Source organism: Euphorbia lathyris, chromosome 1 (genome assembly GCF_963576675.1).
Source record: "Euphorbia lathyris chromosome 1, ddEupLath1.1, whole genome shotgun sequence".
NCBI lineage: Eukaryota > Viridiplantae > Streptophyta > Magnoliopsida > Malpighiales > Euphorbiaceae > Euphorbia > Euphorbia lathyris.
The window spans coordinates 74543433-74615521 of NC_088910.1; the positions used below are offsets into that span (position 1 = coordinate 74543433).

At 38.2% G+C, this 72089-nt stretch overlaps 1 protein-coding gene across 2 annotated transcripts; it reads right to left on the minus strand.

Moving 5' to 3' along the window:
* Positions 1 to 27048: 27048 nt before the first annotated feature.
* Positions 27049 to 58397, minus strand: LOC136202253 (uncharacterized). Of its 2 annotated transcripts, XM_065992766.1 has the most exons (18): positions 58219 to 58396; positions 57956 to 58054; positions 56462 to 56649; positions 56252 to 56356; positions 48834 to 48934; positions 45445 to 45523; positions 43894 to 43905; positions 43737 to 43802; positions 39745 to 39813; positions 39589 to 39645; positions 34480 to 34557; positions 33683 to 33780; positions 33556 to 33601; positions 33296 to 33423; positions 31195 to 31303; positions 28930 to 28992; positions 27966 to 28031; positions 27049 to 27538 (listed from the first exon to the last, which is right to left on the minus strand). In XM_065992766.1, the coding sequence occupies exons 1-18, from the start codon at positions 58319 to 58321 to the stop codon at positions 27362 to 27364; spliced, it is 1644 nt and encodes a 547-aa protein (XP_065848838.1). In that variant the 5' UTR covers positions 58322 to 58396; the 3' UTR covers positions 27049 to 27361. The 2 variants fall into 2 exon arrangements, with proteins under 2 accessions (XP_065848838.1, XP_065848845.1); XM_065992773.1 differs by lacking the exons at positions 27049 to 27538; positions 27966 to 28031; positions 28930 to 28992 and adding an exon at positions 30496 to 30582 and having other exon boundaries at positions 58219 to 58397.
* Between the last annotated feature and the right edge of the window lie 13692 nt (positions 58398 to 72089).

The following is a 72089-nucleotide window of genomic DNA, read 5'->3' on the forward strand; positions in this document are numbered from 1 at the left end:
CAGGGCTGTGGCCATTCGCTGGTAGGTTGCCCCGGCATTTTTCAAACCAAACGGCATCACTCTGTAACAGTATGTTCCCCACTCTGTTGTGAACGAGGTTTTCGCTTTGTGCTTTTCGGCCATCTGAACTTGCATGTAGCCCATGAAACCATCCACATTTGTGTGCAAGACGCTTGATGCTGCACTGTCGATCAATACATCGATATGAGGCAAGGCGAACTCATCCTTGGGGCATGCCTTGTTAAGATCTCTGTAATCCACGCACATCCTCACTTTGCCATCCTTTTTCGCAATGGGCACTACATTTGCGACCCAAGGGGGATAGTCGATTACTTCGATGAATCCTGCTTCTAACTGCTTCTTCACCTCCTCTCTGATCTTATCTGCCCATTCGGGTCTCATACGTCGGAGCTTCTGCTTTACGGGCCTCGCCTCGGGATATGTTGGAATACGGTGAGTTACGATTGATTGATCGATTCCAGGCATGTCTTCGTATGTCCACGCGAATACAATTTCGTATTTTTTAATTATTCTCTCAAATTCTTTTCTCTCTTCAATAGTTAATTCTTGAGCAATTTGTATAAGTTTAGGATTTTCATCCGTACCAAGATTGAAAGTTGACATTTCTATTGTATTGATTTCAAATGTAGGCATGTTATATGAATGAGAATGCATGGAATGATCATGATCAACATCGAGCAAGTAAGCAAAATCAGAGTTCATTTCATTGATAGCGTGGGTGATTACATCATCAGACTCAAACAAAGCAGTAATACAATTTTCATCCTCAATATCTTCGGACTTCTCATATACTCTCGAGGTACTAGGCTCAATTTCAGCTCCTGTAGCTGCTTCAATGGTAATGACCTGCTCCTCGGCATTTGAATCCAGCATCATGATCTCCTCGACAAAGCAGCTTGCCTTTCCTTTGCCCCAGTCGGCGACATCATTGAAGATTTCAAACCCTGGCAGAATCTTTCCTTCCGTGCTAGTCCACGACTCGGACGTTCCCGAATATGGCCTTCCATGCCCCTCGCTTACAAAATGCTTCCTTAAGCCTATTTTTCCCTCTGCACTCATGTTGGATGGACTCCCCTGCTCATATCCCAAACCCCTCCGGGTTTTCTGACTCTTAAAATCCGGAAACTCCGACAACCCTTGATGGTGTGCTCCTAAGCCCATTCCCGGGATGAAACCTCCTTTCATCATCTTCACCAAATCGGTGGTCATGCTTGACTCGTAAATCACAGAGACTTGGAATCCGGAGAAAAGTTGAGGCTCAATTCCCAAAGCTGCCACCGAGCTCAGTTTTTCAGCTCTAATTGTAACTATCTCCTCCCCGAAGGGGAACTTAATCATTTGGTGGAGCGTGGAAGGCACACCTCCCAGCTTGTGGAACCAAGGGCGTCCCAATAACACAGCAAAAGTTACTGGGATATCCAACACTGTGAACTCAGTTTCTTCCTCGTGCGGCCCCACTTTCAACTTGGCCTTGAAAACTCCTTCAATATGCCTTCGGCTGTCATCGTATGCTCTGATCACTGTTTCAGAAGCTGTCAAATCTCCTCTCTCCACTCCTAACTTGGACAAGAGCTTCAAAGGACAAACATTAATGGCCGATCCATCGTCGACCATAACACAGCTAGTCTTCTTCCCGTTAATTTCCGCTCGGATATACAATGGCTTGTTGTGAGCCTTCCCCTCTTCTGGGAGATCCTCGTCGGTAAACGTAATCTCAATCTTCTTTCGGGCCATTATTGCCCCTACTAGCGCTACCGGTTCAGTGTCAGTGGAGATCACCAAATTCTGCAACTCCTTCATCAGGTTCTCACGATGGTACTTAGAATGGCATAAAACTTCCCAGACCGTAGACTTAGCTTGCGTCTTCTTCAACTGTTCAAGAACTTGGTCGTCGGGCTTAGGAGCCGAACCTTCTCCAATCTCAGTCTCTACCATCGGTGCCTTTCCCTCGGCTACACGACCTGATCTCGTCATCGCCGCAACTTCCGGCTCGTCATCCGACTCGTCCCAAATGTTGATGGGGATCTTCCGATTGGCATCCTCCTCGTCCGAGGAACTCGCCCAGATGTCTACGACCATTAAATCCATAACGTGAGGAACACTCGGATTCAGGAAAAAGGGATCCGCCGATCCATACAAGGCCCAACCTATCAACTCATCATAGTCACGGAGGGACACTCTACTCATCCTTCTTGCGGCCAATGGAATAGCGCCTCGTTGTATGCACATAAGCTGCACCTTATCGCTCATTGCCTCATTACACTACTCATAACGGTGCCTCCACCTTCTAGCATAATCTACAAAATGTTCCTCGGGGAATTGCCTAATCCTGTCCAGATCATCCAGGGATCCCGTCCATGGAATGTACATTTCGTATCTCGCCACAAAGGCATTTCGGAGCGATATCCAATGACACATCTCTTCCTCTGACAGACCCTGATGCCACAATAAGGCTTCACCCATCAAGGTTTTCGGAAAATGTTCATGCAACTCACACTGTGGGAATCCAGCGTTATACATATGATCGCGGAATATCCTCGCATGCTCTACAGGATCCCGGTATCCACCATACCTAGGCATTGCTAACACCGCATCAGGTGTTTGGTAAGATGGGGAATCAGGAGTTTGCTCTGCTAGCATCCATACCGTATATTCCTTGATAAATCTCTTCGTCATAGCTGCCCAATCGGTCTTAACATACATCGGCAGCGACATGTACCACATCAGTGGTTCACCCATCAATGAATTACAAAACAAGCTAGTGATCTCTTCCTCTTTGAAACTCAAGGCTGTCATAGCTGACAAATAGAAGTGAAGGTGCTCCATAGGGTCCTTATTGCCGTTATACTTGCTCACCCTTGTCAATGGACGCTTGATGGGTCCAATCTGCATTGCAAAGTGCTCTGCGGTTCTATCCTCAGCTCTCTGATACTTTTCAAGAAACAAATCCGACAACCGATCCCAATCGTGCTTGCAAGAGTCGGGCAATGAATGGAACCATTGCAAAGGCTCACCTACCAGTGAATGGTGGAACCACTGAGCAATTTCATCTACCCCGAAGGATTCAATAAACATGTCGTGCATATACTCACGCAAGTGCACTTCGGGATCCCTTCCTCCACTGAACAAACCCAAATTAGGCACGATAGTCCGAGACGACCCTTCTCCGGTCTCTTCGGCACTATCCTCGTCATATGGTACTCCACCATCTGATCCTTCCTCCATTGGTTCGTCCTCTTGTTCCTCACCCAAGAAGGACACATACAAACCATTTCCCACATTGCTTCTTTCGACGGAGTCCAACAACTCCTCTACATCTTCCTCAAAAGATTCCATCACTACAGTTTCCGTCAAACCAACTCCGATCACGCTCACCCTATGATTAGGCAATGGATTGCGCCTAACGGAAGGGTTTGCTGACGAAGGATCAGCTATCTTCTTCTCCTCAATCAAATCTTGGATTTCGTGTTTCAGCCTCTCGCAATTCTCAATCGTATGTCCATAACTGCTGTGGAATTCACAATACCCTCTAGCCTGAATCTGCGGAGTAGGTTGAGCTTTGTTATACGGGGTAAGGGCTTTCAACAACCCCTTCTTCTGCAGACGTTCAAAAACCTTTGCGTAAGTCTGATCGAATTTGGCGAACCGCCTCTTTTCGATAGCATTAAGATCAACCACTTTCACTGTCGCAGATTCCGCACTCGCGCTAGGCCCTCCGGCACTATATCCAGACTTTGTCCACTTGGTATAAGCTTTCTTCGGCTCCCCATCGCCTTCGACAGTCAAGGCACAACTATACATCTGATTGAAATCTGTGAACGGCATATATCTCAACTCATTCTTAATGTACGGCAACGTATTGCCAATCACCATTCGGATCTGATCTTGCTCAAGCGGCTTCTGTTTCATGACCGCGGCCTTAGCCCTCCATCTCTTCACGAAGTCTGAAAGGGATTCCCCCGTCTGCTGCTTAGTGCTCTCTAACTCTTTCAAAGTGACTTCCAACATGGTGTTAAAACTATACTGAGCGATGAATGACTTCGCTAACTCCTTCCAATCCTTCTTTGTCACCATTGGCAGCGCATGAAACCATGTGAGGGCAGCCCCCTCCAGGTAAGTGTTAAACAGCCCCAAGACTTGATCCTCGGTCAGGATCGTGTGCTTCATTACCGCAACGTACTGATTCATGTGAGCGGTGGGATCTCCCGTTCCATCGAACTTTTTCATGTCAGGGAGCCGGAATTTCAGAGGCAAAGCTGTTGCTGTCAAGCAATTCTTCAAGTTATAGAAATCCTGACTTCCGGAGCTTCCTCCGCGCAAGTCCTGCACTTCTTGTGTGATGTGTTGCCTCCACTCCTCTTCCTTAGCTTTCTCCTTCTCTAACTGTTTTCGGACATAATCCTGATAATCCTCCTCATTCCCAAAGCGAGGGCCATCGTTCACCTCATTCTCAGCACGCTTACTACTACTCTTGTTGTCCTTCAGTGCTAACTCAGCTAGCTGGGCCAAGATTGCGGCCAGCTGGTCGTTGATATTGTTCACAGAATTCTCTAATTCAGCCACCTTCTCATCGGTTGCAGACATACTGACGGAAGACTGAGTATACTCGGATGAAGATGATTCAGGAGCCACAACTACTGATTCGGAACTGTCTACTCGCAGCTGATCAAACTGTCTGACAAGCCGATTACTCTCGCGAAACCACAATCGCTTAATGATGACGTCTGCGCGAACGGTATCCATTAGTATGTATGCAGGATTTCATATGCATGATTCGTGGTGTGTGCGTTTATTTATTTACGATTATAAGATAAGAAGAACAAACGTTAGTTCTATTTACATGTATCACCACATCTCTCTTCCACCCTTATTCCTCCACGCACTCGTTGGTCCAGGTCTCTTTCCTAGGATTTTGGTTTTTTGGCTCACATAGCGGTCCAGGGGACGCGTGATGCCGTCGATTATTGCGGGAAAATAAATCATTCATCAGACAATACAGTTCGTTTTGACGTATCCACGTTCAATGACTAAGAAATCGACCACGTTGAATTGTTCTTTCAGAATAACTCGTCTGTCGTCCTTTCGTGAGACGCATTAATTCGGGTTTTGACTCCCTTTGAGCGCATCTCAGTTTTTAGACGTGGTTCGAGTTATTCTTCTAGTCCAATCGTTCGTTATTGTCAATGACTCGTTCCTTTTTATTCGCGTGGGTTCATGTCTCGATTTTTGGATTACAACGGGATCTTTTGGATCTATCGAGAGACGTAACCACGTGTTTATTTAGTGATGGAATCACTTTTGGATTTTATTTTAGGGAACGGACTCATCGCGTAACGTGTTTGTTCTTAGCGTCGAGGATCCGTTTGCTCATTTTGTTATGTGAAAAGACGGCGAGTCTTATTTTTAGCGCCCGATAATCTTTCGGCTAATTACAATTCGTTGCTTTTCCCAATCTACGGGATATATTATCTTAGTGTGGTTATAGAAAATCAACATTTCGTTGAATCGCATGCTTATTCAAAGCGAGGACATCACCGTTCTCTTTTCTTTAGGCACGATTTAAGCAAACACGTACATCGGGCCATATTTCTTGTAGTTTTGGTAACGGTCGAAATGATCGAGTCGTTAGTCAAAACCCGCAGTCTCGTCCATATGGCGCAATTATATGGTTTGGCTTAATTCGGCTTCGAGATTTTAAACGGGGTATACACTCGTTCGAGGCACGTATTCAACGGTATTGGTTTATTTTCTTTAACTACTCTCGGGATTGACATATATCGCAGATTCGGAATGATTTTGGTCTTTTAGTTCATTTTTCTTTTCTTAGTCACCTTTTGCGGACACGTCCATTTCTCTTAAGAATGACGCAAGGCATAACGTAAAAGCTCATCTTTTATTCGGAAGGGACGGGCTACTTGTGCGAAACTTTTCACGTTACAACAAGGTCGTTCGAAACAGAAATGTTCTTCGTTTTCGTTTCGTCGTGATCTCGTTTTATCCCAATTTATTTAAAGAATGTGAATAACGGCTACCGTTAATATAGTCTTTTGTATCGACATGTAACTATCATTAACACCGAACCGATTAATACTAATACGTGCTTACGTCATCACGTATTTCCTGAACACGTGCCTTCGTCGGGACACTGAAAGGGACAAGGCGGGTCGCACATGTTCATTCATATGAGATGACTAAGTCGTCTTTAGTTCAAATCGTTTCGATGTTTTAGGGTAATTAGTATGTCGATTCATGAGTATATATTAACGTATCGTCTCATTTTCTTTACATAGTTTAGGATTAGACACGTATCATGGCGGTTTGAAAACATGAACTGATTCATTTATCACATCAAAAATAGTAACGGGTAATCCTATGGAAACTTCTAAGGCTACTATATGCTGACACGGCTGACCGCGGGACCTCACAGGACCGCACAGATTCGCCCCTAACGAATGGATGGGGACCCTCTGGCGCCTTACTGTAAGGGGGAACTTACGCTATCCTCTTTCGAGCGACGAATGGACTCTCGCTAGAGGTTTCACGGAAATTACCCAAAGGGTTTGCAATAATGCTCGTGAATGCATACGAAAAGAAGTAAAACGATCCGTCCCCGTTAAGGGCTTAGTGCATGCCTTCCGGAATCAAATTTCTCGCTTCCCCAGCAGAGTCGCCACTTGTTAGACGAGGTGCCGCGGCCTAATTATAATAGTTAGAGAGTCCATTAAATAAGTGGGGAAAATAAATCACAAAAAAAGAGTTTTCAATTAAATTATTTAAGCTAATGAGCTTTCTTAGATTTCTAATGTAGATAAATAGAGTCATTTTTGTTGATATTTTAAATCGTCTTCAAAACACCACGCTTTAAAACCTTAGTCCGTTCCAACGACGGATTAAGCGAATATTATAATTAAAATCGTTTTCGTTGTAAATAAGGAGTTTTGAATCGTTTTCTTAAAGAATTTGTACAAAGTAAAATTGACTTGTATGTTTAACCATGTTCTCATTAAAAGGTTTTCATCTCAAACGTTTTCAAATACTCGAGTCGTTCCAACGGCGATTCGGGTAAACTTCATTAAACGGGGCTTTAAAACGCGCCTAAATCGTTCCAACGACGATTAAGGTGCGAACCATGTAAATAAATCCGTTTTGGGGAAGTAAGTTAGTGTAGAATAGACACACAACATAACCTTTAAATACGGTTGTAAATAAATCATTTCTTTCTTCCCCCTTTCTGTGTATGTATAAACATAAATGGGTGATTCTTTACTGATCTGGCTTTTCAATATCATATGCTCAAAACGGTTTCCAGAAAGAGAAAGAAAAGGGTTTCAAATGAATTTTAAACTTAAAGAAGTATACGATTAGTCCGTTATCGCCTAACATGCTGAGTAGGAGGCCGGTGGTTCATAACCGGGCGATGTCGGGGTGCCTAGTAGCCTTTCTCCGGAAAGGAGCTAGCCTTCTCGGCTCGTACCTAAGTTTCCCGAACCCACACCTGTCTCCCGCAAGGGATCGGTGTTCATTTTTCCATTCGTGGGTGGCGACTCTTCCATATCTCCGAGCTCCGGTCCTGCCGAGCAGCTTGATTCCATGATTGGTTGCTTTCGGCGCCAATCACCGCTTACGTCGCCATGAGGTTGTCCACCCCCCGCGTCGTCGCTGAAAGTCAACATTCTGTCGCTGAAAGGAAATTTATCGTCGATGAAAACAGAGTTCAAAGTATGCCTTTAGCAGGTGACACGGCGTGTCACAGAGGTGACACGGCGTGTCAACTGTCCAATTTCGGACAAAAGCTTCTATAGAGCCCGACAAGGCGTGTCACTGCTTGACACGGCGTGTTGGGCTGAAATGCCATATTTTCGGGGATTTCTTCGGTTTGGAGGTGTGTCGACGGCTTTGGTACAAGTGGGTTCCTTCCCTCGGCCCGTGTCGGAAATGCTCCGCATCAAATAATATATTTATACTTTAAATATATGAAAATGGTAGATGAAATTCATAAATAAGAGAATAGCATTTATCACTCAAAATAACTCTATTTGTCAATAATTAACATAACCCAAATATACTCCAAAACTATATATATATACATAACTAATATAATCTTAATGTCAAAAAAACTATATGTTTATTCCCTAATATCTATTAATTGTCTCACAAAATACCCAAGTAAATAACATTTAAAATAGATTTTAATGTGACTTAAATAAATAATGATAAAAGAGGGAGAAAATAATACATACATTTATAAAAATAAAATGAACACCACTCTTCTAAAATAATTATATATGTTAAAATTCTAAATCAATTTGAAAATCATATATTACATAATTATATATATATATATATATATACTAAGGATCAAAAGTCTAAAAGTTAAGAAAAGGGGACCGAAATGGCATTTTTTACATTTTGGCAGATTTACCGACGGAAAATCCGTCGGTAAACAGCCTTTAGTGACAGAATTGGCAAATTACAGCAGCACTCCAATATTTTCCAGATTTGTTCAAAAGCATTAAATTAAATCTAATTCAATCGTTTTGGACTTCCGAACTACCAAAGATGGATCATAGTTGAAAACGGAAATTCCTAAAACGATGTTTTTATTTTAAAACGTTATTTGGAAACCTCTTTTAAATAAAAAAACTTATAATTACAACATTTTCGATACCCGAACTACCTTTTTATCGGATCACGGTTCGTATTGGGATATCCAAAACGAGGTTTTTATTTTAAAACAAAACCGAACTTTCTTTAACACGAAACGAAAATTAAATAAATACGCTAACTAAATAAAACGTGACAAAATAAATAAATGACTAAAGGAATAAAAACTATAGCATAAAAAATAAATAGAAGGAGAGAAATAAATTAACTAAAATAAAGAGTCTAGTCCTCGGATAATACATTTGATTCGGTATCTGACAGTCGAAGCCGATTGATTCCACGAACCGCGAGCTCCCGATTTTAATAAAAATTTAGTAAAAATTGAACTTAGGAAATTTGGAATTTTTTTGAGAAAAAAATATTTTTCTCAAAAAAAAATCCACACTCTCTCTCTAAAAATGTTTAGAGTGAGAAAGTTTTTCCCCCAAAAAGGCCTCCTCCCTCACCTTGGGATCCGTGCCCTTATATAGGGAAACGGATCCCGGAACAATGGGCGACGCCCAAAAAAAATTGGGCGTCGCCCATTGTGGTTGGGCGGCCGCCCAACCTAGTGTTGGGCGGCCGCCCAACATGAGTTGGGCGGCCGCCCAACAATGTTGGGCGATCGCCCAACGGCGTTGGGCGAGCGCCCAACGCGAGGTTGGGCGCCCGCGCCCAAACCTCGTCGGGCGTCCGCCCGACGCGTTGGGCGCTCGCCCGACGCGTTGGGCGTTCGCCCGACGTGGTTGGGTGCCCGCCCGGCGACCCCCGGGGCGTGTCCCGCGCTGTCGAACGCGTGCACTCCGTGGCCGCCGAGCGCGCGTTCCGCGCAGCTAGACGCTCGCGCATCGCGGCCACCGAACGCGCGCGTCGCGGCCGCCGAACGCGCGCGTCGAGAGCGTGCCACTCGCGGTGCGTCCGACGGACGCCGCGCGCACGTCTCGAGCCGTCAAGCGGGCGTTCGACCATTGTCGTCCGCGTGCGGGATGCCGTTGCGTGCCCGCGCCGTGCCGTTAATTTTCCTCAGCTTATTATTCTTTATATATTTTTCAAAACTTCCGGAATCAATCGCTTCGACCGTCTTGTTTCAGGTTTTCGTCATAGGTCCTCCGACTCGATGTCTACAGCTGTCTGTGTTTCAACAATCTCTGCAGGTGAAGACTGGTCAGTGAAAACAATATTTGGTTCACTTTTACCTTTGGTCAGCCCTTGAGGGAATAACTCAGCGGCTGTATCTTGATCAGCGGGTGCTGAGTGTGGATCATCCTCGGTCAGCGGCTGGTATCTACCTGCAGGGTTAGCTTCGTCGAACTCAACATGTACTGACTCTTCTAAAACTTGAGTTCGTTTATTGAAAACTCTGTATGCTTTGCTCTGTTTGTTGAGTAGCCTAAAAAGATAGCTTCATCAGCTTTTGAGTCAAACTTAGCTAGGCTATCCTTAGTGTTTAAAATAAAACATCTACAGCCAAAGGCACGAAAGTATCCAATGTTGGGCTTTCGTCCTTTCCAAAGCTCATATGGGGTTTTCTTTAGTATAGGTCTAACAAGATCCCTATTAAGAATGTAGCACGCTGTGTTAACAGCTTCTCCCCAAAAGTACTTTGGAAGCCTATGCTCACTCAGCATTGTCCTGGCTATTTCAACCAATGTTCTGTTCTTCCTTTCAACAACCCCATTTTGTTGAGGCGTCCTAGGAGCAAAAAAGTTATGGTCAATGCCGCTGGCTTCACAGAATTCAACAAACTGTTGGTTTTTAAATTCTCCACCATTATCACTTCGGATGTGAGCCAATTTTAGGTCTTTATCATTTTCAAGTTTTCTAACCAAATTTGAAAATGTCTCAAAGGTCTCATCCTTGCTACTCAGCAAGATGACCCAAGTGTACCGAGAGAAGTCATCTACAATGACCAAGGAAAATCTTCTTCCACCCAGACTCAGCGGCTGGACTGGACCGAAGAGATCCAAGTGTAGTAATTCTAACGGTCGCTTAGTTGAGACAATGTTTTTGCTATGAAAAGATTGTTTAGTTTGTTTTCCAACTTGGCAAGCGTGGCATAATTGATCTTTTTCAAATCTAAGTTCAGGCAGTCCCTCAACCAATTGCTTTCTTGCTAATTTGGCCAGGAGGTCCATGCTTACATGACCAAGTCTCCTGTGCCATAGCCAGGAATTTTCTTCCTTTGAAACTAAGCATACAGTTTTTGAAAACTTTTTCTCTAAGTCTAGCATAAAGACATTATCAATCCGAGGGGCAGTTAAAATTAACTCATTTGTTTTTCCCTCGTATATTTTACATCCAGTAGCATCAAATATAACTTTTCTCCCATTGTCACATAGCTGAGCTACGCTGAGTAAGTTATATTTGAGTCCGCTGACTAGGGAGACTGACTCAATAGTAGGATTACCTCCGATGGTTCCTGACCCTACTATCTTACCCTTTTTGTTGTCTCCAAAACTTACACTTCCTCCTCGTTTACGCTCAAACGTGATGAACTGAGTTTCATCACCAGTCATGTGCCTCGAGCATGCGCTGTCAATATACCACATCTTTGACTTCTCAGCACACCTCAGGCTTACCTGCATTGTAACTAGTTACTTTTAGGTACCCAATTCTTTTTGGATCCTTGCTTGTTAGGTTCAACAGGTAAAACATCATATTTTATTTTATGGCGGCATACTTGGACAGTATGGCCATTCTTTCCACAGAAGTCACAGCTGACCTTCCGTTTAGGATTTTTCACTGACTGGTCAACACCCCAGTGCTGAGCATGCCAGCACACCTTTATGGTGTGTCCTTTCTTCCCACAGAAGTCACACTAGACATTCCACTGGGGATTCCATCTCTGCTGACCAGTACTTCGGTACTAAGCATTCAGAGGAATATTCCTTTTGTTTTGAACCTTTAGTTGGTTCTAGATATTTGTGATGTCCTTTCTCAGTTTCTTTGAATCTGATTGGACTTCAGAGACAGACTTATGTATGATCTCCATGTTATCATGCAAAGTTGAGTTGTCCTGAAGAAGGTATCTGAGGTCACTTAGCTTGACCTCTTCAACCTCATCACAGCGCTTGCTGAGTGCTCTAATTTTCTTATTACACTTTTTGACAAGTGTATAGAGATCACTCAGGGCATTACCCATTTCGTTTCTGAGCTGGGAGAGTGATATTACCTCATTTGATTGCTCCTCATCATCAGATGCAATGGAGGGGTCAGCATGCTCAGAGACGCATGGCTCAGCAAGTTCGTCAGCCATGAAGCATATCTTCGCTGACTCGGTGGCCTCAGCTTCTGTTGATGAAGACTCATCACTGTCGCTCCAGGTTGCCACCATTGCCTTTTTGCCGTTCTTCTTATCTTTCCTCAGCGTGGGGCAGCTTGACTTGATATGGCCAGTTTGATGACATTCAAAGCATGTAATGGGCTTTGAGTTGTCTTTCTTGTACTTATAAAACTTTCTGTAAGGCTTCTTAGAATATTTGTCATTCTTCCTGAACATCCTTTTCATCTTCCTTGTGAACATAGCCATCCCTTCATCATCTGTTGAGCTCCCATCAGTGGAGTCAGCTTTCATGACAAGAGACTTCTGCTTCTTGTCTTCAGACTTTTCCTTCACCTCGAAGTTTTTCATCGATATCTCATGGGTCAGCAACGATCCGATGAGTTCGTCATATTTGTAGGTGGTTAAGTCCTGAGCTTCCTCAACAGCGGTCTTCTTTGCTTGCCAGTCTTTAGGAAGACTCCTGAGTATCTTTTTGACTTGTTCTTCCTCAGTGAAGATCTTCCCAAATCTCTTGAGCTCATTGATGATGTTGGTAAACCTTGCATTCATGTCAGATATACCCTCATCATTGTTCATTTCGAACAGCTCGTACAGTCTCATCTGCTGGTTCACCTTGGACTCCTTTACTTTATTGGTTCCTTCGTAGGTGACCTCCAGCTTCTTCCAGATCTCTTGCGCTGACTCACAATCTGAGATTTTATTATATTCTGCAGCATCGAGCGCACAGTGAAGCATGTTTATAGCCGAAGCATGATTTTGTAGCTTCTTGAGATCATCCTCTGTCCATTTAGCCTCAACTTTAGCAACTGTTTGGCCAGCCACAACTTCGACAGGTACAAATGGGCCTTGGACTATGGATAGCCAGGCACTCATATTTGTAGCCTGAATGAAATTTTTCATCCTATTCTTCCAGAAGGTATAGTTAGACCCGAAGAATAGGGGAGGCCTAGTAATGGACAGCCCCTCAGGTAAGATCTGAGTTGTTTGGTTTCCTGGGAGAAACCGAGTGCTGTTTTCGCCCATAGTGGGGATCAGCTCAAGGTTGTTAAACCTTTTACAGTGAGCTTTTAAGCTCTGATACCACTTGTTGGTCCCTTATAACGTTACAAGTATAGTTCCAAGGGGGGGTTAGGAACTATTTAAAAAATTTAAGCTAGGGCAGACTTCTTTTTCGTGAGAAAAAAGTTTGGACAGCGGCGCTGAGTGAATAGCAAGATACTGGCTTAGTCAACTAGTGACTAGGTCAGTTTCTTTACTTGAGTCAGGAGATAGCACTTAGAGTCAATATATTCAATGCGCACAACTCAGCTTGACATCTTTACTTGGTCAGTTTTTGTTTAAGCAAGCAATAAATATATAAAGGAGTTTAAGGTTAGAAATATGTTACTCAGCAGATTTATCCAGGTTCGGCCTCCAAGCCTACGTCCTGTCCCCGGAACACGTTCCTAGATTTCGAATTCTCTACTGAGCTCTTTAACGGTAGAGCATCAAACCTTTTACAATCTTAGCAACTGAGTATAACAAGAGTACCTTCCTCTATACCTCTACTCAATCCTAATCTCTCGCTGAGTACTATAACCGAGTACTCAGCCTCTCCTTTATAATCTCTAGAAATGATAAGTGTTTGTCCTAAACAATGATTGCTAAGACACTTTAGATGATTGAATAATCACTCTAGACTTTTACACAAAAGATATGAAATTTAGTGTAAGATTGCTTTGCTTTTTCTTGCAGAACTTTGCGTAGTGATTTGGTCAGCGTAATGGCTTGATCAAGTTCTGTGTCGAATGAAGCAACTGATGGCACTATTTATAGAGACGTATGAGGCATCGGTCATTTCGAATTTCGAAATAACCGTTGGGGGGAAACGGCTTCCTGTCGTTGTCATCCTGACTTGCTCAGAGCTCTCGGCCAATCAGATTTGAGTATCTTCTGTCCTCGGTCAGCTTTTGGTCAGCTCGGCAGAATGTCTCTTCATTTATGGTAAGGTCAACTAGACAGCATTCTGTGTCGTCTGAACTTTACCCAAAGTGGAAACACTTTGTCTGGAAGTTGTTCTTAGCCAGCTGCTGTCTTGTACTGTTTGTCGAATTAACTCAGCAGCTTCGTCCCGAAGTTGTTCCATGAAGGTCTTCTAGATCCTTCTTCCGCTGAGTTGCGTTTTGTACATAACGACAGCGTTTTGACATACGCGGGCCGAGTTGCCTTAAACTGTTTGACTTGGGCTTTGACTTCCGTATTGGGCTTTGGGCCTTTTAATCTTTGTGTCTTATAAACAATTTAACTCAACATTGAACAAACCCATTAGTAGAATAAATCAAAGCATTTAAACTTAGTGTGTTTAGAATATGTTTTTAATTATACTTAAACAATTTTGTCAAATCAAAATTATGTGGAAAGGTGTTTCAACAGATAGCATGGCCGAAATTCTCAGTATAAGGGGGGTATATATATCCTCTTGTATCTAAACCCTAGTTAGATAGAATTAGGTTACTAAATAAGAGTTGTATTCGGAATAATACTCTTATTAATATTATCTATAATTATATCTAAATATAAAGATAATAATAACTTATTAATAGGATAATAATTAGAAGCTATTTAATCTCAATAAACCTCCTAACTTATTTATCCTATATTTAATTTAATTCATAATCATAATCTAATTATAATTGTCCGAAATTAAATTAATTCCTCATGTGTCCCTATATATGAAAATCGCCCCCCTCTATAATTGGGCCTTAGTGGACTCAGTTGGGCTTCCGTCAATTAATTAACATCTGTTTCTCTTTTGGGTTCCAAGTCTTATGTGTGACCCATTAGGTTCTTATTGCTTCTAGCCGTATACAACCATTAAATTAATTTCTCAAAATTACATTCAATCTTTGTATAACGGAATGAGTACGCGAACTGTGATTGGCAGATACGAAACATTCCCCCAGAGCTATAAGAAGACAGGTTGATTCCGTCCTTGATCTTTCTGTATTAGTTACAGTATATTTCAATCTTTTATCAACTACATCCTTGAACAGAATCTTATGATTATGGATTATGTCAAGTCACATATAGCGAGACGTTCATTTTACTTGTACAGACTGAGTTAACTCCAATTAAATAGGTTAAGTGAAATCTCCATTTCAAGTCTTAAGCTATCACCTTGCAAGGATTTAAAGTGAAGTCTTCCACAAGCGATCCTTGGACGTATCTCCCATTTATCAGGAGTGACAAATGCTTAATCCAATGTTAACTATCCTGCAATTACTTCTTATGATACCCAACGTCTGCCGTACACACCCCAGAGTCATCCCTGTTATGGATCGTGTTACAACAGGATCAAAGCATCACATTCCATAATCCAGAATCACTAATTAACATTCTTTTGAGTCTTAGGATTATTTATATCTATTAATACCAATGAGATGAACATGTGACAAGGATAAATCTACCCATCCTCTTATCTCAAGTCGGACCCCCAATCATAATGAACCCTTTCATTGGATCCATGTAACTGTCCAGATATCTACATATCTGAAGCTTGTGAGATCAGCTCTCTGTCTCGACAGAAAACATTGTTACATGCAAGTCTTAACAGTGTTATGTCAATCCATATTCAAAACATATCATTGGACTTGGGGTGGTTTTAAGTTTATTAGTTTATTATAATGTTTTGTCTCACTTCATGCTTGTATGAACACTTTATAATCACTTTAAATAAACTTAGGAATTTCTTTTTATTTAGACTTATTTAGTTCTTTAAAAGTGGTTGCCTTTATACAGTTATGAAACCATATCTTATTAAAACAAATGACATAAAGAACAATTCATTTACAGTAGGTTTATATCCTGGAATAATTGTCTATAAAACACTAAAACCCAACAATTATTGCCTTTATTCATATAACACATATACAATGTATTCAAACAATATACAAAATATCTAATACATATAGCAGGACCAATGCCTACGAACTAGGGCACACCAACACTACCGTCATTCTAGGTATTCACCATTTTAAGCTTCATTCGCCCTTCTAGGGTTTCAGCACTCTGGGCACTTGCCTTTCTTAGCCTTTATTCATTTTCCAAAGTGTCTTTAGTTTGTTTTTATGAAAATTTCATTTTCCATTCGTCATTCCATTTTGCATGTTTTTAAGTTTCTAGATAGGTGGTCAACCCTATATCCATATTTATTGCTTTTAGCATATGTTTGTATTCTTTTTGCAAAAAAAAAAAAATCAAAGTAAAGTGTTTCTACTTAGAATATTTGTCATTCTTCCTGAACAGCCTTTTCATCTTCCTTGTGAACATAGCCATCTCTTCATCATCTGTTGAGCTCCCATCAGTGGAGTCAGCTTTCATGACAAGAGACTTCTGCTTCTTGTCTTCAGACTTTTCCTTCACCTCGAAGTTTTTCATCGATATCTCATGGGTCAGCAGCGATCCGATGAGTTCGTCATATTTGTAGGTGGTTAAGTCCTGAGCTTCCTCAACAGCGGTCTTCTTTGCTTGCCAGTCTTTAGGAAGACTCCTGAGTATCTTTTTGACTTGTTCTTCCTCAGTGAAGATCTTCCCAAGTCTCTTGAGCTCATTGATGATGTTGGTAAACCTTGCATTCATGTCAGATATACCCTCATCATTGTTCATTTCGAACAGCTCGTACAGTCTCATCTGCTGGTTCACCTTGGACTCCTTTACTTTATTGGTTCCTTCGTAGGTGACCTCCAGCTTCTTCCAGATCTCTTGCGCCGACTCACAACCTGAGATTTTATTATATTCTGCAGCATCGAGCGCACAGTGAAGCATGTTTATAGCCGAAGTATGATTTTGTAGCTTCTTGAGATCATCCTCTGTCCATTTAGCCTCAACTTTAGCAACTGTTTGGCCAGCCACAACTTCGACAGGTACAAATGGGCCTTGGACTATGGATAGCCAGGCACTCATATTTGTAGCCTGAATGAAATTTTTCATCCTATTCTTCTAGAAGGTATAGTTAGACCCGAAGAATAGGGGAGGCCTAGTAATGGACAGCCCCTCAGGTAAGATCTGAGTTGTTTGGTTTCCTGGGAGAAACCGAGTGCTGTTTTCGCCCATAGTGGGGATCAGCTCAAGGTTGTTAAACCTTTTACAGTGAGCTTTTAAGCTCTGATACCACTTGTTGGTCCCTTATAACGTTACAAGTATAGTTCCAAGGGGGGGTTAGGAACTATTTAAAAAATTTAAGCTAGGGCAGACTTCTTTTTCGTGAGAAAAAGGTTTGGACAGCGGCGCTGAGTGAATAGAAAGATACTGGCTTAGTCAACTAGTGACTAGGTCAGTTTCTTTACTTGAGTCAGGAGATAGCACTTAGAGTCTATTCCTGAGCTCAGATATTCAATGCGCACAACTCAGCTTGACCTCTTTACTTGGTCAGTTTTTGTTTAAGCAAGCAATAAATATATAAAGGAGTTTAAGGTTAGAAACATGTTACTCAGCAGATTTATCCAGGTTCGGCCTCCAAGCCTACGTCCTGTCCCCGGAACACGTTCCTAGATTTCGAATTCTCTACTGAGCTCTTTAACGGTAGAGCATCAAACCTTTTACAATCTTAGCAACTGAGTATAACAAGAGTACCTTCCTCTATACCTCTACTCAATCCTAATCTCTCGCTGAGTACTATAACCGAGTACTCAGCCTCTCCTTTATAATCTCTAGAAATGATAAGTGTTTGTCCTAAACAATGATTGCTAAGACACTTTAGATGATTGAATAATCACTCTAGACTTTTACACAAAAGATATGAAATTTAGTGTAAGATTGCTTTGCTTTTTCTTGCAGAACTTTGCGTAGTGATTTGGTCAGCGTAATGGCTTGATCAAGTTCTGTGTCGAATGAAGCAACTGATGGCACTATTTATAGAGACGTCTGAGGCATCGGTCATTTCGAATTTCGAAATAACCGTTGGGGGGAAACGGCTTCCTGTCGTTGTCATCCTGACTTGCTCAAAGCTCTCGGCCAATCAGATTTGAGTATCTTCTGTCCTCGGTCAGCTTTTGGTCAGCTCAGCAGAATGTCTCTTCATTTATGGTAAGGTCAACTAGACAGCATTCTGTGTCGTCTGAACTTTACCCAAAGTGGAAACACTTTGTCTGGAAGTTGTTCTTAGCCAGCTGCTGTCTTGTACTGTTTGTCGAATCAACTCAGCAGCTTCGTCCCGAAGTTGTTCCACGAAGGTCTTCTAGATCCTTCTTCCGCTGAGTTGCGTTTTGTACATAACGACAACGTTTTGACATACGCGGGCCGAGTTGCCTTAAACTGTTTGACTTGGGCTTTGACTTCCGTATTGGGCTTTGGGCCTTTTAATCTTTGTGTCTTATAAACAATTTAACTCAACATTAAACAAACCCATTAGTAGAATAAATCAAAGCATTTAAACTTAGTGTGTTTAGAATATGTTTTTAATTATACTTAAACAATTTTGTTAAATCAAAATTATGTGGAAAGGTGTTTCAACAGATAGCATGGCCGAAATTCTCAGTATAAGGGGGGTATATATATCCTCTTGTATCTAAACCCTAGTTAGATAGAATTAGGTTACTAAATAAGAGTTGTATTCGGAATAATACTCTTATTAATATTATCTATAATTATATCTAAATATAAAGATAATAATAACTTATTAATAGGATAATAATTAGAAGCAATTTAATCTCAATAAACCGCCTAACTTATTTATCCTATAATTAATTTAATTCATAATCATAATCTAATTATAATTGTCTGAAATTAAATTAATTCCTCATGTGTCCCTACATATGAAAATCGCCCCCCTCTATAATTGGGCCTTAGTGGACTCAGTTGGGCTTCCGTCAATTAATTAACATCTGTTTCTCTTTTGGGTTCCAAGTCTTATGTGTGACCCATTAGGTTCTTATTGCTTCTAGCCGTATACAACCATTAAATTAATTTCTCAAAATTACATTCAATCTTTGTATAACGGAATGAGTACGCGAACTGTGATTGGCAGATACGAAACATTCCCCCAGAGCTATAAGAAGACAGGTTGATTCCGTCGTTGATCTTTCCGTATTAGTTACAGTATATTTCAATCTTTTATCAACTACATCCTTGAACAGAATCTTATGATTATGGATTATGTCAAGTCACATATAGCGAGACGTTCATTTTACTTGTACAGACTGAGTTAACTCCAATTAGATAGGTTAAGTGAAATCTCCATTTCAAGTCTTAAGCTATCACCTTGCAAGGATTTAGAGTGAAGTCTTCCACAAGCGATCCTTGGACGTATCTCCCATTTATCAGGAGTGACAAATGCTTAATCCAATGTTAACTATCCTGCAATTACTTCTTATGATACCCAACGTCTGCCGTACACACCCCAGAGTCATCCCTGTTATGGATCGTGTTACAACAGGATCAAAGCATCACATTCCATAATCCAGAATCACTAATTAACATTCTTTTGAGTCTTAGGATTATTTATACCTATTAATACCAATGAGATGAACATGTGACAAGGATAAATCTACCCATCCTCTTATCTCAAGTCGGACCCCCAATCATAATGAACCCTTTCATTGGATCCATGTAACTGTCCAGATATCTACATATCTGAAGCTTGTGAGATCAGCTCTCTGTCTCGACAGAAAACATTGTTACATGCAAGTCTTAACAGTGTTATGTCAATCCATATTCAAAACATATCATTTGACTTGGGGTGGTTTTAAGTTTATTAGTTTATTATAATGTTTTGTCTCACTTCATGCTTATATGAACACTTTATAATCACTTTAAATAAACTTAGGGATTTCTTTTTATTTAGACTTATTTAGTTCTTTAAAAGTGGTTGCCTTTATACAGTTATGAAACCATATCTTATTAAAACAAATGACATAAAGAACAATTCATTTATAGTAGGTTTATATCCTGGAATAATTGTCTATAAGACACTAAAACCCAACAATTATTGCCTTTATTCATATAACACATATACAATGTATTCAAACAATATACAAAATATCTAATACATATAGCAGGACCAATGCCTACGAACTAGGGCACACCAACACTACCGTCATTCTAGGCATTCACCATTTTAAGCTTCATTCGCCCTTCTAGGGTTTCAGCACTCTGGGCACTTGCCTTTCTTAGCCTTTATTCATTTTCCAAAGTGTCTTTAGTTTGTTTTTATGAAAATTTCATTTTCCATTCGTCATTCCATTTTGCATGTTTTTAAGTTTCTAGATAGGTGGTCAACCCTATATCCATATTTATTGCTTTTAGCATATGTTTGTATTCTTTTTGCAAAAAAATAAAAAAAAATCAAAGTAAAGTGTTTCTACTTTGTTTTTGTGAAGGTGAGGCTTCATTCTTTCTATAAAGGCTTCATTCTTTTCATAAAGGCGAGGCTTCATTCTTTCTATGAAGGCGTGGCTTCATTCTTTCTAAAAAGGCGAGGCTTCCTTCTTTCTATGAAGGCGAGGCTCCATTCAATCTATAAAGGCGAGGCTTCATTATTTCTATGAAGGCACGAATTCATTCTTTTTATGAAGGTGACGCTTCATTGTTTCTATGAAGGCAAGGCTTCATTCTTTTTATGAAGGCATAGCTTCATTATTTCTATGAAGGTGAGGTTTCATTCTTTCTATGAAAATGAGGTTCATTATTTCTATAAAGGTAAGGCTTCATTCTTTCTATAAAGGCGAGGCTTCATGTGGTTGGATTTGTCCCTTGATGATGTAGTAGAGGCTTTGAAGCTGGTGTAATATTAGTGGAAATCCACAATGTGCCCTTTGGTGGAGTTTAATGGGCATTTAAGTTGGTCCTTCACCCTTCTAATGTGGCAAGGTAGGGGGTTTGAACCTTCTATCCTTTTCATAGATTCGGATCCCGTGAGAAAATGGCGAATCCTTCTTAAATGAAACTTGCTTATTAGTCTGATATCCATATTTTTGCCATCTGCTTTGCATGCACCAGTTCAATGTCCATATTCATTATGTCTTTGACTCTCTCCACTACTAGATGTGATCTAGTCACGGTTTCAATGATAGGTATTGTTGCACTTCTAGAGGGATCCACTAGTGTCGGCGATGGTTGCATTATTAGTGATTCCTTTGTACTTATGGGTAAGTATTGAAATCACTCCAAAAGTGGGGCATACTATGTCCATCATTAAAAGATTATAGTAAGGGATAAAAGTTATGTTTACTTACCCTAGGGATCGACGACTAGATCCATGGAACAGACTTTCTGGTGGAAGACTTTGTTTGCACTGGCAACGTTGGCAAATAAATCGGTGGTGCCACTGGATTACTCGCGTTTGTTGAATTGTAATGATTCTTTATAGAATTTTCAGTTAATCTTGTAAACAACTTAGCAATTCCTTCACATCAGTCCCCAACTCTAGAATGAGCTTAGCCAAAGGATAAAGCCAAGTAAATATTATATGTCAAAATAATCCACAATAGAACTAGTTGTGCTATTTCAATAATACGACATCTAACGTTCATAACCATAAAGATTTATACTACTCATAAATATTATTTACATGATGAATTTTTAATAATGAATAACCATAATGATAATGACTCAAAAACAATATCTTTTTGCATTTTAATGCACATTATTACTCAAGATAATATATTTATTTTAAACATCATAAAAATTATGATCTTCAATATTGGGTAAGATATCTTACATAGTTACTATTGTGCATTGTTATCGTCATATTACATAAAGTCTAGAGTATAATTTAAGCCTCATTTATATGCTTTTCTAGCCTTAAACCCCTAGTTTATAGTGTCTTCTGCCTATTATTTGTTTAATAAGTATTTTGAATTATTTTAGGAACAATCGGGCATGAATCGAAGCAAAAAGGGTAAAATTAGACAAGGAGCTCGATGAGCTACACACAGCTCCTTGGCGAGCTACATCATCCACTAAACAAGAAGTTATCAATGAGTAGTGACAAAGTCAACAGAGGAAAATCGTGAAAAGTAGAGGCTGCTCGGTGAGCTGACCTAGGCTACTCGGTAAGCTGCGACTAAAAGACAGACATATTCCTAACGCGTCTCTACTTTGATAGTTCTAATCCTATTCAATCTTAATCATTCTATTCCGACTTTGAAGAGGCTAGAAGACATAATTAGACCAGGGAGGTGACCTAAGCACTATAAATAGATGCTTAAACTATGTAATCAACATTCAGTACACTTCAGTTTAGTTTTAGTTTGTTTTTACTTGCGTTCTTCATTCAGTTCAGTATACATTCGGTTATTATACTTTTATCCAAGATATTTTCGTTCCTTTAATCAAGAAGTAATTATCAGTTTGTCTTTCATCCCTATTTATCTTGTTTTGTTGTTATATTCAAGTTTATTCCGTCATCTCATTTCTATTCATCTATAACTTTGAACAAACATCCTGATTCGATAAACATAGGCTCAATACCACTCCATCTTACCCTCCCTCTATCCTTTAGCTCGAACATGAGCTAAACCACCTTTGGCTGGGATGGAGGCAAACCGTGTTTAATGAATATGGACCATTAATATGTGTTTATGTGTGTTGTAAGAAATAACGAGAGAATTAGTTGATAATTTATTACTCATCTCAAACTAAGAAACCTAATCAAGTAAGTGGTAAAAGAGGTTGAATTGTGAAACCTAATCAAGTAAATGATTCGACCGAGTAAATTAACTATTATTATACCTTAATAGGATAGTGTGGCTTTATAATCTAGGTCATGGCTTAGCTTTAGCTTTCAACATAATTAATGCTTCCTAACACACTTAGAGATTTTGCCTAACCAAGCATCGACCTAAGGGTGTTAGGAATAGAGTTAATATTTCTAGGTCAGGATTATTATCTTATTTAGGAAAGTTACCGTCTTGAGTTATCTTCGATAGTTAATCCATAGGAGTTGAACACGGGGATCCAAAATCTTAGCCTTCCACTCATTCATAAGACAACCGAAAAATCTTACTTTGCTTTACAATATTAATTTAGTAGTTATAAGTGACAAACCAACTCATACTTAACAATCATTAGTTAACATAGAGTTTTATTACGGTTAGGGAATTGAAAACTAGTCTTTGTGGGATCGATATTGTTCTTAGGAAAGTTTACTACTTGATACGATAGAGTCCACTTGCTCTTAATTGACATATACGATTTACTCTTATCAAGTTTTTGGCATCGTTGTCGGGGACTAGTATATTTTGATACCTATCCTAACAAATTCTCGTTAATCTAATCTTATCTTTTTTCTGTTTTTTCTTTTATTTTAAATTTGATCTTTTGTTTATGCACCGTAATAGGTCTAGAAGTTTATCTCCTTTGTTGTTTGACTTAGAAATTGAAAAGACTTCACAGGATTCGACGGGAGAAGCGTGTGATTAAAGAAGAATAAGAGGAGATGGTTGAAAGTCCTTCAATCCCTGAGCTTCTCAAGCCTTTGAGGCCATCCATCATATTTAGCATTGTTGATCCTACCATAGATGCCAACAATTTTGAAATCAAACCAACGATGATACAGATGCTTCAGAACTTGGGGCAGTTCTGTGGGGAGTATCACGAAGACCCTAATGCTCATCTCAATAAGTTCCTTCTTCATTGTGAAACTTTTAAACAAAACGGTGTATCGTCGGAGGTCATACTCCTGAAGCTCTTCCCTTTCTCCCTTAGAGATGATGCTTCTGAATGGCTATGCTCACTTGATCCAGGCACAATCATCAAATGGGAGGTAATGATGCGAGAGTTCCTATCCAAGTATTTTCCACCATCAAAGACTGCTCATTTTCGCAATGAAATCAGTTTGAGCAAGAATCATTGTGCACAGCATGGGAAAGGTTCAGGAAACTATTGAGAAGGTGCCCCGCCATAGTTACCCAAAATGGCAGCAAATAGACTTCTGCTATGGAGGTTTGTCTTCATTAAATCGTTCTACAATAGATTCCACAACTGGTGGAAACTTGTTCAAAAATGATGAAGAAGTTGCATATGAGCTAGTCAAAGAACTAACCGAACGGAGTGCTCATTGGCAGGCGGATAAACCTATAGCAAGAAAGAGTATGTTTGCTATAGAGACTCCTCCTAATCCCCAAATTGACACCTTAACACAGAAGATAGATCAGTTGATGGCAGCGATGCAGCCCACAGCCGCACCAAAACCAATAACTTCAATCGACTATAACATGTGCCATACGAGCCACACAAGTAGTGAATGTCCATTGACAATGGACCAAGCTATCATGGTTGTCAACTTCATAAGGCAGCAAAACAACCTATACTAACACTTATAATCCAGGGTGGAGAAATCATCCCAACTTTGCTTGGAGCAACACTCAGAATTCGGCACTCACTAGACCACTCGGATTCCAACCGCCACAACATACTCGGCAACCCCCACACCATCCATCTCATGGGCAACAACATCAGAGGTAGGAGGTGAAAACGGAAGATAAACTCCTCAAGCTAGTATCTAGCATTGAGGGGTGTCTAGCCAATACAAAAAAGTTTTGTAAAGGTTTGGAAACTCAGCTAAGTCAACTCACTAAACTACTATCAGAGCGTCCCTTAGGCAATCTTCCGACCAACACAGAGACTAAACCAAAGGAGCAGATAAATGACAGGCAAACAGGTAAGCGAGTCTACTGAACTAGCTCATCGAGCAGATGAGGCTACTCGCCGAGCAGATGAGGCTGCTCTTTGCTCGCCAAGCTGATTCTCCAAATTCAGCTCCCAAAGCTCAAGTAAGTGGTTCTGACCCTCCTACTTCTAACTCATCTTCTTATCATTCTAAAAATCATTTATTTGTCGATCCCAACGTGCAACCAACACCGATTAAAATATTGTTTCCTGAACAGTTGCACAAACAAAAAATCGACAACCAATATCTAAAATTTTTAGATATCTTCAAGAAACTTCATATAAACATACCTTTTACGAAAGCATTAGAAAACATGCATATTTATGCCAAGTTCTCGAAGGACATACTATCTAAGAAAATAAAATTAGAGGATCATGAAACGGTTAAACTAACCGAAGGGTGCTCCGCCATCCTATTGAAAACTTACCAACTAAGCAAAAAGATCCGGATAGCTTTAGCATTCCATGCACAATAGGGAGCACCCAATTTGATAAAGCCCTATGTGATTTAGGGGCAAGTATAAATTTGTGCCACTTTCTATTTTTAGGAAATTGGGCCTTAGGGAGCCAAAACCGACCTCCGTCTCACTCTAGCTAGTCGATCGTTCGATCATATATCCAAACGGATTAGTTGAAGACTTATTGGTCAAGGTGGACAAATTCATATTCCTCACTGATTTCGTGGTATTAGACATGGAGGGGGATGAAGAAGTACTTATCATCCTTGGTAGGCCTTTCCTTGCAACCGGACGCACTCTTATCAACGTCCAAGAAGGTAAACTCATTCTGAGAATGCAAGAAGAGGAAGTTACTTTCGACATCTTCAAATCTCTGAAGCATCCTGGTGATGTTGAAGCCTGCAACTTCCTGGACCTTTCAGACATCATCACAAGGGATTCATTTCAAGAAGGTGCATTAGAGGAGCTAATCTCAACCCCTGCTCGTCGAGCTGAACAAGCTGCTCGCCGAGCAAATGAAGTAGCTCGTCGTGTTGTTCCTGCAGAGCATCACCTCACAGTCGCAGAAAGAGAAGGGTTGCTCATAAGCAACCAGAGCCACAATTGAAACCAACGGAGATAGCGGACTGGGTTTGACAACTAGAAAAGGAAGACTGAACTAAACAGAAATCATCCTATGAGGAGCCTCCTATTCTTGAATTCAAACCTTTACCGTCACATTTAAAATATGTTTATTCGTCTCCCCCTCATCTTTACCCGTTATAATTTCTGCTCATTTGACAGATAAAATGGAGGAGCATCTGGTGGCGATGCTCAAGAAGCACAGAAAAGCAATAGGGTGGCAGATGTTTGATATAAAGGGGATAAGCCCAACAATATGCACACATAAGTTCCAAGTAATGTCTCTTAGTATCACTAGCCATTGCACACCTAATACCATTCCACAACCTCCTAACAACGTAACTAGGAAATTTGCTGCAAACTATTGGCATTGCATTACCCATTGAAATTGACTTCATGGTGTTCTTCAGCTGCTTCGAACCTTTCTTCTATCTCCTCCTCAAGACATTCTTTAACAATAATCATATTTGCATATACTTTTTTCTTGCACTGACGACCTGGGGTTAATTTCTCATCTCACTAGAAGACACGTTTTTAGCCCTTTTATCAGCTAACTCAGCCTATGTTAGCCTTCGAGCCTTTTGTTGAATAGGTTGTTTGGTGTTTTAATAAGTTTCGGGTCTAGGTATATTTGAAATAGTTTGTAAGTAGTTTAGGAGTATTTGGTAGGTAATATGGGTGGTTTTTATGGTGTAGATGCAGGGGAGGTTGCAGGATAGGTAATGTGTGTTTTGCTATTAATAGGCATTCCTGGCTTAGTGGCATTTAAATAAGCATCTTGCAGACTTGCTAGTGCTTAGGCATGCTGCAAGGTTTTTGATCGGAGCATTTGCAAAAGGTATCCAAGTTCATCCTTCAATATGCCAAAGAAATAACTCGATCCATTTTTCTTAGTTATTGTTACCTTATATGAGCAAACTTTAAAGGCAGATGTACTCCAAGAGAGATCCACTCTGCACCAATCATTTTAAATCTCCCATTGGATCCTCATATACTCTTTTCCCAAATCGCTCTTGACTGCAATGGAGTATTCTTCCCATGTGTGATCGTTTACTTTTCCCCTATTATTCAAGTAGGATGTATGCCATTTCAAAGCTCATCCTACAAGATGAAGTGAAATCAATTTGACCCCTGATATCAAAAGGAGTAAGATCTATTTGGAAAAAAAAAATCGCAAAGAAACAACCATCTCTCCAAATCAATGCCGTCAAATTTCAAAAATCTCACCTTGATAGTTGATAAGGTTGGTATCAATTAGATATTCTCTTCAACCTTCTTAAGGTCATGTGACATTAGCCATGGCCGGGAAGATTGGTTTGAGATAAGAAAGAAAATGATACCAGTGAGAACTTGAAAGGAGAAGAAATTAGGAGGAAGAAAGGAATCTCTATATTTCATAGCATAAACCATTCAGCTAACAAATAGAGCAATACAACCGTTAGCCTTGGGAAGGCCGCAAAACAGAAACAAGGGCCAGCTGACACGTGTCACTGCCTAACTAACTCAGAAAACGACAATAAAAATAAAAGACATGCCATTAAGAGTAAAACGACTACTAGCTTATTTCTGCACATAACACCGATGCTCAGGTAAACTCCTGGAAATATACTTTATTAACAGCTGCATAGTAACTTATCACAGGGGGCAGGGCAAAAAGGAAAAAAAATGATACAAATCTTAATCACCAGTGTCATCTTTTCTTGAAACCAGAGATTTCACTTTCTATATGTTTGATTTCATCATGCAGGTTGTGCAGTTCTCTCTCTTTGATAGCATCGTCACCGATCAAACTTGAAAGGCACTTCAAACACGATACATATTCCATCTTCACTTCAGGAGATACAGAAATTATCTTCTCAGTTTTGAACTGTCACCCAAAATATTAGTAATAAAAAGATAGGCTTAAATCATTTTTGTCCACTCAAATTCTCAAATCAGATTATATGAATGCTATATTTATGTAATTCTATATTATCCATTACACATACTACAGTATTATATGTATGTAATACTGAACTTGACCACAATTTGTATATTTAAAACGCATCAAATTTAGTCAAATATAGTACAACCATACCACTATAGATTGAAACAAACATACCACTATAGACTCAATAATTCCTAGAGTACTCCTAGAAATACCCAAGAAACAGGTATGAACACGTGCAAAGAGGAAAGAAAAGAGAGAAGCAAAGCAACCAAGTAGAACTTAAAGCTTCACAAGAACGTACAAATCTCAATGTAGGGAACTGTTTCAATAAAGAAACTTGAGAGTACGTACTATATATATTTACCTCTTTGTAAGCAGCAATACATTGCAAAAGTGCATTTTCAGCCTCGATAGTAGATAGATGTTCTTCCTGATTTACATTTTACAATATGAGCACACATAACAATGTTACCAAACTGTGATGCAATAATATTAGACTACAATTTTTGGCAAATAGAATAAGCTGCAAGGTGTCAATAACATATTGGAAGAATCACTGTTTTATAAGACATATTCAGCTTGTAGAGTTAATTAGAAATCATTATCATCTCCCATTGGGGTCTAAATCTAGCATCCTGGGACGAATTAGTATTTGAACTATAACAAAAAAGACTAATTACTATCTTAAGCAGAATAGGGATATGCAGATTTCAATATCGGTGATAACATTTGCAATTTTCTTTTTGTGCCTTTTTATCTATCCTAGAATGATATTGCCACCAGGCTAGAGCTAATTTGACAGTAGTTGATTATTATAGAGATGCATTATCAGAAATTTCATGGGCCTGCATAGATTCCAATGGGGATTAGATAGAACATTCAGAATATTATGTATGAAATTTCTCATATGGAGGTTCTAGCAATCTTGGTGATCCAGTGTGCGACCAGGTCAGCTTGCCGAACTGCCTGGTTATCCTACCAATTTAAGGACCACCCTGCAAAGCCATTGTCTACACTGAATTCAATTATGAAGGTTTTCCAAAATTTAAGGACCATCTTCGTTGCTTAATAGCATGGATGACAACATTTTCCCCTCTAAACTAATAGAGTTTTCATGATGCATTTCACATCCTCATGTATTTCTCTAATTCTCTATGCGCTCAATTTTTTGATGAACAAGGCCTCAGCAGTTAACATAATCTCTACATATGACCATTCATTTCATTTTCCAGGATGAGGCAAAACTGTCTTTAACCCCAACAACTAATGAAAGTTTCTTTTACACTGAGGAACTATAGAAGAGAAACCATAAACTTCAGAAAACTAACCATCGAATCTTGCAGCTCTTGTTTTGTAATCGCCAAATGCCCTAGAGTGTCAAGTGATTGCAACTGCAACAATAACAATTTCTATCATTTCCAATTGATATTTTTTTACCACCAAACACATCATATTGGAGATCAACATATATTACTTAGAGAACTACTAGCTCAGCTCAATTTGATTTTTGTGTTATTAGCCTCTTGCCAAATAAATTGGTAGGGGAAGGCTTGCCCCCAGTACACCCTTGTGGTGGGACCCCTCCCCGGACCCTCGCTCAGCGGGGACACGTAGTGCGACCGGGCCGCCCTTTTTTTTTTTTTAGCCTTGCACTATACATAACCTATCATTGCACATTTGAGTATCAACTCAAGTACAATAGAGATTTGTAACTAATCAACTATGGCCTTAATTAATGATTAGAAAGCAAATTTTCTAAATATGGATAAACATGCCACCCATGTGATCCAAAATAGAGTGTGTTCCATGCTAATTTTGTGAAGGAGCAAGTACCATGACCCATGCTTTCATAGTCAAGAACATGAAACAAAAAGAGAAGATAATGATAAAAATTAAGTTAACAATTATCTACAGAATATTTCTTCTGTAGCATTGACTGGATTCTCTTTTTTTATCAATTTCAAATTCCATAAATTTTGGATGACATAATTATTGTCCGAGATAATAATAAAACCTATTTTTGGATCTTAACCATCAGCTTAAGCTTTTAGCTCAATTGCTTCCTTGCTATGAAGCACTGGCTCAGGTGCGGACACGGCAAACGACATTTTTAGAAAATATGAGACACGGGTGCGGCGGGACACGGCAAATTCTATAAAATTAATTATATATATTAGATATAAAATATATAAAAAAACTTGCTAATAAGCGTTTATAATCGCGATACACGGGTGAGAATTAGATGTAGTTTAGGGTTTTTTTTGTCAAATTTTGTAATTGAACCATAGGTTTTAAAAGATTTTAAAAAAAACCTTAAACTTTTACATATTTTCACCATTAGCCGAGTCCCCGTCGTGTCCCCCCGAGTCCCTGCCGTGTCCCGCCGAGTCCTACCGTGTCACTGCCGAGTCCCATCCGTGTCCCATGTCACCGCCGTGTCCCCGCCATGTCACAGCCGAGTCCTGCCGTGTCCCACCGAGTCCCCGGCGAGTCCCCGAGTCCGGCCAGTCCGACACGGCCACGGCGACCCCGGGGAAGAGTCCGTGCTTCATAGCTTCCTTGACATGGTATCAGTGCCTCTTAGACCAAGTGGCAGAGGGTTTGAATCCTGGCAACCCCGTTAATTGATTAAATTTCAACACATGGTAAGATGGACGTGTATTGTACACGCTTCAAGCCCAGAGGGCATTCGTGTGAGGGGGTGTGTCAAAGATAATAATAAAAGTCATTTAACTATCAGCTCAAGCTTTTAGTTCAATTGGTTACTTTGACAATTATGATGACTTTAGGAAGATTTGGTGAGGTCTCAAGGAGGACCTCCAGCCTTTAAATTACCATATACTGATAGTAAGATGATGAAATGCAATTAACTGTCTGACAGATATAAAACTGGTTTGCGGATGCCTACATTAGAAAGTACACATCTTCTCCTCTTCTTTCTTGAGTGCATAAGGTGTGATTGTCAAGGTGGAAAGTAAACACTGCTAAGATAACACCATGAGGATGATGAGTATACCAGGGTAAAAAAATGTGGCAGCTGGTCATATTTTACTCACATCAACGAACATAATCTTGGATAACCAGATTATTGTTTTCCTATTATATTTCGCGATACATAAACTACTGCCTAGCATATTTGGCGGAAACCTGATATAATAAAACCTCAAAACTGCAATCTTAAGCATACCAACATAGTTGTATCTAGCTTTTAGACATACACTTCATCGACTACAGCAATATTCTACAAGTCAATTCTGGAAGACCCAAAAAGTATATTTCTATAAGGTCAGAATACTACCTAACTTCAAGGATGCCAAACCCTTTACATATAATATCTATTGTGGTCAACTTTTTTGAAGTTGAGGTAGGGATCCGAAGTACGAATTTTGGTCCTCAAGAAAGAAGACATGTAAAAAATGGTCTAAACAAATTCCTGCTGTGATGTTACATAATTAGTGAAAAAATCAAAATTATCTACAAGAACAGTCATCTTACACAACATTGAAAAGAAAAAAAACAGTATAAAGTCGAAAATAGACCATTTTTTACTTGATTAAAGAAGTGCACAAGTTTCATAAATAAAAGGAACTGACCAGTAAGATCAATGTGGCATGCCCCTCCCTTCTAATCTCTTGAGATGCCCCATTCTTTTGGCTGCTGCTGTATTGGTTTCTCAATCTATTCAATACTTGCCGTGCTACCCTATCATGCAATAAGAACTACATGTGACTAATCTGTGCAAGTGTACACAGAATGAAGATTAATCCGAGTAAGAAAATAAAACGGAATCTAAATTAGCTTTGAAGTATCATTTACAAAATAAAGATTGAGTTTGGCAGGATTAAACATCAAGATAAGAATGTGTGAAACACAATGCAACAAAAACTACTGGAGTTGATACTACGTTCACAAAGAATAAGACAAACACACCCAATTGTGCCATTACCAATATTTAGTACTCTAACCTGATCAGTAGTCAGTATGGGAAACCTTGGAACAAGACCACCGACCTGTCTTGATTAGATGATAAACCTGAATTGAAAAAAGATTGCTCAAAGCTGCTTAACTAGCCAGGCGACCAGCAAATGGATCAACCAGGAGTGACACTACAGGGATTTCATCTCTGAAATCCTTTCTTCGCAGTCAGTTTCATAATAAAGATCTAGGATCTCTAAAATACTTCTTGGGAGTTCAGGTAACAAGAAGTAAGAGTTGAATTTTTGTCTCAAAGAAAATACATGCTTGATCTGTTGTCAAAAATAGGGAAATAGGGTGCTAAGCCATGCAGTGTGCCAATGACACCAAATTTGCAATCTCACAGCAGATGCAGATTTATTTGAAGACCCTGGAAGATATAGACGGTTGGTTGGAAAACTAAACCACCTCATAGTAACTAGACCAGATTTAACATATCATGTCAGTGTTGATGGTTTGTCTTCTCCCACCATTAATAATTGGACCGCGCTTGAACAGATTTTATGTTACTTAAAAGGACGATTGGAGGACTGCGCCAATGACCCCGAATTTACAATCTCACAGCAGATGCAGATTTATTTGAAGATCCTGGAAGATGCATACAGCCGGTTGGTTGGAAAATGAAACCACCTCATAGTAACTAGACCAGATTTAACATATAAGTCAGGATTGTTAGTTTATGTCTTCTCCCACCATTGATAATTGGACCGCGCTTGAACAGATTTTATGTTACTTAAAAGGACAATTGGACCAGGATTACTATACAAGAATCATGACCATACTCAAATTGAGTGTTTTCTGATTCATTTACACGGATCAAATGTTTCTCGGATGTGGAATAATGATAGGAGATCTACTACCAGTTATTGTGTTTTCGTTGGACGGAATCTAGAGTATCCAGCTATGACTCCATCCGTTTGTGAAATTATGTGGATTCATCATCTCTTATCTCAACTAGGCTCCAGAATCACTACTTCAGCAAAGTTAGGGTGTGACAATCAAACCAACACTTTATATATTGCATCCAATCGTGTGTTTCATGAATGAACCAAGCATATTGAAGTTGATTGTCATTTTTTTCTTGAGAAGTTAGAGCAAAATCCAACCTCTTTACTCTTGTAGCTTATGTCAACAGGACTGATGAGCAGCTTGAAAATATTTTCACTAAAGCCTTAAATGGGATTCGGTTAACTATATTTGCAACAATCTGGCATGATCAATATGACAATATCTATACTCCAACTTTAGGGGGAATATTAAGAAATGTACAGATATGTAGCTAGCTGTATAAGGAAATTATGGGAGGAATTATAGGTATTTTGCACTTACCCTATTTCCTTAGTTAGAACCTCTTAATTGTATATATACTCATTGTAAGTTCAATTAAAAGACTACAAATTCTCCTCATTCTCTTTTGCATTTCATAGTCCCAAACCAAATGGTTTCCATCCATAGATTTCACAGTCAACATATGCAATCTGCATAGCAAGCTACTTTTACTTTGTTGCATCTTCTCTGTAATGAACATGTAATGATGTAAATATATATCTACCCTCCTATTCTCAAAAGAAGTATTAAACTATTGCATGAAACCCACAACCAAACCATATCAAAGTAGAAAGTAAGAGAGCGCACACAGACTAGCATACTTGGATGCATAAATTCTTACTCCATTTTTTTATTATTTACATGAAACTTTTATAGTGACAAACAACAAACCTCACTGAATTGTACAAAAGATCTCTAGCATTATCAAGCTCAGCGGTTGCTTCAGAAATATGAGCCTCTCTAAGCCGATTTGCATTCAGGATTGCGACCCTAGCTATTTGGAGCATAGTAGCACAAATCTGCCATAGAGAAAAGGTTTTATTTAAAAAGTGCTAGATGCTTTTACTTATTCCAATTAATAACAGTAAAAGAAAAAGGCGAAATGAAATAACATCTCTTTTCATCAATTAAAATGAAGTCAAACATCAAACCTTACTGTGATCTTCAGGAAGTATTCTCTTCTGAATATTTAGACACCTTACAAGAAAAGATAAAATATTATTTCTTCAAGACAATAACTCCTTCCGCTCCACAATGTTGTACTCTAATATCAGTTACCTTCCCAAAAGTTCTCGTGCTTCCTTTAAGCTCCCAGCTGCCTGTAGAGTCTGTGCCAGCCTTTCAGCTGCAATTACAGTTTCCAGAGAATCCCATCCCTGTCTTACATAATAGTACTAGGGTAAAGAACTGATGACAGCAATAGATAATATCAAAAGAGGCTATGGAACCAACAATTATAGCCAGTGCTAAAGAATGAAATTACATGACAAAAGAATACAACACAAATAAATACTAAGATATTCTTTTTGTTTTGCAATATCATACATACATCAACAAGCCAAGAGTATTGTACAAAATCTTAACAAAATTTATTATTTTTCTTCTCGTGTTAACATTAAAAGGATGTTTTATGGACCGAAAGAACTAGAGGTATTATACTCTAGAAAAAGACAAGGAAACAGAAGCAAAAGAAAAGCATCGCGAAATGGTAGACCCCAAAATTTCATAACGTGCACTTAAAGAAACAAGAGAAACAATTACATTGCATAAACTTATTTGGAAAAATAGAGATATTCTTTGTAACAAAGAAAAAAAAAAAACCTGTCAACACTTAACAAACTCAACTGAAGAATCTGTCACGACCTTTAGAGAAGAGGAAAATTTAATAATCATATAGCATGACATGCTACACTAGATAGGCTCTTAATGCTATCCTAGATGGAAAACTCTTAATTCTAAAGAATGTGCACACCATGTCGAAGTAGCATGCAGAATATAGATCACAGCACTAGACTTGGATGGATACATTATGAAATTGAGAATGAAACAACAAAATCAGAGAAAATAAGTTAAACCTTGGATAATTCCATAACATGTAGGATCCTTCTTTGTACATTCTCAGCTTCTGGAAGACGGTTGGATCTCAAATACATCTGAACGAGGCAAAAAATAAAAATAAAAGAAACATTAGCAACGGGTGCACATGGTTTCTCTTTATATGATAATGCTGCTAATAACATTTCAAGAAAAGAATACTGAGTTTGGACTTTATTTTATTCCTACTACTACCTCTCTTCCCATAGTGTACAACTTGTGCTGCTTCAAACATTTATAGCATGTAATATCAGTTACTATCAATAATGTTATTTTAAATGTATTTGGCTTCTCATGTGCTTTCTCTCTCTGTAGTTTTTTAAAAGAAAGAAGAAGAGAAGAAAATTGTGCTGTGTATTGATATATCGTTTAATTCACAGTATTGTGAATTTACAGAACTACAGCAAAATTGAAATACACAATCTTTGCCAATAAAATCTCAACAACCTAACTGATCTCAAATTTGAATTCAAATAAATAAAACAAATTATTTCATAAATCAAAAAAACAGAATAAAAGATAATTGCAGATTCTGAATCCCTAAAAACCAGGAGCAAAATATTGCATAAATCAACACTCCTTGCAATTTTTGCTGAAAACTCTCATCCTTGCTCTCAAATATTCGAATCTGCCTTTTGACAAAGCCTTAGTCATAATGTCTGCAAGTTGTTCCTCTGATTTACAATAAACCAGAAGAATTTCATTGTCCTTCTGAACTTCTCTTAGGAAATAATACTTAATCTTGAAATGCTTAGTCTTGCCATGGAACACAGGATTGTTAGAAATGGAAATAGCTGCTTGATTGTCAACAAACAATTTTGTTGCCTCACTTTGAACATGCTTCAGATCTGCCAAAATTTTCCTCAGCCATAAAGCTTGATTGACAGCTTTTGTTGCAGCAACATATTCTGCCTCTGCTGTGGATTGAGCCACCACATCTTGCTTCTTTGAACACCAAGAAAAACATCCTGATCCAAGACTAAACAAATATCCAGAAGTACTCTTCATATCATCACTTGATCCAGCCCAGTCACTATCTGCAAAGCCATATACAATTGATTTATCTACAAAACCATGTAAATTTGATTTATCTGCTGATGTAAACCAAATTCCATGATCAGTAGTTCCTTTGAGATATCTTAACACCCTTTTTGCTGTTTTAAAATGCAACTCGCTTGCACAATGCATAAATCTTGAAAGCAAGCTTACAGCAAACATGATATCAGGTCTTGTTGCTGTGAGATACATTAAACAACCTATGAGGCTCCTGTACAGCCCCTCATCGACCTTCTCTCCAGCTTCAACTTTGCTTAACTTGATATTCTGCATTAAAGGGGTGCTAATTGGCTTGCAATTCGCCATGTTGAATTTCTTCAAAACCTCATTTGCATATTTCTGTTGCCCAATAAAAATTCCATATTGAGATTGCTGAATCTCCATGCCAAGAAAGTATGACATTTCTCCCAAATCTGTCATTTCAAAAACCTGCATCATTTGGTCTTTGAACTGCTGCAACATGGTTGAGTTGCTTCCTGTCACCAACAAATCATCAACATATAAAGAAATAATTAAAATATCAGCTCCAGAAATCTTTACATATAGAGTTGTCTCACTCAAGCTTCTTTCAAACCCAATCTTCAATAAATGGTCATCAATCCTGCTGTACCAAGCTCTCGGGGCTTGTTTCAAACTGTATAAGGCTTTCTTGAGTAAGTAGACCTTATTTTCTGCACCCTGTACCACAAAACCTTCAGGCTGCTCAATAAATATCTCTTCCTCTAAGTACCCATTCAAAAAAGCTGACTTTACATCAAGTTGGTGAACTTTCCATTTGTGTTGAGCTGATATTGCTAAAAGCATTCTGATAGTATCTAATCGGGCAACAGGTGCAAATGTTTCAGCGAAATCTACACCAAATTGTTGAGCCAACCTGGCTTTATGTTTGTTGATGGAGCCATCGGCATTGAGCTTGGTTTTAAACACCCACTTCACACCGATAGGCTTCTTATGAGTTGGTCTATGCACAAGTGTCCAAGTCTCGTTCTTCTCTCATCGCTACAATCCACTTCAAATCTTTTGCAGCTTCAACATAACCTGTAGGTTCCATCAAGGCAACATTACATTTTTGATAAATTTCAGTTAATGATTTTGTACCTCTAACTGGAGTATCATCAACTGTTTCATCTGCAAATTCATCTTGTGTTACTTCAGGAATATCTTCTTTATTTTCTCCAGTCTCCACTTTTGACTTGTCCCAATTCCAAGATGCATACTCATCAAACTTGATGTCTCTGCTCACAATCACTGTGTTAGTTAAAGGTTGATAGACTCTGTAACCTTTGGTGATATTGCTGTAACCAATGAAGACCCCAACTTCGGCTTTCTGCTCTAACTTGTCCCTTTTCACATCAGGAATATGTGTGTAGCAAATGCACCCAAAGACCTTCAGATTTTGAACAGAAGGTTTGTAACCATACCACACTTCAAATGCAGTTTTTCTCTTTAGGGTCTTTGTTGGTAACCTATTTAGCAAATAAACAGCTGTGTTGACAGCCTCTGCCCATAGCTTCTTAGGAAGTTTCTTCTCCAACAGCAAACACCTAGCCATCTCCATTATTGTCCTATTTTTCCTCTCACTCACCCCATTTTGTTGTGGGGTGTATGGTACTGTCAGCTGATGTTCAATACCTGCATCTTCACAAAACTTATTGAACATATTAGATGTGTACTCAGTTCCATTATCCGACCTGAGTATCTTTATTTTGCAGCCACTTTGATTTTCAATCCAATGTTTAAACTTCCAAAACACCATAGTAACTTCTGATTTGTGTTTTAAGAAATAAACCCAACACATTCGACTATAATCATCCACAAATTCAAGATAATACCTGCTGCCATTTAGGGATTGAGTTCTCATTGGGCCACAAATGTCTGTATGAACAAGCTGAAGTTTTTCAGTTGCTCTCCAAACTTTGGTACGTGGAAACGGCAATCTTGGTTGCTTCCCTTACTGACAAACTTCACAAATACCACCTCCTTCTTCAACATTTGAAAAATCTTCCACCAACTTCATCTTATCCATGTATGAAAGGCCAGAGTAGTGAAAATGCCCTAGCCTTTTGTGCCAAAGCTGAGATTTTTCAGCAAGACAAGGATATGCACTAGAATTAGGCTGCTCGATATCTAATGAGAAGCTTTTTTCTTTCATCTTGACTGAGAATAGTTCAGCCCCAGTAGAATCAAGTATTATGCAAGCTTTATCTTTGAAAACTACAGAGTAATTCTTCTCTAGGAGTTGTCCAACACTTAACAGATTTTGATCAATTTCAGGTACAAAAAGAACATCATCAATGAGTTTTGTACCTGAACTGCAGTTGATAGCAACATTCCCTTTTCCTTTCGCTTCAATATAGTCTCCATTTCCAATTTTAATTTTGGAATTATAAATTTGATCAAGCTCCTTAAATAATGACTTATCATGCGTCATATGATTGGTGCAGCCGCTATCTATCAGCCAAGCTTCACTCGAAGTACTTCCTGCAAAACAAGTTGTTGCAAATAAGTGCTCCTCCTGTTGTTGATCAGCTACTTGAGCTTGTTGCCCAACTTCCTGTCCAGATCGCTGTTTGTTCTTGCAAACTTTTTCAACATGACCCATCGGGTTACAAGCATTGCACTTTACACCAGGTCTGAACCAGCAGCGCCAGTGTTGATGTGAAGTCTTCTTGCAATGTTGACAAGGTGGAAAATTGCTTTTCTTCTGTCCATCTCCATTGTTATCACCATCTTTCTTCTTTTTATTCCAAGGCAGCCTCTTATTTCTAGCTTGAAAAGCTCCTTCAGTCACTGTTGTTGCTGACTCCATTTCTTTTCTCATGGATCTTCTTTGCTCCTGTGCTTGCAAAGAACGTGTCAATTCTGGCAAAGTCATTTGACTAATATCCCTTGAATCTTCAAGAGATGAAATTTTCGCCTCGAACCTTTCCGGCAGGCTCACAAGTACTTTCTCAATGATTCTACTATCTGGTAGCGCCTCTCCCATCAGCCTTATCTTGTTTACCACAGACATCAGCCTGTCAGTATACTCCTTTATGGTTTCCTTTTCTTTCATGTTTAAAATCTCAAATTCTCGCTTGAGATTCAAAATTTGCATCCTCCTTGTTCCAGCACTACCTTGATATGTTTCCTTCAATGTATCCCAAGCCTGTTTAGCTGTTTCACAAGCCATTATTCTTGTGAAAATTTCTTCAGATACAGCAGCATAGATTAAAGATAAAGCTTTCGGAGCTTTAGAAACTTCTTCTTCATGAGCCCTAATTTGATTCAACGTTGGATTGATTCCTAATGGCGGAAGTTGCCTTTCTTCATCAACCCATTGCCACAAACCGAGACCTCTCAAATGAGCTTTCATTTTGACAGCCCATATCTGATAATTTTCTCCTTTGAACATAGGAGGTGCTGACAAGAAGTTATTTCCAGCCATTTTTTTTTTTATGATGGGTTCTGTCAAATTCACTCACACACAATACAGATCCCTTAAGAACAAAACCTGGTTCTGATACCAATTTGTAGTTTTTTAAAAGAAAGAAGAAGAGAAGAAAATTGTGCTGTGTATAAAACAAATTATTTCATAAATCAAAAAAACAGAATAAAAGATAATTGCAGATTCTGAATCCCTAAAAACCAGGAGCAAAATATTGCATAAATCAACACTCTCCGTCTATCTCTCTCTAGCATATTACAAATGAGCTGTTATGGAAAAAGTAAAATTATATTTCTCATTTAGATAAATAGAACTTACATCTGTTTATACACATCTAAGGAAACCCATGTGCTACTAATAAGGTGACCGACCCCCCTTCTGTAATAAGGAGACCCCCTTCTAACACTCCCATATACAACCTTACACACTCTTAACACTTCCATATACATCCTTACACACTCTAACGTGAACAAAGTTGAGAAGTGCAGTAATCAGACATACAATAGGTGGCTTATATAGAGCATTAATAGAACTCAAAAACATATTGCAAATTAGCCTGTAAAATCCAGGGACATTATATTATACATGAACCATGTCAATGTGTAACCTGAGAAAGATATCTTAATCTCCTTATGCACGTAGCAGATTCCCCTTGGCCAGCTTCCTATATAAACAAATGAGAAATGAAAGCTGTAATAGCATTCAATTAAAAGTAGAATAAAACCAGCAACCAGACATAAATTTGAGTAACATAGTCATGCACCTCCAATATTTGAATAGAATCCTGAACAAGGGCTTCAGCATCCTTTTCTTTACCTTGCAGATACAACACCTGAGAAGTACTCATAAAGCAATTCATGAGTCAACGTGATACAGAAACCAGTTGTACTTAAATGGTTAAAATATCATTCGAATTACTTTAGGGCAGATTTCCAAAGGGTGATTTTTCTATACTTTAAGATGTATAACTGTGAACAATAAAAGAAAGATTACATTTAAACCAATTCTGAAGAGTGCTTTTCAAGTAACAATGTCAAAATAATCATTTCAAATTCACATTCAAACAACAACAACAACAAAGCCTTAGTCCCGAAATGATTCGGGGTAGGCTAACATGAACCGTCATACGAAACCGTGAAATCAGTTTTGTATTCTCTCCCTCCACTCCGTCCTATCCACCGTCATATTTTCCTCAATCCTCAATAAACTCATATCACTCTCAATCACCCTCTTCCAAGTTTGCTTAGACCTTTCCCTACCCCTCACCATTGCATCCCTTTACCACTCTTCAATCCTTCTAACCAGCACATCAAGCGCTCTGTCTTAAATGGCCAAACCACCTTAGTCGATTTTCCCTCATTTTATTCTCAATAGATGTAACCCCTACTTTCGTCCTAATTATTTCATTCCTCACCCGATCCTTTCTCGTATGACCACACATCCATCGCAACATATGCATCTCCACCACCGACATCTTATGAATGTGACAGTGTTTCACTACCCAACTTCAAATTCACATTATTTAATCACTGATCTACCCAAGGATATATTAATGATGTTTTTGTTATGCAAAGCAAAAGCTCATATGCCATAACTAAATCTTCATTTTAAATGACCACTAACTAAAACACAACCTTGCATATAATGATCTTATTAATCTTTGGGTTTATACAATTTTCCCCCTAGTTCAGGTCATAATAGTTTGTCTCTTCTATTTTAAAAGCGAACAAAGTGACCCTTGATGTCTTGTCAAATTAAATATATAGTGCTTTTACAAGGGATGTTAAATCATATAAAACATATTTATTTTGTTGTCGTGTGACCAAGAGGTCACGGGTTCGAGTCTTAGGAGCGGCCTCTTGCCAAATAAATTGGCAGGGGAAGGTTTGCCCCAGTACACCCTTGTGGTGGGACCCCTCCCCGGACCCTCGCTCAGCGGGGACGCGTAGTGCGACCGGGCCGCCCTTTTTTTTTATTGAATTCAAAATATGCTTCTTTGACTCTAGGTGGGTCTACAAACGAGTCACATGATCCATTTCAAAATTGCTTGACTATCACATAAATCGTTCACTTCTAACTAACCAAAATGTGGATCAAAGTCCAGAAAAGAAATATAACTAAAAGAAAAAGAAAAAAGAAAACAATACAAAAAAAAATATTGATAAAATCAAGAGAAAATTGACTTTCTTTTCTGTTTGATCGACACAAACTGAATGCAAATATTTTGGGCAAGCCACCACTCTGCTTCTTTATATATTTATAATCGTTCCTTTGTAATTTCAGTAACATATGCAATTGGCAAATAAAAGAATTAAAGCTAGAAGTTGGATGGAAAAACAAGAATCTATCATCTTGTAGAGAGAAGTGAAAGAACCCAGCAGATTAGGGAGTATATATTTTATTTTAGCAGAGAGGATTCTAAAATCTACAAGGACCATTCACAGAAATTAATCTAAATCCTCAAAGAAAATGCACTTGATATCAAGACACGTAATGTAGCAATAGTTTACACTTGAAAAAATGAGAATCTGTTTAAGATCTTCTCCCTCCATTCTTTTTTATACGTCTTTTATGGTTTATCAATTTGTTCATTTTTATGTGACATTTTATATTACCTATGTACTTTTGGCAATTTTTTCTCAAATTTGCCTGTATTTATAGTAAGGGAGAGATTTAGTATTAATACAAACAATCATGTAATAAGCCATGATAATTATGAAGAAAGAGAATTTTGGCATAGAAATTAGAGTTTTAGGAGATAAGTGTTAAGGGCAATCATTTTAATAGTCTAATTAATACTTCATTGGTCTTGATGAACAAGCTTAACCAATATATAAAAAAGAACAGAGAGAGTATCATTTCCGTCGAAAGATGCATGCGCATTGGAAATCCATCTTAAAATACTCCCTCCGGTCCATATTATTTGTCAGTGAGAGAAAAATTTTCTTGTTCCATATTATTTGTCAGTTTAGGTTTTCTATGTGAATTTTTCCTATTTTACCCCTAATAATGGTTTAAGCACTAATTACTCCAACATAACTCATTCAGCTTTTTGGGTAGTATTTCAAGAACAATATCTTTAATTTTAGACATAGAAAAACGTAGGAATATGAAGGGTTAAAGTTATCAATTTCTATATAGGCATTTCGTGATTTTTACTTGTGTCCATAATGATTTTTTTGGCTGGACTAGTTCTTATATAGGCACCAATATTTCATAATTTTAGAATAAAAATTTTGGTGGGAATGAAAATTTTGGTGGGAAACTTTGGCGGAAGAATGAAATTTTTGTTGAAAATTTGAAAAATAAAAATGAATCTTCATGAATTTTTTTTGGAGTGATTGTATTTTGGCATACTTACTAAACAAGTAAACATACGTGTGAAAATGCTCTCCATAATTTGAGAATTCAGTTTTTAAATGACTCCTCTAAAAATGTGCAAACAAATGGCAGCATTTAATCATTTTTCATTGTTAAAGATAAAAATAGTCCAAGGGTCTCTCTTTATGGCAGGATATGGTTTCAATTTCAGATGCTTAATTAGTAAGGGTATTCTAGTCCATTTTACATAAATTTAATGCAAACTAATCATTTTCTTAATATGTGTGTTTTTGTCAAATGTGACAAATAATATGGACCGGAGGGAGTACCACATAAGATATTGAATGTAAGAGACAAAAGAAAGACAAATGGGAGGGGAAAGAAAGTAAAAGAAAACAATGTAATAAAAAGAAAAGAAATTGTTCCTGAAAAGCCTCATTCCCTGGTAACAACAAAGGTAGTAGAACTTGTTAGCAGTACAGTCAAAGAGTTAGGGCTTGGGTAGAGAGAGAGAGAGAGAGAGAGAAACAGTATTTTTCCGCATATTATATATTTTAAAGTAAAGGGCACATATGGAATGATAATCATATTTTCAGTGTTTAACAATAATTTGAGTGTGACTAACTAAAAGGAAAACCAAATTAAGGGACTCATGATGAAATAAAAATGCAGAAAAAGTTTAGGTCACTTTTCAAACAGAGATGAAGTAGTTAGGATGATATGGTCTCAACTCAGAAGGCAAATAGTAATTTACCCTTAACCTTTTCATACCTATTGATCAATCAGCTAATAAGAATTTATCAAATTTATTCACCAAGTGAAACAAAGAATATGTAGGAAATCGCTGAGAATTTCATGCCTTGTAAAAGTCGAGGACCTATGTAGGTTCATGTCCTTTGAGAGACTTTGCAGTTCGTACTAAGAATGAAAAGTTGTCTCAAGTCTAATGCAATATGGCTTTCTGAAGAGGGTTTCATTTTGTTGATCCTCATCCCTGGTGTTTGGACCAACAATAACATCCTCCAGAGCCAAGTTCTTTTTATCTATGATACGAGAAGGAACAACAAAATATTGTGAACTGAATTATTTAAGGGATGGAGATCAATATTATATTAAGGATTTTATTGTTGAAGCTCAATAGGATTTTAATATATTTACATGATCTTCAATTATTTTATTTCCTGTCTATTTTCATCGTTTTTTCAAGGCACGGGTGAATGTACAAACCAACTTTGCCTCCAAATTGGAGTTGGGTTCCAATTCCATTTATGAATTCAAATTGCATCAATTTCTTGTTCTAGTCTCTTTTGCTTTCTATCTGTTTCTCTTGCCATTCCGTATCATAAAATGAGGTATAGCTACCATAAAAATGAACCTTGATAACATAACAGCAAGCAGTTATAATACAAACGATAAAATAGCAAAGAACTTTACTGTTCCAAGATGATACATAGTATCAGCATAATCTGTATGGCCAAGTCCAAGGACACGCCGTTTTATCTGAAAAATGAAAAGGTAAAAGTTCCAGGTAAGAAGCTGAGTTGCAAAGTTAATTCACTCGGACAATAGAAAAGGATAGCTGTCTTCATACCTTTAAAGCACGCTGCCAAAGAAAAATCAGGTCCAAAGGAAAAAGGATTAGCACAAGCTCTCAACAAAAACAGCAAAAAATATGTTAGTCGTACAAAGATATGTTTGGATCTAAACGAACAATTGCACATATATAAGCTTTATAAACAGCAATTCCAACTCCAGATGTTCACTTATCCAGAATGCTATGGATTTACAGCATAATATACATTCCGAGGAGTTTTCTATCTTGAATTGATCAAATTGATAACAAGACTCACAAAACAAAGGAAAAGTACATTTTTTTGTTTTTTGTATTAAGAACTATGTCACTTCAGATGCTTTGGTTGTAAAAGAATGTCTCAATTTAGAAGGAAATACATACTTGTGATGAAAATTTCATTATTACACAAGTCCATGAATTTTATAATTCTACAACACCTTATGCGTTTTGAGATAACTATAAAAATATTTAAAATTACTTTTTGTTAAGAAGATGTAAGACTTTTTAATATTTACTCTTTTGCTATTTTTTCTCAGAACTTTGTGACTTCGAATGCTTCTGTACAAATGCAAAAAACCTGTACAAAGAATGTCTCTCTTTCTAGAACAAAAAGATGAGGAAAATGCAATTACTTGGTAGTGCCCTCAAAATTACAAATATGCCCAAAAATCAATAATCAAGGACACCCTTTATGAATTTAATACTTCTTTAGCATAATCTATCAGTTGAGGTAAACTAAGATATAGCTCAAGAAGTTCTCTTTTTCCCCTTAATTTATGCTGACGACTCTGGTGATGTTTAACTTAAAAAAATAAAATAAAGAGGATTTATACAGAAAATAGCTCTCTTACAGAATAGTCACTATGACTACAAAATGAGAATACTAAACGTCATCCTACAGTGTATTAATTTATCATACAATACAAATTGTGAATAAAATGCCTGTGTAAGCTGCATAATATTTTGTCTTATTATAAAAATTAAGGAGATAATTGCATAATATCCAATTTTTTTTGACATATTACAATTGATTTGCTTACAATGATTTGCATACTACTAATTTCACTGTATTCAATCTAATAGTTTTTTAAACTCAATTGCACCTTTACCTATAATAGTGGCAGTGGTCACCCATTTCAAAAGGAAAGCTTTTCAATTACCATGAAATATTTGATCAGTGGAGACATATGAGGTAGAACACAGCAGAGAAATGAAACAAGTACCATGCTCTTAAGCAAGATAAACTTATATATAATATTGTTGTTGCTGAGGTTCAAGCAGGTGATACTATCAGTTCCATAGTGCAAAATGAATTTCTACAAATTAGCAAGGCATATGGATGATAACACTGGCAACAAAAAGAAAAATGGGCACAAGCTTGTTTTATGCAAAAGGAAGTAAATCAAAGAATGCACAAAATCTACAGCCACTCTCCACATCGCCTTCTACAATTAGACACGAGAATCATCTAAAAGAATATGAGACAACCACAATCTACACAGATACACGCAATTTATACGTGCATGATAGATATGAGCCTGGTACTGATATATCCAATGACAGCATTACCTCGTAGCATTTCCGAGCTTCTTCTAGTTTCCTTCGCACAAGATGAAACAGTCCAAGGTTGTGAAAGGCAGCCCCTACACTGTAAGATAGTAGGACTGCTTGCATGAATAAGAATGATGAATAAGGTGGACCAAAGATTTTGTAAAATTATACACAAAGCCAAAAGCCACTGATTGAAGCAAAGTTTTCATTGAAATTGTAAATAAGGTCCTTGAAGCAATGCAAGTAGTATGAAATACAATGATCATAAACTGGAAGAGCAACAACAAAGATAAATATGTAGTACAGAGATAAATTTGGATTATGAAGAAAATAAAGCCGAGAACTGCTTGTAGAACAGCTAGGCATGCTGTCATGGAGCAATGGAAAAGGATATTCTAGTTATCTGGCACCTCAGGCTTTTGTGCGGATCTTATGTGATTTTCAACAGAACTTTTCCTAACATCAAGTGATAGATCTGGTGACGACAACTTCACAGGAAAGGTAATATATTTAGGGGTTTCTTGGGGGCCAAATACCTCCATTACCTACCATAGGTGCCCATAAAAGAAAAGGTAAATGGAACATAACCACCAATATGATATAGTTTTCTGAATTTTAGGTGTTTTGGAAGAATAATTCCACATTATGTAATTCAAAATTGGTGATTTAAATCTGGACTCTTATGAGTTGGCGTTTTTGCTCGTTATTAGGAATTTTACTAATTCCTGTTCAGAATTCCAATAAGTAGAACAAGAAAAAGCCTTCAATGTTTACAACCGGTCACATATTATTCTTTTCCTTTTGTTAGAGTTGCTTAAATCCATCTCCATCATCTGATTGGATGACCAAGGAAAAATTATTCTGCACCTTGCTATACTCTCTAAGCATCTAGTTAAAGGGAAAAACAATGCTTTTTTTAGTCCGGCCGTCTCAGATTTCAAAATGTCCCACATGATTTCTCCACAGACTACAGAGGATGGCCGCCCTTTTTTGTTCCGCATCAACATTTCTACCAACACTGTACTTCAACTTTACCCCTCAATTCTAGATATGCTACCCTCTCATAAAGCAAACTTTTATGACCATTTAATCCTGGTGAGCAGTATTGAAGATCTGAGCTTGCAGTAATTCAGCCCCCATCCCCATGCTTAAGTTGAGAGAAATTCTCACAAATCGATTTTTAACAATATAAAAACATGGATACTTTTTTTAAATGAAAGATTGGGACGCGATTAAGAGGTTAGACATCCCAACTAAGGTTGGCACCCCTAACGCACTTAACCAACCCAGAATATTATTAATAAAAAATAGAAAATTACAAAAGAGGGAGAAAATTAAAGAAAACGAATATGAGCAACGTTACAAAGGTCATCGAAAACATGAGATTGACAAAAATAAGGCGCAGAATGCCACCAGTGGAGCGCTAACGCAGATTTGCCAAAACAGGCAAGACGATCCGCAGCTTGATTACCTTCCCTGTAGATATGAGTGGTTCTGCAGTTCATAGACGAGCAACGCGATAAGCAACTTAACCATTCTTGCTTAATCCTCCATGGAACCGCAGTAGATTTTTCACTTAGCAACTTAACCGCATATGCCGAGTCAGATTCAATCCACAAATTGTGCCAACCTCTTTCCCAGTCAGCTTCAATAGCAAAGACGAACGCCATCAGCTCAACCGTATGAGCATAAGATTCGGCAATGTGAAAGGCGAAACAGCCCGTTACAAAACCTCTTCCGTTTCTAAAAATCCCGCCAGCACCAGCGATGCCAGGAGCACCCTCCGCAGCCCAGTCGGTGTTTACCTTAATCCAGCCTGTCGGAGGCAGAATCCAGCGCACCGTAATGAAGTCCGGTTCCGGAGGTGGCCTGACCCGAGACGTTGAAGAGGAGGTCCATTTAGGCTCGTGGAAGAGGAAGAAGAGACGGTTCAGAAGAACATGGATTGAAGGGAGTTCGTTTTCAAACACAGCCAGGTTCCTGATATGCCAAATATACCAAACCGTAGTAACCGTCGCCAAGTTCCACAGGCTGCGTTTCCTTGATCGGAAACGAACCGCTCTAATTACATTAAATAAAGCCTCAAATGTAGTCACAAAGCAGAGAGTAACAGCAAAGTAATTAAAGACCATCGCCCAAAGACGTCTCGCAATCCAACACGTAACAAAAAGGTGATCCAAAGTCTCGATATTGCAATTACACAAAGCACATCTCGAAGCAAGAGAGAAGCCTCGTACCTCAAGATTAACCTGAACCGATATTTTACCATGAATTACCAGCCAGCAGGCAAATGAACGACGAGGAGGGACAAATGCATTCCAGATGAAGCTATTCCACGGCACCGCCGGCGAAACAGAGCAGAGCGAGCTGTACAGGGATTTTGTCGTAAGTTCTCCCGACATGGAATGTTTCCAAATGCAAGTGTCGGTTCCATCCCGATTACCCTGAACCCGAAGAATACGAGTCTGGACGTGTTCGGGAAGCCGGTCCAAGTTATTCCACGAGTTATCCAGCCTGTAATTTTGCACCGGCTCAAATAGAGTGCGCTGATTCTTAGGCGGAATGCCGAGCTGATTAGCGACAGACGGGGATATCCACGAGTCGGTCCAGAAATTTAGCTGGGAGTTGTCTCCGAACCACCACACTATGTCCTCTCTAATTTGTTCATATACCCTCCTCATGGAAGACCAGACCGACGAGTTTGAGATGTATGGATTTGGTAAGCCCGAATGCGTGTGAAAGCGAGTAATCAGAAGCTTAGGGATGAAGTCATCGCCTTTTAAAAGTTCCCAACTGAACTTCCCAAGAAGTGTTGAATTAAACATACCCATGTTTTTAATTCCCAACCCACCACACGGTAAGGGTTGACAACAGATACTCCAGGAAACAGTGCAAAGTTTCCGCTAATCCCTATTTCCCGTCCAAAGAAAATTCCGGAGGGCTTTATCAACTTTTGTGATAAGCGAGGCAGGCCATCTGTAAATCATGAATGAGTGGATCAAAGCTCCCGTTAAAGCAGATTTAATTAGAGTGAGTCTGCCCGACAGAGAGAGCGCCTGCCCTTTCCAAAGATTGAATTTAGCAATAAAGCGATCCATTAAAGGTTGCAAAAACCTTGCCTTCGGGCCCCTCAAAGAGCGGAACTCCAAGATAATTGAAAGGTAAGCTCGCACGCCGAATGCCCAATATGCCGACAAGTCTGTTTTGGCGCTGAATGCTGATCCGAATCCGATTCCCAAAAAACACCTCAGATTTTTCCCAATTAACCGTCTGACCCGATAAAAAACATGGATACTTAAAAACCAAAATATTTTGTTAAAAAGTTAAATATATCAAAAATGATTGTAGTTATAAGTACTCAAACTGAAAATTAATTTCTCCCTATTTCACATAACATAATGTCATACCGTATATCCTCTGGACCAAATGATTCCTCCAATATGTTAATGGCCTCCAGATACAAAGGTTCTGCTTTCTCAAATGCCTTCCTTACTCTATGCAGCTCAGCCTGAAATATACCAAGTAACAATTTAGTTCTTCTTACTTATATGAGGTTTTCCATTACATGTTACATACTTCCTAGAAATCACTTCTATGGACCACAACTTCCTTGAAACTAAAAATTAATCCTCAGGGGCTTATCAATGTTGAACAGAAAAATGTTATTTCTTTATAAATCTCATAAAAAAAACAAGTTCTTTGAAAAATGCCAAAGGGTTAAGATCCTAAGTATACTGGAATCCTAATAAAATAGTCAGGATAACAGGAGAAAAGAAGGTAAACAAGAAAACAGGTACAGTTGAGGAAAAATTTTATGAACTACAGTTACATAAGTCCCAAAAAATCCGCAGTAGCCCATCAAAATAGAAGCTTAAGCACATAAACACAAATTGTCAAACTCCCACAATGAGTTTGCAAAAGGGCAATCAACCCCTTCAAACACTGTGATACTGCACAATTGCATAATCTAGCAAACATGGTAACAACGATCTCCAAATATTTTAAGTCATAATCCATCTTATACCCCCCATAGAATATGATAATAAATAACTGTCCCAAATGCATTAGGCATGATCCAACACATATTTAAAGCAAACTGTTAGGAACGCATCAGGCATGATCCAACACATAAGTAAAACAAACTGGTAGCAAAAAGGATATGTATAAAGGAGTGAAGTAATAGGGCATGGAGACTATACTGTGATATAGGATAAGACTAGAAAAATAGCAAGGACTGGCAGGATAGACAGTGTGAGAGGTCATATATGCTTGAAAAGTCAGGTCTAGAGGTAATATAGATCGTTGTACTCGTCACGATCCATGATATAGCTGCTTCCCTTGGTAATTGTGATCGTAGAGTCACATTTCAAGATAGGCTATAAAATACTCATGGATGGTTGGTATTCATCACGATTTCAGAACTAGAAGATTTACTTCCGCTAACAGTTTTCTCTATACTTCATCTGCTTTATCACTTTCCTTCCTCCTTGATCTGGGAGCATCCAAGCCAAAAAAAAAAAATCACTTGGAATTCTATTTAATTTCTTTATTTCATTTAGTTTTGTATTTTATGTATTTCTTTTTGTTTAGTTTCCTTTCCATCTTAATCTAAGATTCTTACTCAATGTATCCTCTATTTTGGTTAGAGTTACTTCTACGTCATGGATAAAGATTTATTATGAATAGCACAAATGCTGCTGATGGTAGATAACGTCATTGGTTGCATTCTATTCAACACATTATAGAGGTTCTTGTAATGTATGTAATTGTATATAGATATTAGTTTAGGAACCTATTAGCATATTAGTTCAGGGACCTATTAGCATCTATACCACTTTGTATATAAATACCTAATGTTCCAATAATACATTATTGAGTTTTCCCAAACTACATGGTATCAGAGCCTGCCCTAGTGTGCAGCGTTTTTCTTTTGTGTTTGCCCTAGTGTGCAAACTGATTTAGGGTTCCACCTTCTTCCGATTTACATATTTCCAGTCACCACCGAGTCTCACCTCCCAGCCCATCCGTCTACCCATCCCCAGATCGGCAGATTCGCGGCGGTCCGGCATCATTCCGACCGGCGAGTGCACCGCACGCGCCACTTAACTCCGGCGAGCTTCCTCCACGCGCCGGCGCGTGACGGCGCGTCCGGCCACCAATTCAACTCCGACCGACACCGTTGGCTTCGTCTCCCTCTGATCGGCCTCCCTGTCCACTTTATTTTGTGTTCCGGCAACTTTTGTTTTCGCACCCGTGAAGGTTGGTCCCTGTTTGTGTTTCTTTTTTGCTGAAACTTGTTGGGTTGTGTTTCTTCTTTGCTAAAATGGCTCAGGACAAGGATAAGAAAGTTGAATCTAGTAAGAATGTGGTTAGTAGCATTATGACAGTTTCTCCTAAGATTACTGATCATAAATTGACGGGTTCCAACTATTTAGACTGGTCTAAAACAATTAAGATTTATTTGCGTAGCATCAAGAAGACCCGTCACTTAACTGATGATCCTAAGACAGATGATGAGGATTGGATGGCAGATGATGCCTGTTTATTTTTGGGTATTAAGAACTCTATTGATGCGTCTATTGTTGGTTTGGTTCGTCATTGTGAGTATGTCAGACAACTTATGGACTATCTGCAAAATATGTATGCTGGGAAGGATAATTTGTCTCGCTTATACGATACGTATAAATCTTTCTATACTACTGATCGCCAGGGTCAATCTGCTCAGGATTACTATATGCAGTTGAGGGAAATTTTTCAACAGTTGAATGAATTGCTGCCTTTGAGTACTGATATAAGAGTGTTGCAAGCTCAACGGGAACAAATGTTTGTTCTTCGCTATCTGTGTGGACTTGGTTCTGATTTTGAGGGTGTTACTTCCCAGATTCTCTCTAGTGCCACCATTCCTGATGCTGAGGAAGCTCTTAGCCGTGTTTTGCGAAGTGGGCTGGTTCTGTCACCCACTCCTGTTGTTCCTGCTTCCTGTGCTCTAGTCAGCCACAAGCCTTCATCTGACCGCTCTTATAAGGGTCCGACTAAGGGTGGTACTCGGGATACCAGATATCCAACTGAAGGGAACAGAGTCTTCCGGGACACCAGATATCCAACTGAAGGGAACAGAGTCTTTGAGTGCTATTACTGTCATGAGTCGGGTCATACCACACGTACTTGTCCCAAACTTAAGGCAAAGGGGCAGCACAGGCACCGGTCTGCTCACATTGTCACTAGTGATGCTACATCCTCTGGCCCGACCTACACCCTTACTGCAGATGAGTATGCTAAGTATCAAGAATCATTAGCTCCTCAGCATTCTACTTCACCTATCACTGCTATTGCTGATTCAGGTAATTCTAATAAGTGCCTCATTTCTTCGTCTTCAAAGTGGGTCATTGATTCTGGTGCAACAGACCATGTGACAGGTAATTCTGAATTGTTCACCTCTCATAATAAAAAAATTTCCTTCACATGTTGCTTTAGCTGATGGTACACATTCCCCTGTCATTGGTTCTGGCACTATTAACCCAACTTCTTCTCTTTCCCTCTCCTCTGTTCTTAATGTGCCTGGATTTACATTCAATCTAATTTCTGTGAGTCAGCTTACTCGTTCACTTAATTGTTCTATCTCATTTTTCTCTGATCATTGCTTATTTCAGGATCTCATGACGAAGCAGATTATTGGTAGTGGACGGGAAGCTGGCGGTCTCTACGTCTTGGATACAACTGTTAGAAGACTGGTTGCTCTCTCTAGTGTATCCACACCTTTTGATGAACATTGTCGGTTGGGACATCCGTCTCTACCAGTGTTCAAGAAATTATGTCCTCAGTTTCAGGATTTATCTAGTTTAGATTGTGAGTCGTGTCAGTTTGCTAAACATCACCGTTTGTTTTCCCCTCCCCGAGTCAATAAAAGGTCCAGTTTTCCATTTGAATTAGTTCATTCTGATGTTTGGGGTCCTTGTTCCGTTGTGTCGAAACCTGGTTTCAGATATTTTGTTACTTTTGTGGATGATTATTCTCGAACTACTTGGTTATATTTAATGAAAAGTCGTTCTGAATTATTTACTCATTTTACTACTTTTTGTGCTGAGATTAAAACACAATTTAATGTTTCTGTTCATATACTCCGAAGTGACAATGCGAAAGAATACTTTTCTGGACAATTTCAGTCTTTCATGATCCAGAATGGTATTCTCCATCAATCTTCCTGCGTTGATACACCATCCCAAAATGGTGTTGCTGAACGCAAGAATCGTCATCTTCTTGAAACTACTAGAGCTCTTCTGTTTCAAACACGTGTTCCTAAACATTTTTGGGCTGATGCTGTCTCTACAGCATGTTTTCTAATCAATCGTATGCCTTCTTCCGTGTTACAAGGTGAGACTCCGTATGGTACTCTCTTTCCTCATAAACCTGTGTTTCCTGTGTCACCTCGTATTTTTGGGTGTACTTGCTTTGGTCGAGATGTTCGTCCACAAGTCACTAAACTTGACCCCAAAGCCCTTAAATGTGTCTTCCTTGGATACTCTCGTCTTCAAAAAGGGTATCGTTGTTTTTCTCCTTCTCTTGATAAATATCTTGTATCTTCTGATGTCACGTTTATGGAACATCTTCCCTTCTTTTCCATGTCGTCTGATATCTCCACAGGTGATACTGATGTTGATGATGAGCTGGTCTATCACGTTCACCAGGTCTCGGATGGATGTCCCTCTAAGCCACCAATTACTCAGGTATATTCACGACGTGAGAGACCTCCTGCTTCTGATCCAGTACCAATTTCTGCTCCGCCTTCAGATCCTGCTCCTGAGTCAAGCCAAACCACTGATGAACTTCCCATTGCCCTTCGTAAAGGTACAAGATCTTGCACCCATCCTATTTCTGCTTTTGTTTCCTATGAGCGTTTATCTTCTCCTTCACAGTCTTTTGTTGCTTCCCTTGACTCTACTACTACTCCTAAATCTGTATCTGAGGCGTTATCCCATCCGGGCTGGCGCCACGCCATGATTGATGAAATGAATGCTTTGGATGCTAATGGTACTTGGGACTTGGTACATGTACCTGTTGGTAAGAAACCTGTTGGATGTCGTTGGGTACTCGCTGTGAAAGTTAACTCTGATGGTTCTGTTGCTCGACTAAAGGCTCGCCTTGTTGCAAAAGGCTTTGCTCAGACTTATGGGGTTGATTATTCTGACACCTCCCCAGTGGCTAAAATGGGCTCTATTCGTCTCTTTATCTCCCTAGCTGCTCACTCTAATTGGCCCTTGCATCAGTTAGATATCAAAAATGCTTTCCTACATGGGGACCTTCAAGAGAAGTTTACATGGAGCAACCACCAGGGTTAGTTGCTCAGGGGGAGTATGGCAAAGTTTGTCGTCTCCGCAAATCTCTATATGGGTTGAAACAAAGTCCTCGAGCATGGTTTGGAAAGTTTAGTCAAGCAATTGAGATTTTTGGGATGAAGAAGTGTAAGTGTGATCACTCTGTTTTTTTATAAACATTCTGCTTCAGGTATCATTCTCTTGGTCGTCTATGTAGACGATATTGTTATTACAGGCAGTGACATGTCAGGAATCTCGTCTTTGAAATCATTTCTCCATGGTCAGTTTCATACCAAGGATCTAGGAGCTTTGAAGTACTTCTTAGGAATTGAAGTGTCAAGGAGTAAGAAAGGAATTTTCCCGTCTCAAAGAAAATATGTTCTTGATTTGTTGTCCGAAACTGGAAAATCTGGAGCTAAGCCATGCAGTGCACCTATGACACCGAATGCGCATCTCACATCAGAAGGAGAGCCCTTTGAAGACCCTGGAAGATATAGGCGTTTGGTTGGAAAGTTAAACTATCTTACAGTGACTAGACCGGATATTGCCTATTCTGTCAGTGTTGTTAGCCAGTTTATGTCATCTCCCACTGTTGATCACTGGACTGCACTGGAACAGATCTTATGCTACTTAAAGGGAACTCCTGGCCGAGGCTTACTTTACAAGAATTATGGTCATACCCAGATTGAGTGTTTCTCTGATGCAGATTGGGCAGGAGACAAAGATGATAGGAGATCCACTACCGGTTATTGTGTCTTTGTTGGAGGTAATTTAATTTCTTGGAAGAGCAAGAAGCAACATGTTGTTTCTCGCTCCAGTGCAGAATCTGAATATCGAGCGATGTCTCAATTAGTGTGTGAGATTATGTGGATTCGTCATCTCCTCTCCGAACTTGGGTTCAACGTCACCACTCCGGCAAAATTATGGTGTGATAATCAAGCAGCTCTTCATATTGCTTCCAATCCTGTGTTCCATGAACGTACTAAGCACATTGAAATAGATTGTCACTTTGTTCGTGAAAAGCTAGAAGAAAACATCATTGCTACAGCCTATATTGGCACCAATGAACAGCTTGGAGACATTTTTACCAAAGCCTTAAATGGGGTTCGGGTAAATTACATCTGTAACAAGCTGGGCATGTCAAATATCTATGCTCCAGCTTGAGGGGGAGTGTAATGTATGTAATTGTATATAGATATTAGTTTAGGGACCTATTAGCATATTAGTTCAGGGACCTATTAGCATCTATACCACTTTGTATATAAATACCTAATGTTCCAATAATACATTATTGAGTTTTCCCAAACTACAGTTCTCTAACCTCGACTATCTTTTATTGTTTGAACTGGAATCTCCCTGTTCTAGGTCTGACTGTTGAGATCTAATTGTCCTAAGCCATTCTGTCGTGTCAAGTTACTTCAAACAACAAAAATAATAATAAGGAAGCCACAACCGCAAATAGTTGGGATCAGATATATGGTTTCCTTAGGAAGTGTAACCATCTATGTTGCCCGGACACGGATACGGATACGGTATCCGACACGGACACGGATACGGGAAACGTCATTTCTATAAAACACAGGACACGGATACGTGGGGACACGTGTAAATATTAAAAATATTGGGGCACATTTATAAATATTAAAAATATATTTTTATATATGATTTTTTGTAATATAACTAAATAAATACATGTAAACGAAATTATAGAACTCTTAACTAAACATAATAAAAGCTTTCCTCCTTAACATTAAAAACTTATTTCTTCAATGTTTTCATTTCTATCTTCAGCAACAAGTAGGGATTCTAGCTCCGGTTCATCTAAAGTGAGTTCAGCAAACTCAAGAACACCTACATCATCCATACCTCGATGATTGAAGTTGAACGGCTGTTTTTTCACATTTGAAGAATCACTTGTTTTTTTTTCTGGGACACGCGTATCCTTCACTGATACGCGTGTCCAACTTTCTGATATTACGGAAACGGCCCCGACACCGTGTCCCAGGCGTTTCCGGCCGTTTCCGTATCGGATACGTATCCGACACGCGATAGGTTGGGTCTATGGCGTGTCCGTGCTTCAGAGGTAACCATCAAAAGAAGGCTAAAATCTCGAAGTAACACATTTCAAACTCCATGTTAATTTAAATAACAAGCTCCAAATGGATAAATTTAAGACTAAAATAATAAGAGGAGCTTGTTAATATAAAAACTTAATTAATTATCTTAAATTCTTGAAAAAGTGAACCCATGGATGTACTCAGTTTGAAATTTTTCATCCATTTATAATATAAAATGCAACATATATTATTTTTATGTATTACGTTATTGGCCTTCTAAAGGTTTTTTTTAATTTGATCTGGGTAAATGGTAATTAAGGAAATATTGAGGGCAGCGTCCCCCACTTGTGCCCTTTGTATCTACCATAAGTTTATTGCAAGTGTTATAGACTGTAAGAAAATTTACTAAAAGAGCATGAACAAAACCAATAATATATTTTTAAATCTCATACTCACCAAGTTGTTGCAAGCAGAAGCAACATGGGGATCTCTGTTCCCAAAACCTTCTTTGGCTTCTTCTATGGCAGAAATGAAGAACTTCTCAGCTTGATCCAATTTTCCCTACAAAGGAAGTGGTGGCTAAATTTATTTTAAAGCTAGAGAGCACATAAAAATTTAAAGAAAAAAACGAAGAGAAACCCAAGGCACATGGTCAAATAAGCTTGCCTGTAAGAAGTATTCTCTCCCACTATCAGTAAATATTCTCCATTTTTTAGTATGTATATTTGATATTATAGAGCCATCTTCGATTTTGCGTAATCCAATTTTGTCAGCCCCTCCTAATTCAGTTTCAGTACTACTTTCTGTTGATGCATGAGCGAATGCAGGATTGGCATACATCCCAAGAATAATTGCTGGCAAAACATCAGTTTTGTTGCCAATGACAGATGTTAGCTAATTACTACGGGTGATATAGGCTCAAAAAGAAAAAAAACACTTAGAAATAATGTTGCTTCCAATAAAACAAACAATGGTATAAAAGACATGGACACAATATTCCTTTTATTTGAGTTTATCCCATTGGTTGCATATTTTAAGTAATGAGAGCAATACTATCTCCAACCTTCTCTCACCAAATCAACTCTATCAAAGAATATAATCTATTTTGCATTAAAAATCTGAGGAGGAACATGATTAGTTATGCAGAATATTTAATTATCATCTATAGCTCTTGGCAATATAGAAAATGGAGTACTGTACTAAGATCAATGTACAATTAACAAAAGACAAAGAGATAAAAGGACCTCAATTAAAGGATAAATTTTGGCATTAATTATAAGCAGAATCCAAGCTAACAATTCTTCCTCCCATAAACACTTAACAAATATACTAATGAAGATAATAAAAAAAAAAAAAAAATCTTTGAAGAATGAACCTAATAATAAACTAAAGTCTAGTATCAACCAAAACAAAATAGTTAATTGGTACCAGCAGATCAAAAAAAAAAATGACAAGGGAGAAGACCAACGGTAGACTGCTTTAGTAAAATAATTTGTTAAAGCACATGACTGTCAACACAGATCACTACCATAGACACTCCATGACTTTAGCTTACTACAGTACTTGCAACACACAGAAAACTTAGTGCTGAAAAATCACCCTTACTAACAAACCTTAGATTGATAATTGCTTATTTACAGAAGTTTTATTCCCACTACACATTACTGGATAAGTACATTGAAAAAAAAGAGGTTGTGACTGTAATAACAAGCCAGTTAAGGGGAGAACTCAAAGACACACTTCAATTAGATCACTCACAACTCTGTTCACAAAAAAAATAAATAAATAAATAAATGTTTCTTTCTAATCAAAGGAACATACTGAAAAATGATCTTATCTCCTATAACTCCAAACAAAGAGAAACACAAACACTGAATTCTTGCCAGTAGAGAATGGATCAAAAGACAATAAATTCTTATAATTTGTATAAACTCAAATTTACAACTAAAATCCTAAGAATTATCAAGCAACTCCAACATAATAACTGTTCAAGATGAAATTATTTCCCTTTTCTAGCAGAATGGTTTAATATGAAAGCATATGCATCATACATTTTAAAAAAGAACATCATATTCAAGTTCAAAAACCCCTAAAAAATAATCCAAGTAATTTTCATAGTCAGGGATTGAAAAACCAAGAACTGGATGCTAACATATGTACCAGCTTGTCCAGCAACGATAGTCCACAGATAAGAATCTCTCTGATTTATTCTCGAACCAGAATTTCCAGAACCATATTTGTCGGAAATTTTTGCCTTCACTGAAATATAAGCAATAGGACTGATAAGAATAGTATGGAAAGAGTAGCAACCATATGACATTTTATTTCATGAAACCCAGTTAATCAGCAGTCCATACGACTGAACATAACTCATGAAATAAAAATATCTCGGCAAAACAATGTTAATGAAAAAAGTTACATACTTGGGAGTGAATTGGGTGGTATTCCATGATAAGAAGTATTGATGGTTTGAGTGAGAAATAGGGTCCTCCTTGACAAGTTCGCTGCTACTTGCCTCAAATACATCTCTTCGAATTCGAGCTGAAACAAGAAAACAGAGAAATATACACTTCTGTCTCTGGCTGCTGGGTTTTGTGGGTTTAGCATTTAGTTTTTTCTTTTTCTTTTTTTTCTTTTTTATGCACATTTAGTTTTTTTTTTCATGTTTGACGAAATTACGTTTTTTTTTTTTTTACGGTAAATTTTATACTCCATCATCCAATAGTAAAAATAACAAAGTAAGGTTTACTTTGTCAAAAACAAAGTAACCATAAAAAGCACCTTTTTTATAACTTTTTATTTAAAGTACCCAAACTATTTATCGGCATTATTTTGACTTTTTCAAATTTATCTAATAATGATCTCAAAATGAAAAATTTTAAGAATTAAAATTATTTAGTTTCATATTTACTACGGAACCACATTTTTAAAAAAAAATGATGGTTTTAAAAAATAAAAATGTAGTTCCGTAGTAAATATGAAACTAAACAACTTTAATTCTTAAAAATTTTAATTTTGGGGTCATTATTGACTAAATTTAGCAAAATCAACCTAAAATTACTAACAATGTCAACTACATAGTTTTTTTGAAACAAAGAAAAAAATCGCATGTACCGATATGCAAAAACATGAAACTACAGGGATCTTATTTGCAATTAACCCTTTATTTATTTTAACGTTGAAATCAAACAGAAGACAGCAATGTGAGGGAAAATTTTGAAGTGTCAAATTGTCTCACATGGGAGCAAAGGTGGTGTAATAGCTCCTCAAGGCGCGTCACTCAATGTTTTGGAACAGCATAACTTTGTGATATAGTGGTAAATAAATTGGTCCTAAATGCTCAGGCATCGGTTTAGGCCCGAATCCAACATTTAGACCTAAGCTCTTCAAAACCCTCGAACGCTTGCTTATTCGGATACTTAATGGTGAAGAAAGCCTCTTCAGGAGCTGCCTAAGTGAACACGTGGACCAATAACCATTTTGGATCTTAAAGGCATGCTCCCTAATTCTCTTTAGCATGGAACGGAAAGATATGGTCCAAAGCCAATCAGACGATGCCACGTCAAGGTTCACAAACTTTATGTGACTATATTGCCTATAAATAGCTTGGGAATCAAAGCTACAAATACGTAATCCTAAACATTCTCTCTCTTGCTCAATAGCTTGGGAAAGATATTGGAGACGTCATCATTCGCCTTCACCAGTCAAGCATGTTCCAAAGCCAAAAGGATCTAGGTCCCTGAAGTGACGTAGGGGCGTTAGTCATGATTCCACTGAATCCCCGATTCATCGCTATGAATCTCACAAGAAGAAATTGGAAGTTTCTAGATCTCCTAATTATTGTGATCGAAAGTAGCAGCCGAAGCCGAAGGAAAGGGAGTCTTTCTCAAGGAAGAGGTTTATAACCTTATCAAAAGTGAGCTTCAGCATATCATGAAAGATGAAGGATTGAAGTTTAGGATGTCAGAAACCACTGATGTTGACACTCCTTTAAATGCGGAGATAAAGAGTTAACCAATGTTAAGGGGATTCAAACATCCTCTCCTTAAAGACTACAACGGCAATGACAGATCTAACTCTTCATGTGAATAACTTCCTTTGAGCTCTTCAAACCACTACACTAACTAATGCATTCATGTGTCATTTGTTTTCAACAACACTGAGGGATTCAGCTACTTACTGGTATTGTCAACTTTTTCCAAGCTTCATTAGATATTTTAAACGAATTTGTAAGGAGTTTGCAGATCATTTCATTACTTCTATTTATGAAAGCAATACAATATCTCAACTACTTGGTGCAAGAGCCTAGTGAATCCTTAAAAGAATGGGAGTAGCCATCCAGATTAAATATTTGAATGTGGATGGGGCAATATAGAAGCTATGGCAAACAATTATCGAAGTAAATATTTCTCCAAGGAGTTAACTACCAGAAGATCGAAGAACTTCCTAGACTTGATATGAAGGGTCAGAGACTTTGTCAAATGGGATAGTCATAAGTTGAACCCTTTGCTCAAAGAAATATTAAGTTCGGTTCATCAGCTGAAATAATCCAAGAGCGACAGGAGCAAAGATGATCATAAACGATCTAAAGAGAAACACTGATCATAATTATGCTCATTTCAATGCTCCTCAGAAGGAAATCCTTTATTGTGTAAAAACTAATAGGCAACATATTCAGTATCCCCCAAAGCTAAAGACTTCTGGCCGAAGACAAAACGACATGTATTGTGAGTTTCACAAAAGTGAAGGCCATGATACGGAAGATTGCAGACAACTAGCTGCGGAACTGAATAAAATGGCTAAGGCAGGAAAACTGGACAAATGTTTGAAAAATTCAATAAAGTCTAAGGATTCGAAGGGCAAGCCGCATGAAGAAAGGGCTCCTCGAGGAGTCATTAATGTCTTTGTCGGAGGACTAAAGGAAGATCATTCAGCCAAACAGCACAGAATTCATAAGGATCAAGAAAGAATAGTCGAATCGAGATCTGAGTTTTCTTTCGGCAACTTCACACGATAGGAACATAACGATGCCTTGGTCATTGAAATTTTGCTGGAAGAATATAAGGTTTGTAGGGTATTCATTAATATGTGAAGCTCCATCAATATTATCACTTGTAAGGCTTATAAACCATTATGTCTTGATCATGGCAGGTTCATTCCAACTCTGTCACCATTGGTGGGAACATCAGGACATTTGGTACCTGATAGGGACATTTTGTCCCTATCTTTTTAACGTGATTTACGGTTTATTTTGAACTAATAATTAAAGTTTAATTGTAAAAATAAGTGTGTTTTGAATAAATAATAAAATAATAAGAAAAAAATAATAAAATATAATAAGAAAAATCATACTTTTAATAATTTTCTCTGCTTTTTTATTAATTTCAAAAAAAAAAAAAACATCAAGTAATCTCGGTGTTCGTAGTCGTATTTTGCAGGTACGGGATAAACACACGGGATGCAAAGAACAAAGGAAGAATTGGAGCGTGCCACGTCAATACGGAGTTCCCACTAATTCACGGCAGTCAACCTTCCCCTTATCCAAGAGTCAACAGAGTCTACATGGAGCGTACCCCATACCACGCGGAGCGTGAAGAGTGTGAAACAATTGACAAAGCTCCAAAACCTCTAACACGCGAAGAGTGCCCTGAATTACGTGGAGCGTGAGGGAATGATATTTCGAAGATCAGTTTCAGAACCTCAACCACGCGGAGCCTACCCTGGTCTACGCGGAGCGTGGCTGAGTCAATGCCCTTCGGACCAGTCTACGCGTATGTGAAATCTGCAATGAATGGGGAAAATGACAGACACGTGGAGCGTGCCATGTGAAATCAACAGCTTTAATGTGAAATCTTCCAAAAGACTTGTGTATTTACGATTTACCCCCCGAACTTGATGTGTATAAATAAGAGTGATTAGCACTCATTTTGTCATTCATATTTTGTATAATAAAACTCTATCATCTTGAGAGCTTGTGTATTCCTTTCATCACGCCGTCAAAGTTCCGTTCCATCCGCATCCACCAAGCTTGAGAGTTCCACCTCCAAGTCCTAAGAGACGACTTTGAGTCCGGTTAGCTAGTTTTAAGGGTCGATTCTTCTTCCCTTTCTACTTGTTAATTAGCTTATACTCTTTCTATGTACTAGGCTTGGTTGTATTCTTTCTTTATGCGTTCCACAGTTATAATATATGATTTACAATTTCAATTTCACTATACGTGTCATTATTTATTACTTGTTTTGATACTTATAATTGATTATTGGGTAGGTCGCTTACGAGCTCCGAAATCCACTAGGATTCACATAGGTGTTGCCTTACCGGAGTAGACAATCCGGAAACCGTAGGAATTGACGAGCCAAAGAACTTACGGGCCCTAGCTTCTAATCCTAAGAATTAGGGCCGCCTTAAGGGGAAATCATGACCCTAGAACCTCACGGAATCGTTCGGTCTATAGATAGTCGTCTTTGTAAGAGTAAATTATTAATCGTATATGTTTCGAGTTGTTTGTCTTATGTTATAACTTATTATTACCCGTAACACTTCATTAGAGTTTGAACTATACAAGTCTGTTTCACTATAGTTTAGGAGTAGTTTATAGTTGTCACCAAACTCAAGTCAAAAGTATTCACCGCTTAGATAACGTGTAAAACCGAGTAGTTTAATTCTTGCACCAAATACGTGCCCGCTCCTCCCGTACACCACAAGCACCACCACCACCCCCAAACACCGACACCGTACCACCTCTCACCGCCCAGTTTCGTGCTCCCTTCCACATTCTCAGCAAAGAGGAAGGGCATCATTACGAAAACGTAATCGCCTCTCCTATCATGGCACTACCCATCTTCATCATCTCCTACCTCGACCATCACAATGTTGGTCGTGACTTTGAGGACCGCCTCCAGGCTCCTGGGTGGCATGATCACTTCCGTGCCCGTCATCTTGTTTACCCGTCTTTGGTGCAAGAATTCTTCACCACTCTCACCACTGATCACTTCCGACTTCTTAATCGCCCATATTCCATTAACACTGCTTGGGTCCGCAACAACTTCACTAAGCAAATGGAGGTCGGGCTCACCGTTTGGCCAACGGATGTCGCACCCCGAGACTATTGGAAGTCCGTCACGGGCTCCAATCATTTTGACATCTCCAATCTCCACCCCGTTCGCATCCGCAACCCCATCCTCCAACTCATCCACAAATTCCTTAATTTCTACTTTTTGGGCAAGGCTGAGTCCAACAAAGTGAACAAACACGAACTCCTTTCCCTCTATTACTGTGAAAATGGGATTGCTTTCGACCTATCCCTACTTATCGAGTGCACTCTCCGTCAAATGAATACAAAAAAATGAGCCGATTTAGGTTTGGGTCACTTGGTTACAGTTTTTGCTTCCTCCACTCTCAGTACCGACATCGTTGATGGCCTACCCAATTTACCCCCCCCCCATTGACAATTCCTCTTTTAAGAACCTCTAAACCTCTCCTTCTGGTCCGGGTGAAAGTTCGGGTGACGGCATACAAGCCGTAGAGGGATGGGATTCGGATTTTGATTTGGACGACTTGGACGACATTCCTACCGGCCCCTCCTTCACCACCAACCCCGACTTCCAATCCATTCATGCTCGGTTGGATGTTTTGGAGGGAAATCAATGGCAAGACTGGACTATCATGAATACCTGATTCGACACCCTTGAGGCCCACCGCCTCATGGATCCAGCCGCCCTCGCCACCCGTTTCGACACTCGAGAGGCCCAACACCAAATGGACCGGGCCAACTTCGATTAGTTCACCAATGCTTTTTGCTCTCACTTCCATATTGATTGGCCCCCTCATCTGCCTCAACAATAAATTTAGGGTGTTTTGTTTTCTGTTTTCGTGTTTTTGTTTTTATGTTTTAAACGTCTTTGGAATTAACGTCTAGTTTTTCACGCGGAGGGACATGCAACCCCGCACTAGTCATTTATCTTGCACTCTATCTTTATTTATATTTTTTTCCTTTCATGTTTTGTTTAATTAATATATATATCATTTGTGTTCAGTTCGTCATCATTCCGTGTTTTAAACTTCATTTTCATACCATTTCAGAGTTTAATTTCGTGTATCCAAAGTTAATAAAGTTTGGTTTACGCGGAGCGTGCCTTTGGCCAAGCTCCGCGTAAACTAGACTCTGACTTAATCATCTGCTATAATCTTGGTTCACGCGGAGCGTGCCTTTGGCCAAGCTCCGCATAAACTAGGCTCTAGAAGTCATTCCATTTTTAAGTCGTACCACGCGGAGCGTAGCTTAAACCAAGCTCCGCGTGGCACCACTTAAAAACGTACACAATAAAAATCAAAACAAAAATAAAAAATCAAATAAATAAAAATCAATAAAGCAAAATAATTAAACTAAATAATTAGTTCAACAATTTATCTGATACGTCACCTCCCTCGGAAATAAATTAAAGGTTCCGTTGTTTGTCCTTAAAGTCAAAGATGTTCAATTACAAAGGATGGGTCTAGTTAAGAAGTTTAAGTCTTGATTCTGAAGCTATGAAGTTTATGGATAGTCGAGATTTGCAGTTAACAAAAGTAATGAGTTCAAACCCACGAGTCATCTCCATAGTGAAATTTAAAAAGGCAATAAAAACGGGATTTTTGAAAATTTTACGAGAGCTTAAAGTACACTATTAAACCCGAAATCAATGTGAGGTATTTTGAGCCTAAAAGAGTTCGTACGAGAACTCATTTTTCTTCACGAAATTTTGAGGGATTTTACTTCACTCAATTCATAGAGTTTGTACTAAATACCGGGCTAAGTACATTTGTTTTGGTAAAAAAGACAATAAATGATAAAATGAGCTCACTTGGGCTAATTCTTTCTTAATTATTTTCTTCATTTTTCATAAACTTTTAGGAAGCCCCCTCGAGCCCATTAACCGACTTCTTTGCTAACACCCTGTTAACACTTAATCCTTTTTCCTCTTGTTCGAATACTAAAATCAAATGCATCAAAAAGACCCAGAACAAGCCAAGTCTCTAGCAAGAAAGTACAAGTAATCTTTGAAATCGTTTTTGTGTCACTCTCGGATAAAAAGAAAGAAAAAAATAATAATAGAGCAAAAACAAAGAGTAAATAGGCATTCTCAAGCTCCATCGAGCAATTTCAAACTCATCTTTCATACTTGCTAGAACAAATCAATAAAAAGGCGATGCAATCACCAAATTCGGTATTCGAACTCGAGTTCCTAAAATTAACCCCTCACCACTAAAAAGCCTCACCTACATTACACATCCCTACGGGTTCATTTTTAATATTGTTTGACCATAATATGGATGGGAAAACCCGGATGAACATGCAAACTTGGTGTGATTTTGAGTAAGTACAAAGAAGAGCGTATAAACACCAACCCACCAAAAATTGAGTGATAAGAGTGAAATACCTTAGCGAGGTACAATTGAGTTCAACAAGAATAATCAATCCCCATTAATATTGCCTATTAAGTTTGATTATGGAGATTTCGAATAAGTTATGGTTACTCGTCCGCTCACGTAGGTGCTCATTGAAAACTTTTTGTAAAACCTTGGTTTTGGAATCACACACTTGGTTAAACCAACCGGAGGTTTGTTTCTTAATTGTCTCAATCCATTGTCTTTCGACTTTCTTTAATTGAAGACAAGCAAAACTTTAAAGTCCGAAGAGGTTGATAGGGACGTTTTGTCCCTATCTTTTTAGCGTGATTTACGGTTTATTTTGAACTAATAATTAAAGTTTAATTAAAAAATAAGTGTGTTTTAAAAAATAATGAAATAATAATAAAAATCATACTTTTAATAATTTTCTCTGCTTTTTGATTAATTTCAAAAAAAAAACATCAAGTAATCTTGGTGTTCGTAGTCGTATTTTGCAGGTACGGGATAAACACACGGGATGCGAAGAACAAAGGAAGAATTGGAATCTCAGCCTTCCCCACGTGGAGCGTACAACCCAGTATGCAGAGCGTGCCACGTCAATACGGAGTTCCCACTAATTCACGACAGTCAACCTTCCCCTTATCCAAGAGTCAACAGAGTCTACGCGGAGTGTGAAGAGTGTGAAACAGTTGAAAAAGCTCCAGAACCTCTAACACACGGAGCATGCCATGGATTACGCATAGCATGAGGGAATGATATTTCGAAGATCAGTTCTAGAACCTCAACCACACGGAGCGTACCCTGGTCTACGCGGAGCGTGGCTGAGTCAATGCCCTTCGGACCAGTCTATGCGTATGTGAAATCTGCAACGAATGGGGAAAATGACAGACACGCGGAGCGTGGCCTGAAACACGCGGAGTGTGCCATGTGAAATCAACAACTTTAGTGTGAAACCTTCCAAAAGGCTTATGTATTTACGATTTTACCCCCGAACTTGATGTGTATAAATAAGAGTGATTAGCACTCATTTTGTCATTCAGATTTTGTATAATAAAACTCTATCACCTTGAGAGCTTGTGTATTCCTTTCGTCACGCCGTAGAAGTTCCGTTCCATCCGCATCCACCAAGCTCGAGAGTTCCACCTCCAAGTCCTAAGAGACGACTTTGAGTCCGGTTAGCTAGTTCTAAGGGCCGATTCTTCTTCCCTTTCTACTTGTTAATTAGCTTGTACTCTTTCTATGTACTAGGCTTGGTTGTATTCTGTCTTTACACGTTCCACAATTATAATATATGATTTACAATTTCAGTTTCACTATACGTGTGATTATTTATTACTTGTTTTGATACTTATAATTGATTATTGTGTAGGTTGCTTACGAGCTCCGAAATCCACTAGGATTCATATAGGTGTTGCCTTACCGGAGTTGACAATCCAGAAACCGTAGGAATTGACGAGCCACGAAACTTACGAGCCCTAGTTTCTGATCCTAAGAATTAGGGTCGCCTTAAGGGGAAATCAAGACCCTAGAACCTCACGGAGTTGTTCGGTCTATAGATAGTCGTCTTTGCAAGAGTAAATTATTAATTATATATGTTTCGAGTTGTTTATCTTACGTTATAACTTATCATTACCCGTAACACTTCATTAGAGTTTGAACTATACAAGTTTGTTTCACCATAGTTTAGGAGTAGTTTGTAGTTGTCACCAAACTCAAGTCAAAAGTATTCACCACTTAGATAACGTGTAAAACCGAGTAGTTTAATACTTGTAGTTATAAATCCCGTGGATTCGATAATCGGTCTTAACTGGAATTATTACTTGATACGACGGGCTACACTTGCCCCTACGTAGCGTCTAGTAGAGTTAAAGCACGTAGAAAGATCATAACCATAACACACACACAATAGTTCACTGTCCTACTAGATTCTTTTATCAGTACCCCTCCTTGGTAGCACATAGATGCCCATTTCCATTGGTGATGGTCCAGTCAAGTGGCATTCTTAAGCTGAGTTCTTGGTAATTGATTATATGCTGCCTTATAATGTTATAATCGGGCATTCTCTTCTTGCCGAATGTGCAGGTGCTCTATCAATACATCACTTGGCGTGACAAATTCCAACAAAGGAGGGCATGGCAGTAGCTAAAGGGAATCAAATTGTGGCTCAAGAAACTTATCTGGCGTCCTTAAACATGAAGCCAACACAAGACCCTATGGAAGAAGAAAGGGAGTGAAACGAGCCAGCCGACGCAGTAAAAACTGTTTGGTTGGCCAAAAGGAATCTGTCAAGGTCACTTCGGAGATCCTAAAGCAGCTGAAAGCTGACATTATTTTAACATTAAAGACAAACATTTGGGCCTTCGTCTGGTCTCCTATAGACATCACTATAATTTCTCCAGACCTTATAATGCATTCTTTAAACATTCAAAAGGACGTTTCTCCTGTCAAACAAAAATTGAGAAATCATAGTGTGGAAAAACAAAAAATTATAAAGAAATTGTTATATTGCCACCAGAAATTGTTATATTGCCACCACATCAACGAAGTCATTTGTGCAAAGTGAATTGCCAATTTTGTCTTGGTAAATAAGGTTAATGGAAAATGGCACATGTGCATTGATTTCAATGATCTTACTGATAAATAATATTTTTGGCGATATCATTGGAGATAAGGTGGAAATATATGTTGATGACATGATTGTGAAATGTAGATCGGTAGAAGAGCATGCAGCAGACTTGACTACAGTTTTTGGTACATTAGAGGAGCATAACCTCAAGTTGAACCCTGAGAAGTGTATGTTTGGTGTTTCTTCGAGGAAGTTTTTGGGTTTCATGATATCTCAGAGAGGTATAGAAGCAAATCCAACAAATTCCATGCTAAAATCAATATGGAACCACCGAAGAAGATTAATGATGTTCAAAAGCTGAACGGGAAGATCAATGCCTTAGGGTGTTTCATTTCTTATTCGGCTAGATGTTGTTGGGGTTTAGTGTCCTATAGACAATTGTTCTAGGATACAAACTTAATGTAAATGAATTGTTCTTTATATCATTTGTTTAATGAGATATATGTTTTATAACTATATAAAGGCAATCCCTTTTAAGCACTAAATAAAGTCTAATAAAAGGAAATCTGTAAGTTTATTTAAAGTGATTATAAAGTGTTCATACAAGCATGAAGTGAGACAAAACTTTATAGTAAACTGATAAACTTAAAACCACCCCAAGTCAAGTGATATGTTTGGGATTGACATATCACTGTTGAGACTTGTATGTAACAATGTCTTCTGTCCGACAGAAAGCTGATCTCACAAGCTTCATATATACGGATATCTGGACAGTTACATAGATCCGATGAAACGTTGTTCATTAGGATTGGGGATCCGATTTGAGATAACAGGATGGGTAGATTCATCCTTGTCACCTGTTCATCTCATTGGTATTAATAGGTATAACTAATCCTCAGACTCAAAGGAATATTAATTGGTATTCTGGATTACGGAATGTGATGCTTTGACTCTGGTGTAACACGATCCTTAACAGAGATGACTCTGGGGTGTGAACAATAGACGTTGGGTATCACAGGAAGTAATTGCGGAGTCGTTATATATTGGATTGAGCATTTATCACTCCCGGTAAATGGGAGATACATCCATGGATCGCTTGTGGAAGACTCGACTCTAAATCCTTGCAAGGTGATAGCTTAAGAGTAAGAAATACATATTTCACTTAACCTATCTTTTTGAGTTGACTCGGCCTGTACAAGTAAAACGAACGTCTCGCTATATGTGACTTGACATCACCCATAGTCATAAGATTCAGTTCAAGGATGTAATTGATAAAGGATCGAATTATACTGTAACTAATACGGAAAGGTTAACGACAGAATCAACCTGTCTTCTTATAGCTCTGGGGGAATGATTACGGACTTGCTAATCACATACTCTGTACATCATTCTGTTATGCAAAGATTAAATATAATTCTTTGAAAATTAATTTAATAACGTTGCATACGGCTAGAAGCAATAAGAACCTAATGGATCACACATAAGACTTGGAACCTAAAAGAGAGATAGATGTTAATTAATTGATAGAAGACCAATTGAGCCCAATAAGGCCCATGGACATAAGGGGGTCGAAATTCATGTAGTAATATACATGAATAATTAATTTGATTTTGTTAATCCTAATTAGATTAGGAATATGAATTAAATTAATTAAGAGATAATTAAGTTATGAGTTTTAATTAGATTAATATACTCCTATTATTATCCAATAAGGTTATTATTATTATCCTTAATATATTAGATATATAGTGAGATAATAATTAGGAATTCTATTCCGAATGGAATTCCTATTCAGTAACCTAATTCTATCTAACTAGGGATTAGATACAAGAGATTATAAATACACCTTCCCTTGAGATTTTCGAAATCGTAGAAAGCAATACCCTACTGTGATTTTCGAAAATCACCTAGTCCAAGAGAGAGAAAATTCGACACCCCTAGTTCGAGGACGAGATTTCTCTACGGCTTCGTTTGATCAATTGATTTTCATCTATTTCTTTTATCCTTGATCTTGTGTTGATTAATTAGAGGCAATCTACTTTGGTTGCTATTCAACGGTTGATTCCAAATTAATCTTCCCGTGTTTTATTTCGTGTTTGGGAACTCGAAGAAGAAAAACAAACAAAAGGGAGAAATTCGTTTTACTACTCCTATATCAGGTCAGTTCACGATTTCGCGGATTCCCGTAGATTGAACAGTCGGATCATCGCGATTTTTGGACAGGAGCTTTTAGACATATTCTTCCACGTTTCCACCGAAGGGATTGTCGTTTGGAGGTCTGGAAGGTCTGTTTCGGATAGGGGCAGATTGGTAGACAGTTTCTATCTCTTTTGAAGTTGTGGGCATTTCGTTTGCAACGGTAGATAGAACTTCTAAAAGGTATTTCTTCTTATCCTTCTTTATATGAAATAACGGTTAACGGATCTTGTGGTTAAATGGAAATAGGTTAAAATTTTATATTTCCGCTGCTATACCTTAGCCTAATTTCCAACAGTAGTATCAGAGCCATCGTTAAATCCGTTATTTCATATATGAAAATTTAAAAGTTTTCAATAGGATTGAATAAATATTTATAGTTAGGATTAATTAACAAATTGTTTTGATTAATTAATTCTAAAGATAAATAAGTTTTAATTAATTGTTAATTAAAATAGATTGTGCGTATGTTCCTAATTATTTTGGTTGATAATCATCATAACAAAATCTATTAGTTTTATAGTTAGATTGATAAAATCAGTCTTATTAATTCTAAAGATAAAACGGAAATCTATAGTAGTTTTTCCTATTTTCTGAAAATCATTTTAAAACCGTTTTAGAACTGATATATATATATTTAAAATCGTTTTTATATTTAAATATATATGTTTCAGAAATTGATAGTTTTCTGTTTTGATTATCGAATGAAAATTTGTTTAAAAGTTTGTTTTACCAATTTGTAAATCAAAATGTTAAATGAATTAAAATCAAAATAATTGGGACGTGCATAATTAAAGTTTTGTATAGTTATATTAGTCTAAAAATTAATATAAAAGATACGAAACTATTAGAAGTAAAACTGGATGGAAGTTAATTTGATAAGTTAATGTGATTAACATAAATATTACATAAGATAGTTATGTAATCAACCAATTAAATTTATCTAATTGAGTCTGTGCATGTTTGGAGTTATGGACATATTTGGACCCTCTTTTTGTCTTTTGGTATTTTTGAAATAGGGCCTGCGAGTCCTGCCTTTCTACTATCTATTGTAATTTCTCCTCTCATCTAATTCCCTTCAATTCAATTGAAGTTTTCTTTAGTAGTATAGAAATTAATATGTAATTTCAAGGCGCCATGGAGAAGACGGAGGACCTAAAGAGAAATATGTAATAGTTAGTATTTCCTTAGGTTTGCCCTTTTATTCCGTCTCTGGCTCGACGGAATAATTTAGATGATATGTCCATAACGCCAATGTATGTGAATGTATGTGTCTGATTTATGCTAAAGCAAATCAAGACTAAGTTAGATTATGAGACCTAAAATAAAATCCCTCATTAAAAAGTTAAGTAAATAAACAAGTTATTAAAATCGGCTGCCCCTCCCTAATATTATAATTCAGCCGGCAGTGCTGAGGGCCTTTGGGTTGTTGAGTAAACTCAAACTCAGGGTCCTTTCGGTAACACCTGAATTATCGAAAATCATTTTTCATGAATATGGGGTAATACTTAAATTAGATTATGATAATTGGATGAGTAAACTCATGTTGTCATAAACTAATGGGCAAGACGGTTGGGATTAATATGAATAGCATATTAGTTACTAATGTGGTTAGTAACCCAATAACCTAGGAATCACATTAAAGATGTGATTGATTACATGAATCTACCTAATGAATGAGACTAGCTTGTTGAGTAAACTCAAGGCGAAATCTCAGGAGTCAGGATCCTAGCTCACTAAAGGATTTGTGAAATTCTTCGAATTAATATGGAGGGCTATTAATTTGGCAAAATAGTGGGAGCAATTTAAAATAAACTAAAAGGCCTATAATTTTAGATTGATATACTTTAAGCAAATGAATGACATACGTTTACTCTTTCTCACTCTCAGGTTTAATTAAACCCACTCTTATAATCATGACTAAAACTAATCTGCAAAACATTCTTACCGATAACAAATTGAATGGTTCAAACTTCACCGACTGGTTTCGTAACCTCAAAATTGTTTTGAAGTTCGATAAAATAGGGTATGTACTTGATACATCGATACCCCCTCTCCCTGCTGATGATGCTCCTATTGAGGAAATTGATGCTTACCAGAAGCATAAGGCTGATGATGATCATGCCGGATGCATCATACTTG

Excerpts from the sequence above, each read along its gene's own strand:
- LOC136202253 (XM_065992766.1), bottom strand. The coding sequence starts at position 58,321 with ATGTATTTGAGGCAAGTAGCAGCGAACTTGTCAAGGAGGACCCTATTT. Across the intron at positions 45,524-48,833 it reads TTTGGTCCAGAGGATATACG|TGTAGGGGCTGCCTTTCACA; the intron begins GTATGACATTAT and ends ACTATCTTACAG. Across the intron at positions 28,993-31,194 it reads ATGCCACATTGATCTTACTG|TTGCAATCACTTGACACTCT; the intron begins GTCAGTTCCTTT and ends TTATTGTTGCAG.